At 36.2% G+C, this 55,259-nt stretch overlaps 1 protein-coding gene and 2 long non-coding RNA genes across 3 annotated transcripts; 1 reads left to right on the plus strand and 2 right to left on the minus strand.

The window, feature by feature from the left end:
• Positions 1 to 11,284: 11,284 nt before the first annotated feature.
• Positions 11,285 to 14,317, minus strand: LOC149242090 (uncharacterized). The gene is made up of 3 exons (XR_016245692.1): positions 14,236 to 14,317; positions 11,472 to 11,640; positions 11,285 to 11,358 (listed from the first exon to the last, which is right to left on the minus strand). It is a non-coding gene; the product is annotated as an uncharacterized LOC149242090 (long non-coding RNA).
• A 797-nt stretch (positions 14,318 to 15,114) lies between these two features.
• On the minus strand, positions 15,115 to 18,966 carry LOC149242091 (uncharacterized). The gene is made up of 2 exons (XR_016245693.1): positions 18,491 to 18,966; positions 15,115 to 15,155 (listed from the first exon to the last, which is right to left on the minus strand). It is a non-coding gene; the product is annotated as an uncharacterized LOC149242091 (long non-coding RNA).
• A 3,560-nt stretch (positions 18,967 to 22,526) lies between these two features.
• LOC149242092 (protein LATERAL BRANCHING OXIDOREDUCTASE 1-like) lies at positions 22,527 to 26,263 on the plus strand. Its single transcript, XM_089367632.1, has 4 exons — positions 22,527 to 22,840; positions 23,280 to 23,521; positions 25,370 to 25,691; positions 25,785 to 26,263. Exons 1-4 carry the CDS (start codon positions 22,574 to 22,576, stop codon positions 26,043 to 26,045), a joined length of 1,092 nt encoding a protein of 363 aa, XP_089223758.1. The 5' UTR covers positions 22,527 to 22,573; the 3' UTR covers positions 26,046 to 26,263.
• The last annotated feature ends 28,996 nt before the right edge of the window (positions 26,264 to 55,259 follow it).

Consider the following 55,259-nt stretch of genomic DNA (forward strand, 5'->3'; position numbering starts at 1 on the left):
GGGATTGGGGAGGCATATAAGGGGATTCCTGAACTTGGAAAGTGTGACTACAAGGAAGAAAAGACTTGAATGAATTAGTTTTTAAAGATCATGTACATACTCATTGGGATCATAAATGCATTGGGTGTATCCAAGAAAATAATGAACTAAACGTGTTCCCTATGAAATCCTTTTGAAGTAAATGACAACCATGTGGGAATGTGCTAAAATGCTAGGAGGTCTAGAGGTAACTAGATTGTGAAAAATGAATGACATTTCTCGAAGTGAAAACTAAGGACATGGAAAATGTTGTTGATATTAAAGTCACATATCCCATATTCTACATAAAATGGTTTCAGATATAGTAGAACATTGAGAACGATGTTCCTTAAAGGGGGAGGGGACTATGACATTAGCCCAAATTTTTGTAATTAAAGACTTATAATACTAGGGTTCCAACATTGCCACTATGAGTTGAAACTTTACTATCAGATGTAATTTTGTATTTTATTAATAAAAATGGTAGTGTTAAAAAAAGGGGATAGCCAACATATTATGATGCCTTGGGGAGGGGGTAAAATTGACTTAAGAGAAAAAAATATACCTTGGGTGAATCATTCCCTTAATGTGATGGTTGAGAATATGAAGGGTCAAGTGGTTCTTCTTCTTGGTTCTTAAGCTTCTAGTTTTTCTCTCTTCTATTACTGTCTCATACATCTCTCTCTCTCTCTCTCTCTCTTAGAAAATTCGAATTGGAAAAAGTATTGATGGAAAAACCAAGAGGTTCATACCTTATGATTGGTTAAGAGCTATGAGTGACAACTTATGTGACATGAAATGAATTTGTTTCAATGATTTTTCTTCGGGCTAGATGGCTTTGAGGACTAGGAATGGTCCTAGTTGTGTGCGACACATAGAGCCCTAAAGAGGAGAGGGTTGAGGGAATACATAGATTAGGGAAGAACTCCCTTGTGTTGTATATACCTACATGGTCTTTTTGTGAATGTGAGACTGGTCAAAGATGAAAATTTTGATCACTGAGTTTTCCTTTGTGTGTGAAGGAGAATGGCCTTCAATTTTGGTGTTAAAATATTGTCTAAATTTGAGCGTGTGAAATACCCTTGAGTTAAGTTCTCGAGGCATCAAATCTGGCATGGGGGTGGCCAACTGTGACATTAATTGCAGCACAATTGAGCCTATGGTGGGTTGGCTTATCATACTCCTGTTTCTAGTATTTTTATGGCTGCGATAGATAAATATTTATTTATATGTGAATGATATTTATGGCATATATGGTTTAATGATATACACGATTCTTTAATTTCTCTTTTCAGTAAGTTTATATGTATATGCATTTACCCTTTATAAAATTTACCATGTATGTATTTGTTATACTATTTGGTTATAGATTTTTATATGTATTAAAATTTGTGGCATCAATGGTTGAGTAAGATAGGCTTACTAAATTTGTTTTCAAACAAATCATGTTAGCATTTATGCTATAACTTTTCTTTTGGAAGGTTCCAGAAGTTGAAACGGGGACAATAGTAAAGGGAAAAAACACTACTCATGTAGTCCAATGTTTAGTCCTTGGGTCATGATATTTTAGGAGATATGATTGAAGGTAGTCGAGCTTCCTAGATTCTCCTAAAATCATGCATCAAACAAGTCATGTTGGAATTTTTGTTATAACTTTTCTTTTGAGAGGTTCCAAAAGCTAAAACTTAGACCATAGTGGGGAATTTATGTTGATCATCTCGTCAAAATTTAATATGTTGGGTTGTGATATTTTAGGAGATATGACTAGAGGAATTCAAGCTTTCTCGATTCTCCTAAAATCATGCATAAAATAGGTCATGTTGGAATTTATGCTATAATTGTTCATCTGAGAGGTTTTGGAGGTTGAAACTTGGACCATAGTGAGTGGAATTCTCATTGATCATCTGGTTCATATTTCAGAATTGGCTGATATAATTTATGAGATATGTCTGGAGGAAATTTTTATGTTAGTTTTCATGCAAAGTGTTTGAAGAAATTCCTAAGTGGTTTAACAATTCATTAAATACAAATTGTTTGATGAAATTCCCCAATGAAAATGTTGTTTTGTGGATAGGGATAATATTGTTGAATGTTAGAATTATTATAGGATAATACTGTTGTAGATGATCTATGCCTATTTTCATACAATTTTTTTTTAAGAAATGTGTTAAAGGTGTTTTAAATTACAATTTGGATACAAACAATTTGATAAAATACCTCAAGGACAAAAATCAAAGGTTGCATGATTGAGTGGTATATTTTAGTTACTATGTTGCAAGTGGAATTAGAGCAATGTTTCTTATTTGATTTCATAGAAAATATTTGACAAAATGTCTACAAGAAAAATACTACTTAATTGGTTGTATACAAAGTATTTGAAGAAAGGTTTACATGTAAAGTGTTTGACAAAATGTATGAGAGATGAAAATCAAGTTTTCAAATGTGGTTAGGATAAATTTAGTAGGGGTATGTGAAAGAGTGGTATCAGAGCTGATTGTTAAGCTCATGAAGAAGAAAAAAATTGATACCTTGTATCCTTAATCAAGCATTAAGGTACTAGGTATGTTACAATTATGGCCTCTAGAAGTTCGTGACTCAAACATTGTTGATCGACATGAAGTGACTTAGCAACCATTGATCTGCTCCAGATGAATTTTGGATTTTGATTTATAAATATGCCTTAATCATACCACATGAATTGTGGGAGCACATTTATAATTATTCATAAATAAATGTACTCATATTATTGTATATGAAGTATAAAGAGACATGAATGTTGCATACCTTGTGCATAATGCAACTTTTTTGTTGCCATCTTATTGCTCTGTCATTATGCTAAGTCATTTCTCAATCATTTTTTTCCAATCAATACCTTGCAAATGTCATCCTATATATGCATAGCTAACTACCATGTGCCATAAGAAGATATGCCAAAAGAACTTAGAATAAAAATTATATGAGAAATATTAATAATGTGAAGGTGAAATGCAGAGGTGAAAGAAATGTGTGGGGGTGTGTAGAGGAATAATTGTGCTGAAGTAAAGGATGTGACATTTTGAGGGATCCATACTCAATTAATAAATAGGAATTTATCAAGTTTTATTGGGGTATAGGATGTAGATATAAGGATATCTATGCAAAAATAAGTGTTTGAATTATTTTCTGGAGTAGTAAGTTTGATGGGTAAGTGACAATTTGTGGCTTCTTTGTACAAAAATACAAAGGTAGAGTATATGTAAATTACTCATGTTTATAAGAAGGTCATTTGGATTATGAAACATGTTCAAAAGTAGGGACAATTCAAAGCATTGTTACAGTTTAATGTGATAGTAACAATGTCATTTTTCTAGCCAAGACACCAACCTTTCATGCGAACACAAAGCATATAGATATCTAGTACCATTTCATTATAGAAATGGTAGAGTATGGAAAGGTGATACAAGAGAAATTTAATACATTGTAGAATGCTTTAAATGCATTGCCGAAGCCAATGACCTTAGATAAGTTCAAGTGGCGTTGTCATACACCTTGTAGTATTGTAGTTGAATAGGTAATTATTGTTGAGCAGTGCTACAAAATAAATCTACAATACTGGTAAGATATACATGTAGAGTAATAATAGGCAATAAATGCAAAGCAATGGTAGAGATTAAATACTTTTTCTATTGCACAACACTATTGCTAAAAGTATAGAGACTTTATGTTGTAAATATTTAATTATTGAATAACATTAAATGTGCTTTGAAGAGTAGGATTTTTCTTTTATAAAAGTTTTCATAGAGATATCTGGCTCTTAATGGTTTTTTTTTTTTTTTTAAAAGAAATTCCATTTATGGTTTTTTATTTATTTCATTTATTTACTACTATTATATTTTTAGTTTCACACCTTTATCTTTATCAATTTTTAACATATGAAGATAAGCTAATAGCCACACAAAAAAAACTAAAGAAAAATGTATAATGATGAAGTTTAATAACATATGAAAGCTTGTTATTTTATTTTTAAATTCTAAGAAATAATAATAATTTCTATTCTATTATGGAAGTGTTGTAGCGGCTACAACCACCCTCCAAATTTTTTCCTTAGCTTCGTTTTGGAGCCTCCCTACCAACCATCCTTAGCAGCATGTCTTGCAATGTCAAGTACATAGACTTTATTGGTTTTTCAGTAGCTTGCAAACCTGTGCATGTTAGTTTGTTTCACTTCCCTCACAGGCTTCCATTCCGGACTTGGGCTAGTTGCTGGCTGAGTAGCTCCCTCAGAAAATTGCACGATTCTGGAGGGGAACCAACCTTCCCTCCAGAAATTGTGCAAATCTGCTGGCAAGCCTGCCCGACTGAGAAATTGCGCAATATGGTCAGATAGTATTCCTTGGAAAAATTGTAGAATCTGGACCAACATTGTAGCTTAACCTAGAAATTATGTAATTCTGGGTAGAAGTCACCTGCAACTCCCAAAAATTGCGAAATCCCTCTGGGACAGCCAACCCAGTTCCTCTCGAAAATTTTGCAAATCCCTCTCTCATTCAAGCAAGTTGTTGCATGTGCCTTCAGGTTAACTGGTTCCCTCCGGGACCGAGAAAAACTGATTTGCATGCATCATCTACTCTTCCCAAAATAGCGAAATGTAGCATGCAAAGACATCCCTAGATCTAGGGATCTATTTTTAGTAGTTGGAGGTTACATGCAAAGCTCATTTTAAAAGCCTCTTTCCAAGTGTCACTTTTTCCTAGATTTATGGCATGCCCGTCATAACCTCAAAACTCATGAACCAGACGCTATAGAGCTCATTCCTCACATCGACCTTGCATCTCTAACATTCCACATTGCATCGAGGAGTCTTTGGTACTTTCAGCTTAGCTGTTTCAGGGTAAGTCTGCTTTTCATGTCTTGCGCTACGTTTCTGTCACTTTTTGTGTTTCACTTTGTGTGAGTGTTGTATTTGATTTCAGTGAGTGCTTGCTATCATTTTAATGTATGTTAGCTTGTAGAAGCATTGTTTCAGTTTTCATTCACATCTCACTTCTGTCGCATGCATGACACTATTTTTTGCACCGACGATCGTCGTTGCGGCGACCTGTTTTACACACATTCATGTTTTCCCATTTTCTAAATATTGAACTCGCTGTTTTCATGCATGACCATTCAATCTTGTTTACACTCAGTCCCACCATGCATTCTGACTTCTCATGTTTTCAGTCGCCCGTCAGCGGATCTAGGTTTCCTTAACCCAGACCTTGCCTTTCTTGGCTAGCATTGTTCATTTCTGGAAGTGAAGGATGTTCCTTCCCTCCGAAAATTGCACAAGTCTAGCCCAACACTGACCTCCAAGCTTGCATTGCGCAATTCTGGGAGGCAGTGCCTTGCTGGACCCAGAAACTATGCAATGCAGTTTGCTAGTTTGTATGTCACTGCTGACTAAAATTGCGCATTGCACAGTTTCAGTCCTCAACAGGCCATGATGAAATGTGCATTGCATAGTTCCAACAATTAGTCATCCTCTTGACAACCCAGAATATGCCTTGCATAGTTTTGGCAGTCAGTCTCCCAGCATCCTGGTGAAAATTGTGCAATCTTCACAGACAATCACACAGGTATGTTGCATTTCAGTCCTCCAGTTTGTTTTGGTTTTCGAATGACAAATTGCTTGTCATGAGTGTTTCTATGTCTCCCGGTATCACATGTGTTCATCTGCCTCTCAGTAGCACAAGTACAATGGCTTCTAGGAGAGCAGAGTCCAAGACACCGTTTAGAGCACAACTGTGGATGCAGTCGATCAAGTGTCTATGAAATTACGTATCTATGAAGACATCAAGTTGTTCATGGACAAGGATATCAAGATGAAATGGCAGCGATGTCATAGTAAGAAGTACCATCAGCAGTAGTAGAAATTAGTACACCTGCATGCGACAAATGCAAGAGGAAGGTTGTTAACAACATAGAGGCGGAAAAAAGTTGTAATCTCAAGAAAATCCACTTGTGATGAAAGTAGCTTTGGAGATTGATGCTATGAGGCAACAACGCGAAGGAAGAGAGAGAAACAGAGGAGTTATAGGTGCTGAAGTGGAAATTCAAGGAAGAACAGGAGCTACACAGACAACATAAGAAGTTGCTGTGGGAACTGGTACAACAGGAGGTGAAACATGCACAAACTGATGAAACTGCACCCATACATGTTATAAAACCAACCCAATAGCTGGAATAAAGCAGACAGGGTGAGTAGTGCCATCGATCACATGAAAGGGTGTTTAGGAGCATGGATGTCATTATGCGCATGCATGCGATCCCACCTATCAGCACACTCACCGAGGCGAAGACATGAACGAAGTCCGACTGAAGCTAAACATGTATTTCGATAGGTTGATACACATAGGAACCAACACACACTTGAAGATTAGCGCATACACTATGCATCAGTATGTTGTTGGTCCAGCTACACTCAAGACGATGATGCACATGTTATTTGACAAGTTGGACAGAGGAGCCATATCGGTGTACCTAGATGCAATGGAGGCAGGAGTTCACTTTCAGCAGGATGTCACCATTGAGCACGCGGACACCATCATGGACGAACAAGCTTAGCATCAGTTCGCCACCATCAATCATCACAAGGATGTCGAAGAATTGGTCTTCCCACAACTGTCTGAGTCTTAGTGATATCTTGGATGGCTTGATCAAGCCTATTTTGTCTCACATGGTTACATGTGCAGAATGAATGTAACATATTGTAAAATGAATGTCCAAGTGTTGATAGTTGAATGTAACAGTCATATAGTAGGTGAAGAGTCACAAGGGTAGGTGAAGAGTCACAAAAGGAAATGTCAAGGGTCACCCCACCCTTTTCTATTTATAGAACCTCATAATTCATTGTAGAGGTTTTTGGTCAACCAAGATTCCGATAGGAGTATCTTAGAGAAAGATTGGAGAGTATTGTACTGAGCCTTGGCTTCTCCACAATGCAGAGCTAGTACATCTCTTTGGAGGATCAGGTAGTAGTGAATGTAACGTTTTGCTATCGGGACTAGTGGTTGGTTACAGTTGTACTGTATGATTGGAAATTTCACTTTTAATATAACAAAGCCAACAAGTTTCATGCATATGTTCTTATTGTATTTCAACTATCTTGGTTACTCTATTGATATATGTATCTGTTTTCTTACACATGCATGTATGGACTCTTTCAGTATAAGTATGTATGAATCTTATTGAGATGTGTTGTTGATTTAACCATCACTATGGATTGTTAACTTACTTGCTTTCCAGTTTGTGATGCATCTTCACTTGTGTGTTCCCTTTCAAGCCACGTGCTTCGACAGGTTTCCAAGGGGTGCACTCTCCTCACTTTACGTGTGTTAAAACTGTTCATACACCTTCCTTGGCTTGTTGTGCATGTCACACCCTTGCTACCAACAGGAACATCTTACTTACCTTTGCACGCAACAACGGTCAAGGCGATACCTTACGACCCACTGCTGGCACTCCTACGCCAAATGGTCTGAGGTCTAGTTGGGACTTCTTACCGGGGAGATCCACTGACATGTTGGTGGGTCCAGCACCGTCAACAGGAAGGAAAATCATAACCTTCTAATGATTCAAGATACAAAAAAAATTAAATGCATAATGCATTCATAAGATTACATTTACATTATTAAGATACATTTCATTATCTCAAATCTTAAAAAGAATAACTATTCGCGTATTGTTTTTATCACATTAATAATTATTTTTACAATATTAACATTATATTTTTATAAGAAAATTGTATTTTTGGTCACTGAATGGTTGCTACATCCACGGGTAATAATTTGGGTAGATCCACTTGAAGGGATCTACCTATCGACTTATATGGTCGGGTCTAACCCCAAGGACATCGAAGAGATTTGACCGCATGACCTCCCAATTGGAAAGGTTCTTAGCAACGAGAACTAGATCAATTGATCTATCCCTTGGGGCTTAAGAAAATTTATTTTATACCTTGTACTTACAAAATTAATATTACATTATTTAAATACATTTTATTATTTAAATATTTTTTCTTTTAAATTCCATAATATAGTTTTTTTGGTGCAAAAAAGCATAATTTTATTATCAGAAAATAAAATCGCATTTTGCTAATACATGTACAACATGTATTCATGTATGTAGATCTCGTATATTTATCTAGAAATAGCAAAAAACTATTAGAAAAATTTGTTACAAGAATAGATATCTAAGTCTACTGTGTCCAAAAAGTAGAATTACATATAAAAGCATTGATAAAAAACATATAAAAATAAAGACAAGTTTAGTATGTTATATAAAAACACTTTAAAAATCCATAGCAGAAAGTCTAAACATCTGGTGCATCTAGACCCATGTCAATGAAAGGTTTATGATAATCCTCATGGAATATGTCGTTTTGAGAGTCTGAAATCATTAATATTTCATGATCCAGTCAAAGGCCCTCCTTAGAGAGGGTGTCAGCCTAGGTGTTGACTTCCCCGTAGATATGAGAAATCATGAACATGTTAAATGAATATTTTAAATGAACAATCTCATTGATAAGAGGCAAAATTCCAAAGTTGTGATATCTGATTGCTCCAACAACCCAATCAGTAACCAACATCGAGTCTCCAAAAACTTGCAAAGAGTGAATGTATTTTCAAGGGCAAAAATAAGGATGATCTTCAATGTTATTAATTTAACGAATTTGTTTGAACCTTCACGTAATACCATTTTAATATGGAAGGAATGAGACTATAAAAAACAATATTGCACCTCCCCCACAAAGTCTTTGCTCACCCTAGGCTGCCCCATCAAATAAAGCTGAGGCCTATGTAACTCTCCTGCTACAATGATTTGTTTGAGGCTTGGGAAAAAAATCTAATATAGCAATGGATTGAGCTACGGTTATCTTAGGAAGCATAGAACATTCATTAAAATGGCTTTATTCCTAGCAAGCCATATACCCCAATAAATTAACATAGACATCACCTTGAAGGATCTTACATCCCGAGCATAACACCATTCAAACCATGCCTTGAAGAGATCCTTGTCTTACCATCAAAAATCCTTTCCCAGTTTATTAAAAACTGAATACCAAATAGCTGGGTCCTTCAATTTTCCTATTACGTAAATTATCCTAAGTCATGACTTTGTTCTCAAAATCACACCACATGAATTTAGACTTTGTTGAGCATTTTAAATTCCAGGGCAGCTTCCACCATTCGACCTATGCCTCAGGCAGTCTATTTGTGATAAGATGGGAGTATCCCATTTTTGGAGAATAGAAAACGTTTGGATGAAATGTCCAAACTAACTCATCTTCTTCTCTAGTTAACCTAATATGAGATTTCCCTTAAAGCCTCTATATAACCATTCAATAGCAACTGGATATTCTAAGGAAGGCCCAACTATTTGCCTGATAACCATCCTTGAGCCCATACATTATTTTGAACTGGATTTGCTACATGATTCAATGTTCAATAGTAACTACATATTCTAAGGAAGGCCCAACTATTTGCCTGATAACCATCCTTGAGCCCGTACATTATTTTGAACTGGATTTGCTACCTGATTCAATGTGATTGTACCTCTTTCTTGTAGATAGGTTGTCAGATCCAGGGGCGATATATGATCATTATTGCTTCCAAATCATGGTCTAAACCTATTCTTAAACGAAGATCCATCTCCAATTTTCCACATCAAACTTGATTCTATCAATGGAAAGGAAGAAATGACCAACTTTTTAAATGATTGAAGCATTGAGACTTTGCTTATTTGGACTCCGAATCCATTCCTATATGGATAGTGGATACATATATTTCCTATGTACTACCTCCATCCGTAAACTCTGAGTGGTGGTCAATCTCTAGCCAACATTTGCAGCTAGAGCTTTTGAAAAGAGTGGCAAATTTTTTAAACCCCATCCTCCCCAGGCCTTTACAAGAGAAATCCGATCCCATTTCACCCAAGGAAGAACAAAATGATTAAACCACCATGACCATAAAATTTTTAAACAAAATTTCCTCATCTTTTCCATAGTGCCATTTAGAATAAAAAAAAAACAACATCTAATACACTGAAATGACTTCCAAAACAAATTTAATTAAAACTAATCTTTCTACTCTAAAAAACTAATCTTCCTACTCTAAATAACGATATAAAATTTCATTTATTTCACTTTTTCAATTTAACAATTAATTCATTCCAATTTCAAATCTTATACCAATCAAATTGTGTTACAGGTAAAAATATTTATACTAAAAAATAATTTTAATTTTCCATTTTTAAAAATAATACATAACATTCACTTTCCTATTAACCAGCGACAACAACCCACAATTTTCATATTGAAACTTAGACGCATGTATGTTGGATAACTTAAACTTTCCATATCTCAACCGTTGGATCGCCACCTCCCATGATATATTGACATTGAAGCGACCCAAAAAATTCGTTCAAGTAAAATCATTATTTATCAATTAGCCATTGAATACACATAAGCTGTAAACTTTACTCTCTATTTATTAACTATTGAAAAAATAAGTACAAAATCTGGAGGATCCCCATAAAAACAAGTGTTGCATGCAGCCGGTAGTCCCTGCCTATATAACCGAAAAATTAGCAAGTTGCCGATGTCAAATCAACAGTATGAGACATTACCATTGGTACAGTTTGTGTGTACACAACGTCGAAAATGGAAATATATATATATGGAAATTGAAAAACATAAACGCTATATTATATCGGAAGTCCTATATATAAGTTTTTGGCATGAAGTAGCTTCCGAACATTAATATCTTAAAGCTACACTGAAAAAGCTTTACTTTCAGTGAAAAAGAATATGCATATCAAGACGGATACAGTGATTAACTAACGAGTTACCTTTTGATGCACAGGAATGACATCTGATAATTGATTGTTTAAACGAAGAGCAAGAGATATTCTTGAGTTACCATTTAAGAATATGTTGAAATAAGGACAACCTTGCTGCTGTCCACATATACCAAATGTAATTTATGATAAAAATATGCAAAAAGTGTAGGTTTGGAGAAAGGAAAAGCAATTGACCTCTGACGAAGGCCCATTCTGTTTCGCTAAACTAATCCGAACAAACCGAACAACAAAGCTTCAATCTGCCTTCGCCGAACAAACTTGTTATCTTCCTTGAAAGATCTTGCTGCTTGGATGGCGTTGCAAATTCAATGTGTAATTCGTTACAAAAATTTCAGTTCGAAGTAAAACATATATTTCAAGATTGTTAAAATATTTTAAATGGTTATTACCTGATGTTGCTCTGGCTCATGCCCATTGCAAGAGACATACGTCTGAATAACATTTATTGCCCAGTCTTTAGACCTGGCAATAAGATTGGATCACATCTGTTTAATAGCATGCAAAAAATTTAAGCAAATTGTACAGTTAACAATAAACAGAAACATAGGTAAAATAATACCAAATGCAATACAAACCTCTGCGGTGCTGAGCCCTCCTTTCATGGCTCCACGTTTGAGCTTCATTTGAGCTTCTTCTGACATGGGAGCGTCATCCGAACTCATTTTTCCTACCAGATAATTAACTACCTTATACTCTGGGATCACCCTTTTCACTGGTTGATATCTCTATTCTATTCCGAACAATCTGCAACATGATGTGCTCCATTGAGACAATGATGTATATATATATAGATATAAATTAAGATATAAATTCTCCAAATATAAATATATAAACTTAAAAAAAAAATATTTTAGATTTATAATTAATATATAATATAATTTGAATGATGTAAATTATTATAAATTAGAAAAAACTTAAATAATTAATTTTGATTTATAATTTAAATAATGAAAATTGTTAAAAAAAATTTTAATATTAAATTTTATGATAACAAATTTATGACGGTGTATAATGAAATTGAATTTTTTTCTAAATAACATTTAAAAAAAAAAAATTGATATTATTATTTGTTTTAATGTGTTTTAAATTATTAATAAAAAGTAAATAATGAATAATTTCATTTTAAAAGAATTTTTTGAGGTTTATTAATTTGATTTGTGATATGATATTAGAAAAAATAAAAGGTTTATTTTGTAGTATGATATTTGTGATGATTAACATGGAAATGGTTTAATTTTCTATACATAAATAAAAATGAAAAGTTTATTTATGTGATGATTATTATGGAAATAATTCAGATGTATAAAGAAGAAAATGATATTTGTGATGATTACTATGGAAATGGATTAATTAAATAAAAGGAAGGAAGAATTTTGAAATTTGCATTTGAAAAGAAAGGTTTACCTTTTAACATAGAAATAATTTAATTTTGTAAGAGAAAAGAAATATATATATATATATATATATATATTTAGAAATTTATCTTTGTGATATGATATTTGTGGTAATTGATATGGAGGTGTTGTAATCCTCTCCACACATAAGAAAGGAAAAATTATTTTTGTGATTTAAAATGTGTAGTAATTAATAGATAATTTCATACTTTTGATAATTAATATGAAAATTTTCAACTATGTTCTATTGGATAAGCTTTAGTATTCGAACGACATGCAGCATGACACGTATTATATAACGCGTCCATTTCATATATGGGTACTTGTTTATCCACCACGTTTCACTCTGAAACAAATATTCATGTTCGAAGGGTACAATCACATAAAACTATTTAATTAGAAATTATTGAATAATTTATAAGAGTGTATTTTTTTAAAAACAAAATATTAAAATAAATTTTTAAATGTGCACTTTATTAATGTCAGTGGAACTTTCCAATTTTAGATCAAAATTCCATAAATAGATATTTATGGTTAAGTCTGTGTAATATTTAGACGATAGCTTTGCAAATTTTAAAAATATTTTAGAATTTAATGAGACTAACTTCCTACTCAAAATAATAATAAAGGTTTGGAAATTTACTAAGACCTACAGGTTTGGAAATTTACTAAGACCTACAATTTAACAAGATATCAAAACCTTGACCGATATTAGATTCCCAAGTCACCTAGGAATTAGGGTGTTGGAAGAACAGAAAAACCCCATAGCACTTATAATTTACAAAATTCATAGATTAAACCTATGATTCAAATAAATCCTAAAAACATATGCAAATAATGGTAAAGGTTTTGTATTACTAAGGCTTGCGGGTAAACACAACATTCAGTGTCTTCACCACAGGCTACCAGGGGACTGTGAAATGGCAACCCTAAAGGAGAACATCGGAAGGGCTTGGCCCTTGAGTATGTAGTAAGTCCGAATGTGTAGGATCGAGAAGCAAACCCAAGCCATTTGTGGTAAAATCACCACAGGCTACCAGAGGACTATGAAATGGCAACCCTAAAGGAGTACATCGGAAGGGCTTGGCCCTTGGGTATGTAGTACGTCCGAATGTGTAGGATCCGTAATGGAATTCATGGCCCTTGTACTCAGTCAATAGAAAAAAAACAGAGGCAATAGGCCTAGTACAAATAAAATGCAGAGTCAAGACCAGCATCTTTATATGACAATGGCAATTTCTGATGAGTCGGTGTAAAAGAAAAAGGAGGTAGGCCTCGTAGAAATAAAATGCAGAGTCGAGATCAGCACCTTTATATGAAAGGGGCAGGGAAGTAATCGGGGCAGGGAAGTGACTTCACATCAAGGAGTGCTTTAATAAAGCACCCGATCACCCTCTATCCAAAACCCATGTACATTTTGTTTTGAAAATTGAAAAAACTTTCCATATCATTTTAAATATATTTTCCAATGCCATTGAGTTCTATGACCAGTGCTCTCTAATTTCAATGAAAGTTTATTTTTTCTTTAAATGACCCATTGTGTTTTTTTGTTAATTGTTTTAAATCCTGCATGGATGACACTAATGTGTGGTTGTCATGTAATTTTCATGAATATACTCTCGACCTATTCAGATGCTTTTCCTGATAGTTCATTTTTATATCGAACTCTAAACACTAGGCTATTTAAGCATTTAAGGAACCTTGCATCCCTAACAAGTATTCAAGGCCTTTATAGTTTAACAATGGTTCTAGATATCCTCAAAGTTTTTCTGTTATCTAACAAAAAAAACCTTCATAATTAAAAATGTTATGCAAAATTCATGTCAAAAGATTGTCAATCCCAGTCTAGTTGCAAAAATAAATTTTATGGATATCCCAAACAATCTATGAACATAAAAGGCCCTGCTTGCAACCAAATTAGCTGGTAGTTAAAAAAAATAGATACCAGGAAATGAGATCTTCGAATGTCACTGATTGTGCCAGGCTTGCGAACATAAGTGCTGGTGTAAATACGACAAAAATGACCTGTTGAGAAGCACAAACAAAAAAGCCTATGATTATTTAAGTAAAAACCTTCATAGGCCACTACTCTGATCTTGAATGAACAGAATTACTGTGTAGACAACCTTTTCCCCTTGATTGTACTTGTATCCTATGGGCACAAGTACCTATCATATTTTCTGTTTATTTATTATTGTTTACTTTCACATGTTAATTATTCCAACTACTCTCACTAAATAATTCTGTACTCGTAACCGTACTATGTTAGAACATGCAAGGCTACATCTTGATAAGAAGTAGCTGGCAAACTAGAAAGAAGCAAAGCCAGCAAGCATTAGAAGTTCGTGTATACCATGGTAATAGCTATCCTTCAGTATGTTTATGCAGAAGGTTACAATTTACAAAATATATGACCTTTTACGACTAGCAATACCATAGACTTGATGACAGTTCTCATTTACAGCACACAATTCCATTTTAATATGTATGTAAAAATGTAATATGAATATTGGATATCTCAGAAGCCGCAATCCTTTACCATATTCATATGTTTTAGACAAGCTTCAGTAAGCACACCAACATACTGAGTTGACAGAACGGCTCCAAGACCAATTATCAGAAGAATCTTCACAACTGGCATGGATGCCACAGTTAGAAGGTCCCAGAATGCCATACTGTTTTCTAAGTTCTTCGTTCTTTCTCCTGAGGTTTTTGATGAATACTATTGGCAGTACTCAGAACCAATGCCTCTCTATGGTTTCATTCATTTGCAGTAACTCCATACTAAATGAAAGCTTTTTGTATGGCAGGTGAAATCCCTTGCTAAGCCACTGTGTGAAGCTCAATAAACGGGCAGCAGTATTCCTGTAAAAGAGAGATTAAAAAGTTAGCTTGCTCTAAAACCAGGATGACCTGTCAAAGAAAAAACTAAGCAACCCACTTTTTCATTTTATGAAGGAACAAAGTGAACATATTAACATGTTAGCTTACTCTAAAACCAGGATGACCTGTCAAAGGAAAAACTAAGCAATCCACTTTCTCATTTTATGAAGGAACAGAGTGATAGCAAATTTCAATCCTTGTAATCCAAAGATTCCAAACTGAACAATGGAAACAGAAAATTGGCATAAGTTACTTCCAGATAGCCCTTCAGCTTCGCAGGGCCAAACGACCATGCAATTTAGATCGTGGTCTAGCATTTACAGAAATTTACTTTAAACCTTGTTTCCAGCATACTTGTATCAAAGTTACAATCCAATCAGAGAAATTTACCATAAATGAAGCAGAGATAATGGTTAGAGACCCAGATTTTCTTTCGTTTCCTCTGCTAATACTATCCACCGTACTCTGTGGCAGGGGAGGATCCGAGCAACAGGGGAATGGAGCCTTAATCACCATTTGAGCCTAGTGAGCCCGACTTATAAGATATTGTATAGCCTACTGATAAGTCCAATTTTCTTAGATTCTTGAAAAGCTCCAAAGACCATTTTAAAGAGTTGCAAGAGAAATGACAGTCATCTCGAAATACCAACCTAATGACAAGAGTTAAGAGTAAAGAGGCTCAGATAGTCCAACGGGGAAATTACGAGAGATCTGAAGTATACAGACAACTAGTATTCTTTGTCCCAATTTCACAGAGTTTCACAAGCATGAAGCATCTTAGAAGATAAGCGACATCCAATGATACCACTAACTTTGCAACTTATAATTTTGAGATTTACACCAGGATTGTCTTCTTTCTAATGGTGAAAATGCCTATAACAATTCCTAGTTTGAGAGCCAAGTGCCCAATCAGAGCAATTTACAGGCGCTGAAACAGGGATGATGCCCCTATCGTATTATCTTAAGCTGAAATTCCTCTCTAGATACTCGGATTTTCTTTCACCTCCTCTGCTATTACTGCCCACTATACTCTCCTATACGTTGTGGGAGGAACCTACCAACAGGGGATCAGGGCCTTCATTACCACTTAGCCTAGTGAACCCTACTTATAAGATATTGTATAGCCTACTGATAAGTCCTATTTTCTGAGATTCTTGAATAGCTGTAAAGATCATTGTAAGGATCGCAAGAGAAATGACAGTCATCTCCAAATACCAACCCAATGACGGGAGTCCAGAGTAAAGACGCTCGCACAGTCAAACGAGGGATTTACTAGAGATCTGAATTATATAGACACCTGGTATTCTTTGTGCCAGTTTCAAACAAATGCAGAGTTTCGCAAGCATCAAGCATCTTACAAGACAAGAAACATCCAGCGACACCACTAACTTTGCGACTTAGAACTTCGGGATTTACACTAGGATTATCTTCGTTTTAATGCTAAAATTGCCTCTAGCGATACATAGCTTGAGAGCCAAGTGCCCAATCAGAGCAATTTACCCGAGCTAAAGCAGGGATGACGCTCCTCTCCTATTATCTTAAGGAGAAATTCCTCTCTAGAGACCCGGATTTTCTTTCACTTCCTCTACTACTACTGGCCACTGTATTCTCCTGGAGGAACCCAGCAACAGGGGATTGGGGCCTTAATCACCATTTGAGCCTATTGAGCCCTACTAATAAGACACTGTAAAGCCTGCTGATAAGTCCCATTTTCTGGCATTCTTGAATAACTCCAAAGAACATTGTAAATGATAGTGACAGGATTGATAGTCATCTCCATACAACAACCCGATGATAAGAGTCGAGAGTAAACGGCCCACACATGTCAGAGAAGGGAATTACGAGAGATCTGAAGTATATAAACAACTGGTATTCTTTGTCTCAACTTCTGACAAATGCAGAGTTTCAACAGCATGAAGCATCCTAGAAAACAAGTGATATCCAATGATACCGCTAACTTTGTGACTTAGAGCTTCGGGATTTACTCTAGCATTATCTTCTTGCTAATGGTAAAACTGTCTATAACAATACATAGCTTGAGAGCTAACTGCCCAATCGGAGCAATTTATTTATCGGAGCTGAAGCATGGATGGTGCCCCTGTCCATTTTCCTTCACTCCCTCTGCTATTACTCGCCACCGTACTCTCCGGGAGGAATCCAGGAGCAGGGTATTGGGGCCTTAATCACCATTTGAGCTTAACGAGCCCTAAAAGTAAGACACTGTAAAGCCTACTGATAAGTCTATTTTCTGACATTCTTGATTAGCTCCAAAGACCATTGTAAAGGATACCAAGAGGATTGATAGTCATCACCCTACACCAACCTAATGACAAAATTCAAGAATAAAAGGCGGACACATGTCAAATAAAGGACTTACGAGAGATCTGAAGCATATAGACAAATGGGATACTTTGTCCCAACTTCAGACAAATGCAGAGTTTCGACAGCATGATGCTTTCAATATGAAGTATATAGACAACTGGGATACTTTGTCCCAACTTCAAACAAATGCAGAGTTTCGACAGCATGATGCTTTCAAACAAATGCAGAGTTTCAACAGCATGAAGCATCTTAGAAGACAAGTGACATTCAAACAAATGCAGAGTTTCGACAGCATGATGCTTTCAAACAAATGCAGAGTTTCGACAGCATGATGCTTTCAAACAAATGCAGAGTTTCGACAGCATGAAGCATCTTAGAAGACAAGTGACATCCAATGATACCACCAACATTGTAACTTAGAATTTTGGGATTTACTCTAGGATTATCTTCTTTCTAATGGTGAAATTGCCTATAACATTAAATAGCTTGAGAGCCAAGTGCCCAAAAACTTCTATCCTATGTATTACCCTGAATCTGTCTTTACTGGACGAACCATTAAGGACAGCTGGACCTATTTCACAGGCACGGATCCATGGTTTTGGATTGTGACTAAACTTAAACAAACTAATACCATGACATTATGTTTTCAATATTATCCCTATATTCTAATAGTGGACATCTGTCTCTCCAACATAGTATGAGTTTTTCTGCTTTTAATCTGATCCAGAGCTCTAGATGATCGAGTTGGTACCGAAAAACAAGCAGGCACAGACTGCAAATCACTCTCAAATAGCCAATTGCTTGAAAAGCATAAGTAAAACTAAATACCGATCTTCAGCATTAACGAACCACACAGTCTGAAATTACAGGCCAATAATTGCAAATTTTACAGGATTGTAGCGCTAAATCCTAATCTGTTATAATCTTCTCTTTCATGGCAGAAAATAATTAAGAAACGAAAATGAAAAGTGAAAATAATCCATTACAGAGCAAACCTGCATCAGAGGAGACGAAATCCCCGTGCATTGAGAAGTTTGCGCCTCTAAACGGGCGAATTTGCTTGCCCGAAGAATCATATATCATCTAAATGAAATGATCTGACACAGCTTTAAGTAGGTGAAGCATGCAAAGGGAATCGATATACAACTCTGGTTTCCACGACATAAGATAAGACACTGAATGGTGGATTCTAATTATTTAGAGGGTAGCAAAAATGATCTCGTCGTCCTCGTGTCCTCAGATATAGCAAGCTCAATTGCTCAGTAACCACAATATCCAGAAATCTGGTGGTTATTATTGTGTAATGTTAATAGTAATTGCCATTGCTATATATACACCACTATTGCTCAGTAAAAACACTATTGTGGACAACATTTAATGAGGGTTAATGATTTAACGGCATTAATGAGCGTGAATGATTGGTTGCACAGTATCCCGACGTTTCAGAGAAGGATCCAATTGTGACAGTGTATCTCCCCTGTAGTTGTGGTTCCCAAGTACTGCCAATAAAACCCAAATTTCAGAATTCTTTATTAAACCTATGCCTTTAATATTCACATTAACTTCAAATATAAAAAAACCATGCCAACGAGTTAATCCAAGAACAATCTCATGCCCATGCTCGCAATGCAGAGGGCAAACTCAATACTGGTAAGAAACTGCTTAATAACATGCAGTTTAATTAGGAATTTGCAGGGTCCGGTGCTGAGAGCTGTACCAAGTTTCTCTCTTTCTGTAGTTCTATATAATGGAAAAAAAGTATGATAACGACGATAAGTACCCAAATGCCATGGCTTCTGAAGGCTACTGGCGGTATAAATGGTAGAGAATGACTGCTCAAAGCTTTGATCATCTGTTCCATTCAATCCATCTTCATAAAAATTATCTCCAGTTGAAATGACAAAATCGATATTCGACGGTTGGGCGATCTTCCCCATCTGTTACAGAGTCAGATATTAAGACATTATACATTTTAATCAGAAAACTCCAAGAAACTGCAGACAAACAATTGAAGTAATGAACAACGAGTATACATTTTAATCAGAAAACTCCAAGCAACTGCAGACAAACAATTGAAGTAATGAACAGCGAGTGGGAGGCAGCGTGCCTGTGCAGCAACTTGGGACTGATTGTATAAACCTTTTCTGCCCCAGTCGCCCACCACAAGGAATTTGAGAGGATCGGCAGCCATGATACAGTTGCTGGAAAGTAGTAGGAACGCCGTGGAGAACATTAAAATGCAGCGCCAGGAGTAGTGTAGGGCAGCTTGAAGCTCCATCGCCATTTTCAGTGGAGGCCTGAGAGGTGGCAGACGGTGGTAGCCAGCTGCCTTAGAGGTGAGAGGTGGCAGCTGTATAATAAACTTTGCATGCGCCTAAGTTTCATGTTTCCAGACTTTAGATAAAATATAACTTGTCACCACATTTTTAAACGAGCCATCCAAACTTTGGTTAAAAAAAAAATTGGATTTGGAAATTCAGTAACCCGGCAATAAGACCTCCAATATAAAACTTTGGATAAAAAGCAAAAAAACATCCAAGCTCTAAAATAAAACTTTGGATAAAAGGGAAAAACATCAATTTAATGCTCCGGTCAACTCAAATTAATAGAAAGTCAACGCCTGATCGAACGCTATTAGTCCCAGGCAGGGACTAATAACAATCTCCTTAACTACTAACTACCTTGTTATAACAATTAAACAATTGAGCAGTAATTTTTTTTCAACTATTAAAAAGATAGTACTTAGAGTCTAAAATTGGATCATAATATTGGAACCAAATTTCTTCGTTTAACTATTAAACTACATTTTACGGTTTAAAATAAAACAATTACATGAATGGGAGACATCAAAATGAACCAAATCTTCCCACCTAAATATTAAACTACATTCTCGAAGCTAAAATAAAACAATTACATGAATTGAAACATCAAAATAAATATAATACGATCTCACTTAAAATTGTTTCAATAAGAATTTCTCCGGACTTAAATCATAAAAAAATATATATAAAGAAGACTATATATCATAAAATATATTATTAAGACTATACATATCATAAAATATATTAAGAAGACTATACATTGAGGCTTTGAGAATGATCCAGTGAGGAGGCAAGTTAAATCAACATGCACTTTTTCTTTAGAAGAGCTTGAATTATAAGTAAATTTGATAAATTTTAGAACATATAAATTATTTTTTTTAAAATACACATTTTTTAATTAAAAAAAATTGAATTAAATTATTTTCATATTATATCCAATTTTAATTGATTGAAATTTAAACTTGGTAATTATATTACATATTCATTTAAATTAATACACTTAAGAGTTAGGAAGAAAGAAAAAATACTATATTGAAGTGTTTAATCTCACTCATAGTCATCAACCAAAAGCATACATAAAGACCAATATTTCTTGGAGAGCCAAAATTCTCATTACTCACTTAAGGCCTAATTCTCATCAACTCCGTTGTGAAACAGGGTGCTGGAAAATGCCGAAAAAAAGTGTGGGAGGAAAGAGTGCATTTTTTGTTCTTCCGGAAAAGTGAAAACAAAGAAACATTTCATTTTATAATGTGAGGCCTTGAAAGACAACAGGGAAACTTATGCAGATATTCTAGCAGCTAGCTTTTGGGATAATCTATTTAGCTAGGGGTTTGTGGAGAAACTTAGGGCATTTATTTTGAAGCTTTAGAGAAAAAAGGTCGAAGACATCAAGCAGATGAAGAAGCAGTGAATGTTAAAATATTTTCTTTCTTTCTTTCTAAAAACATCATATTGATTATATTCAATTTAGTAACAATTCCAATTAATTGAAATTCAAACTTGGTAATTATTCACTTATTCATCCCCAAGCTTGATAATTATGTCACTTATTCATCCCAATTAATACACCTCATGCAAACATCATATTGGTTATATAGGTTAAGAAAAATTTCTCCAATAACTTTATTGCAAAAGGGTCAAATTTGTGTACATATTTTGATAGACAAGAATGCAAAATTAATTATTCGATTTTCATTTTCTTTTTATTTATCTAATTTCTAAATATTCCAAAATCTACCCACTCGGAAAAAAATTAACTTACAAATAACTTCTAAAACATGTAAATGAAAATTTTAAAACAAAACAAATTTGTTACCAATAATTTTTTTTAAATTAAATTGTTTTTATATTATATACTGTTCATATTACTATTCATGCATACACTTCATGCAAACATCATAGTTGATTATATTTAATTTAGTGAGATGGGGTAGGAAATTATCCTTGTAAAGGGTGAATTTTGAGTACAAGTGGGATGCAGATTTTGATAAACAAGATTGCAAAATCAATTATTTGATTTCATTCCTGATGTGTATCTATCAAATATTTCAAGTATTTCGTAGTTACATTCATTATCAAGCAGTTCAATGAGTAGCTCAGTTTATTAATGTAATGTGGGGTTTAATCTTTGATAAGTCTTATGTAATGTGGGGTTTAATCTTTGATAAGTCTTTTTTTTCAGCACGAAAAAACTATATAATTGTATTTATAAACAAAAATTGTTTTATATACAGTGACAATATTACTGCCAGGAAGCAGCCAGCTTGAAAACACGTTCCATCTCGAAACTCACAAAGTAATGTAATTTCCAGAAAAACATGCCCGGAAGCTGAGAGGATATCCAGGTGTAAATCTTTGATAAATCGTTTGAAAAAAACATATGGTCGAAGACTCCAATGTTAGTCTATACACGTTCGCTGGAAAAATTGGACTTCATCGACTACAGGACAAGGCAACGTCAAAAAATAGTCCCTAGATGTGATTCTAACTCACAATCGGGCAACATTCAGGCATCTGGACATTTTTATGTGCTCAGCTACTACTGTTCGTTTTTCTTGGTAGGGTAACACATGATCTCACCTTAGCTTCTAAAAGTCGTTTGTGATGAAATTATATAGGCATTTCAAGGGTAGGCGGTGGAATTTCTGTGGTTACAGCCCTATAAATTTCTACTGCTCTGTGAATAGAGTACCTACTTGAAGTCGTTTGTGATAGAAGTATCTAGCAATTTTAGGCTTTGTTGTTCTGAGAATAATGTTGAGCACAGCAGCAGCATATAACTTGGCTGATGGAACTTCCAAAAGGTTTTCAGTCCCGATCGTGCAAGACGTGAGTAACTCCGACCAGACACTGCCCGAAAGATTTATCAGATCGGAGAATGAGAGACCATCCCTAACGAATTCTGCCTCTCAATCTGGCATCCCCGTAATCGATATGGAGTTGCTACTGGGAAATAATGGTTGCAGTGGGAAAGAGATGGAGAAACTTGCCGTAGCTTGTGAGGCGTGGGGATTTTTTCAGGTAAAGAAAATATATTTATAATTTAAGAGATGTAGATTAATTGGTTTGTGTGGATTTATTCTTTATCAGATTATAGGTTCAAATTTTCTAGAGATTTTGAAAATAAGAGTTATTTTTGGAAAAATTAAACTATTTTGAGGGGTATCTGAACTAGCTCTACCTAGTACAATTTAACAGATGCATAGATCATCTAGGACAGAGCTCAATTCTACTAGTGGATAGATCAATCTTCCATCCAACATTAAGATTAATATTGAAGCGCAACCTAAACTAAACTAATTTTGTTTGTTTGTCATTTAACTAATAGGTTTGTTTTTCATTTAATTGATACATAGATCATCCATAAAACCACTCAATTCCACTTATGGATAGATCAATTTTCCATCCAACATTAAAATTAAACATAACCTAATCTGAGCTAATTTTGTTTATTTGTCAGGTGGTGAATCATGGGATTCCTGGTTCTCTGATAGAGCGAACCAGGGAAACTGCGAGAGAATTCTTTCAACTTCCATCGGAGGAAAAGCTGAAGTACGCCGTGCAAGAACGCGAAGGCTACGGACAGGCCTTTGTAGTCTCGGACGATCAGCAGCTGGACTGGACAGATCTTCTGTATCTAACTCTCATGCCTCCAGAAAAGCGAAACATGAAATTCTGGCCTACAATTCCAGCGGAATTTTTGTAGGTTTCAATCTTTTGGTTTATATTTATTTCCGCGAGTTTAACTAGAATTGGAATTTTCTTGAATAGACTGGCCAAAAAAATTGAAGTCATTTTTGAAAAATTGAATTCATTATGCCCAGTTAAAAATATTTTGAAGTTGATAATCAAAATAAAAATGCTTATTTATTTAGTAACAGCATTTCTTTACTACCAATTTAGATTCATTTGAGGGATTTTCAAGTGAGATCAAATATTTTTTTATTCTAAAAGATATTTTCACGTTAAAAATTTTGATCTTTCTAGATATTTGGTAGATTTGGAATTAAGATAAATCTATACTGATTTAATTATATCAATTATCAAAAGTTTTTGGGTTGAATCTATTTTTTTGGTCAAAGTTTGATTTATGTTGTTAAATTGGGTTTTTGACTACATATATTTGGGTTTAATACTTTGAAAGCACTAGGGTAGTTGGATTAGGGAAAGTTCACAACTCAAACTTGTGATTCCAACAAATCGAAATTGGAAAGTAGACGGTAAAACCTCCAAAATATGATAGACTACAACAAATGGACAGTGAAAATAAAAATAACAATAGACTTGTTATTAATCCATGCTAAGGAAAGACTGTAGCAATCAATTTACCTATTGATCACTATTAGTTTAACATTGAACAATACAATTTACAATGTTTAACTTTGAAAAATAAATATTTATTTTTTCAAATTATTAAAAAAACAATGAATTGGACCATAACTTGAAGGTCTTATTGTAACCTTTGTACAATATAGCCCCATTTGGATAAGACATATTTTATACCATAATTTATGGATATGGTTGCAATATTTTTGCATAATTTTGATCTATTTTGTATTATTTTTGAATGAAAACTATTCAAAAATAAATTTCTTGAAAATAGTTCATACTCAGGGGAATAACATATTTACCATGAGTTACTTCCCACTATAATTTAAGCAAATCTTTGCATTAAATATGGATAAGAATGAGATGTAAATAAATCTACTTACTAGGAATTACTTTCCACCATTATTTATGTTTTCCTTAGCACTTTATGTAGGAATAAAAGTGTAAATGTGTAGGCTTACTAGTGGTTAGAACCCATCAAAATTTATGCAAATCCTTGTGCATGAGTAAGAAATTAATATATTAACTTCACATCTCAATTTAATAATTCTTGCCAAAACAAGACTATAGGATTCCATTTGCTTATTGGCTATTATTAATTCAACATTAACTGATGTAGCTTATAGTCTTTTTTGTAATTTTTGACAAAACATAATTTCTAACTTAAGTGATAAGGACTAAAATGGCAACACTGGTTAATTATGGAAGCTATTTAACTGTTATTAGTATGTTTTTGTCCTTTTTATCCTCCAAAATTTAGCCATAATTTTTTTCTTAAGATCCTCAATTTTAATTGTGTGTTTTTGAATGTATAAATGGATTTAGTGACTTAAAAAATACTAAACACTAGTAACTCTCAAACTTAAACTTCCAAAAAAAATTATAATTTTTTTTAGCCAAAATAAATAAATAAATAAAACGGTTAAATTATTAATTTTTCTTTGTGAAGTGATTTGATTTCATGAAATTACATCAGGCTTAACATGTGACTTGAGAAAACCTAAACAAGATGACTAAATCACAGCCGGCCTCATCTACACCAACCCTTAAACAAAACTTTTATTTTCTATTAACCTCATACTTAAATATAACCTTGCTTCATTAAATTATTACTGACTTTTATTTTTACTTAAATATAACCTTGCTTCATTAAATTATTACTGACTTTTATTTTTCTTTAAACTATTGCTTAAATATAACATTGCTTTTATTTTATTACAGGCAAACCGTAGAGGAGTATGCCGTGGAGCTTCAAAAGCTTGGCAATAAAATTTTGCATTTGTTGGCGAAGAATCTTGGTTTACAATCTCCAGACTGCTTTGTCAATCAGTTTGCAGAAATCTCAGAGGCAATGCATTACTACCCGCCCTGTCCACAACCCGATCTCGTTTTAGGGTTGAGCGCTCACTCAGACGGAGGAGGTATCGCCATATTGCTGCAGGATGATGACGTTACAGGGCTGCATGTTCGTAAAGATGGTGAATGGATTCCAGCTGAACCCATCCCTGGTGGCCTCGTTGTGAATATCGGGGACATGATAGAGGTATATTAAAAGACTCTCAGCGTTTGATTGAATGTTAATGTCCCTGAAATCCAGAAACTAAAACAAACGCTAATAGCTTTCTTGTTTGCACAGGTAATTAGTAATGGCAAATACAAAAGTATCGAGCATAGGGCGGTGACTAACAAGGAGAAAGGTCGAATTTCAGTTGCAGCATTCTGCAATCCGGGCGAAGAAGCCGAAGTTGGTCCTGCTGCTGAGCTTATACATGAGTTGAATCCGTGCAAGTACAGAACTTTCAAGCGTAGCGAATATCTTCGAAATTATTTTGCCAGCAAACTAGAAGGGAAGAATGCCATTGAATTTGCTAAATTCAATTCTTCCACGTTCGGTTGATCATTAGTCTATATGTTTTCTGTATGTTGTCACTCCAGTAATAACCTGCCAATTCCACTGTTTCATTTGCTATCAAATAAGATATGGACTGTTTATAAAAAAATACAAGGATGATCAGAATCCCTCAGCCAATATACATGTACAGGCGTATCACGTGTATCATCCCTCACAACACAACGGGCCGGTAAATAGGCACAAATCTATGAAGCACTAAGTAAATAAAAAATATTATACAATGCGGGTTTATTGTCGAGTTTTTTTTGATATATTTTTTTAATAAAAAAATGATTTGAGAGTTTATTTTTTTATTATTGTTATTTTTTATTTTATTTTTATATTTTTATAATGAAGAATTTTCATACTATTTATGTTTTATCATATATAGTTTAAGTGGAAGTGGATTTAATAGTTATGTGTTTTTTCTTAAAAAATTATAAGTTTAAATCAGAACAGGTAGAGTATGTATGCCTCAGTGAACGTAATAGTCAAATACATAGATTATTCTATTAAATTATTAGCAAATGTTTCCTCACATAAAACGTGTCTTAGGATCAGAATCATGAATTCATTATTAAATAAATGGTGTAAATGGGTTTTCACTCATTTTTTAATTCACTATTGTGTGAAAGAGAAGAGCCTGTGTGGAAGAGGAGATTGTGTGGTACAATTTTCTTAAATTTTAATTTAGTTTATTATCAAGTTGTTTAATATGTGTGTGTTAAATTTGTTTATTGTATAGAGTGATATATTTTAGAGAATGTGTGATGGATTGATAAAGTTTTTTTTAAAATAAAAATAAAATAATATAAAAATAATAATATTAGTTACAATTAAAAAATAAAATGAATAAATATGTGTGGTGCATGGGAGATGTGATAAAAATATTTGATTATTTCTCTTAGTTATAAATAAAAGATTGGATATCCATATGAAGTAACATAATTTTATTTTAGATTTGGAGAGAGATAAAGTAACTAAATGTAAAAAGAATATCTTATTTTCACTTTTTACTATCAACAAAATGTATAGTTCTTATTCCTTTTAAAAATACTTCAAAACACTTAAATAATTTGTTCAAATATCTATCATAACTAATTTATTTTAAAATCAATTTCTCTTTCTTTCTCTCACACTAATGTTGACCATAATAAAATATTTCAATACCCAATTTTTTTACCACAAAGAGCTTATGGTCACAAGTTTTACACAAAATATATATATTCTAGCAAAGTTGAAGAATGGATTCTCCAGCTAAAAAAATTCAAATGCTATTTTATCGTCTTTCTAAATAATTGAAGAGAGTCTAGCATGAAATGGTCACTTTCCTAAACATTTTCGGAAGGATTGCACTTAAACAATATGAACACATCTATTTGGGCTGATGACGCTAGTTGAATCTTTTGGTAGCTTATGTGGAATAGTGGCAAAATTACACATCAACATTGAATTCTTTGCATGTGTGGCTACGAGATAGGGAGGATTAGGGAGGATTCCGTATGTTGGATCCACTCTCTTTTTGGGTAATACACTCCTAAATGGGACTACCTTAAATTAATTATTTCTAGTAAGCCATAGGCTTTTGGAGTGGTGGCCAAAAAAAATATGGAAATTGAGTAGCCCTGCAATTCCGTATGTTGGATCCACTCTCTTTTTGGGGAATACACTCCTAAATGGGCTACCTTAAATTAATTATTTCTAGTAAGCCATAGGCTTTTGGAGTGGTGGCCAAAAAAAATATGGAAATTGAGTAGCCTTGCAAAAGCACATGTGTTTCTGTGGTGTCTCCTGGAAAATAAAATTCCTACCTAGGACAATCTATAAAAGAGACAAAAGGAAAGCTCGTGGATGGTGTTCTCTTTGTAAGAATGGAGAAGAATCAATGGTTCACCATTTTTTGACATGCCCTTTCACATTGTGGATATTATGGGATTTCTGCATAAATAAGCTAGGATTTAGAACAACTTGGCAAGGTGAGTCTTTCGTTCAAGCATAGAAACACTGGCGGGAACAAATAAATGTGAAACATTTTAGGGACATTCCCCCACTCATTTGATGGGGAGTGTGGATTGTTAGAAATAAATTCATTTTCCAAGATCAACTTTCCTCTCTTGATAAAGTGGATGCACAGGTTCTAGCGATATACTCACTCCTGCCTTCATCAGTTTCTATTCATGCTTCTTAGAATGTCATTGTTGAATAAATCAATACTTCTCTCTCTTGGGAATACTTTGATGGGGCATCCCTTGCAAACAAAGTATGTGGGAGAGGGGCAATTCTTTTCCTCTAGAAAAATAATTCTTTCAAACATCATATTGGTTTGGAAAGAGGATGCAATAATTATGTGGAGTTGATTGCACTAAAATAACTTCTTTTATTTTTCATAAAAAATGATGCCGATCATTGTAGATTTTTGGAGACTCCATGATTGTCATAAACTAGTTCAATGAGGTTTAGAGATGCTACAATCTCATAATGTTGTCTATTTTTGAAGAGATACTCCATATAAAACATGCTTTTGACTATGCTTCATGTTGCCACATATAAATGGAACACAATACAACAACAAACACACTCTCTAAGGAGGGTGCTTCACATGATTTTGGAGTATGGGAAATCATTGAATTGATAAGGGGTGATTCACAGGGCTAATACAACTAGCCACTCAATGAATGAATCCAACATCCTCAATAATTGAATGATCGGTTATTATTATTTATTTTGATCACGATTATGGATGACACACACAAACATAAAGTTGTTTATGTTATGCACTATTTATTCATGCAGTTTTCAGATCATGTATATCTTGATCTTGGACAACTATTGCTTGCTCTCATTAGTTTTGTTGACAACCAGGACTATCAAAAGGCAATAGGATGCTTCATTAGAATGCAATGTTTCATTATCTAATGACAGTTATGATTTTTTTGAGGAAAATATTATTTCAATGCTTCCAAAAAAGTAATTGAAAGTAAAAGAAAATTATATGAATGTTAACGATAACAAAATATTTGAGTGCCCAAAAGAAAATGTAAATAAAAGAAATTCAATGAGGGTCAAAGATAAAATATTTCAATGCTCATGTTAAGTAAAATGATTCAATATCAACTATATATATATATATCTATCTATATATATATATATATATATCTATATATATATCTATATATATATATATATATATATATATATATATATATATATATGGCTAAACTAAAAACTATGCATATATTATTTTATATAAATTAATTAGAAAAAATAAAATCTTATGTTTGTAGTCATCGCTATTCTACATTTTGATCCCTTTTCAAGTTATTTTAATTTTTTATTTTTGTATGAAATATAGTAAAGATTGTTGGAATTGTAAGTTTAAGTTGATTAGTCTACACAATCCAAGTGGCCAAGGGGATTTTCAAGGCTTTGAATATATTTATGCATTAAAAATGCAATTTAAACCATGAAAAATAATATCTATCTATTTAGATAGATAAATAGATCCATTTTAATAACATTTTTATAAGGTAGCAAGGGGGACCAAATCTCTTGAGCCACAAGCATTTTTTCATGTCTTGCACTCTAAAAAGGTTTTCACTTCAAAATATTTGATCCCTCTCGACTCTTTCTAGATCCATGGTTAAGATGGATCTATACAGGTTATATACAATATATGTTAATTGATTAAAGGTTTGTATTATTTTAAAAATAGAAGTATTTATTTTTATTGATTTTCATTAGAGAAACTAAACTAATAACATAGATAAGTAACTTTAAATCATAATACCAATTCAAAATTGGTGACACAATAATATAAGTTTAAAGAGTCTAGAGATGGACTATAAAATCTAAAATTATACTACCTTGAGATGCCCAATAATGACTGTGAAATGTAAATGAGTCTCATAAGTGACAATAGGTTCATCAAGAACATGTATCCATAAGAGTGCATGCACATTCATAGTAACATGCATGTGTTCCTGGGTGTTAAGCCTTGAAAACCCTAAATTTCCAACCATGATGCCATCTAGGGTGCCAAGTAGGCATGGCTCAAGAATGACCCTATACACAAGAACATATATCCATAAGATTGCCCTCATTAAAATCTTAGCTAGAACAAGCAATAATAGATTTCTAAAACTTAATAGTCACCTTGTTTGGAATGAAATTTCCATTCATACTCTCCTATGATTCCTATATGAGCACCACATATTCAAAATCCTTAGTCACCATTTTGTTACCACGTAATTTTTTGCTGATTTATTCTCTCATATTTGTGCTTTCCAAACTCTCTTTGTAACTTTGTGTCGCTCCCATCATTTCTCTTGAAAATCCAAATAATCCTAGATAGTTCAAAAAATAATATGGTGTAATTGAAATGATCCTTGAACCAAACATTGTGATTTAGTAGATTTATCTAGAACAAATGTTCGAAAGGAATTTATCATTGAAGGTTTGCATTCAAATAGATAACCCTTAGCATCGAAGATCATGTGTAAATGATTGGTATAAATGTGCATGCACTCATCACAAAAGTGTGAATGTATTCTTACGAATGTGTACGTTTCTTGAGACTAACAACCACCTACCATCCTCCCTAGCCCTTTTCATGTGTGGTGAACATTGGTAGGATTACACACACATTTTGAAACATGTGTGAAATTTTGTGACATTACTTCTCCCCACCCTCTCCACTCCCTTCTCTACCATTTATCCTCTCTCTCTCATCACCATGGATGGTCCTCGAAACCCAAATGATCCTAGTCACAAGAACGTTTATCTATAAGAAATTCCCTCATAAAAAACCTATAAATAGAGCAAGTAATGGAATATTTCTAAAAATTCATACCTTACATGGAATTTTTTGTTCATTATGTCCTATAATTCCAATATGAGCACTTCCCTTTTGAAATTCTTAGTCACCATTTTGTTACTAAATATTTCGTCGCTAATTACTTCACTCATAGTTATGTTTTATGACCTCTCTTTTCTCCTTCGTGCCACTCCTATCATTTCTCTTGAAAACCAAAATAATCCCAGATAGTTCAACAAATAATATGGTGCAATTTAAATGATCCTTGAACCAAATGTCATAATTTAGTAGCTCTATATAGAATGAGTTTTGTAATAAAATTTACCATTAAAGGTATACATGCAAATAAACAACACTTAGCATTGAAAAGCACATGTTAATGACTAACATAAATGCTCATGCATTCTTGAAAAAAGAACACATGCACTCTAAGGAAAACACATGTTGTCTTGGGTGTTAAGCCTTGATAAGCCCTAAATTACCAACCATGATGCTAGCTAGGGTGCTAGGTAAGCATGGATTAAGAATGCACACACGTTACTAGAAATGTGCACACGTGCTTAGTAACATGCACATGCTCCCGACACATCATATTTTTTATGTGCCCATTGCCATTCCCCCCCCTCATTTTGGACAATGTGTCACAGTTTTGGAATTTCATTGAGCTAAAGATTGTCCCTCACCGCACTCCCTCCCTCTCTCCGCACCCCCCGCCATCTCTCTCTCTTTTTGTCCCTCCCTAACCACCCCTCCAACCCACTCCCCTTATTCTCTTGATCTATCCATCCCTTTCTCCATCAATCCCTCCTTCACAAAAGCCCCTTTTAAACTTTGGTTTTGGTCATTTTTTTTGTTTTCCAACCTCTGTTCACTACTTGGCACCACTACCATGGGTTTTCCTCAAAACCTAGGTGAACCTCAAAACCTAGATGATCCTAGACACAAGAATGTTTATCCCTAAGAATGCCATCATTAAAATCTATAGCTAAAGCAATGATAGATTTCTAAAAATTAATAACTCACCTTGTTTGGAATACAATTTCCATTCATAATCTCTTATAATTCCCATATGAGCATCATATTTTTAAAATACTTAGTCACCATTTTGTTACCAAGTATCTTTTCACTGATTTATTCATTCATAGTTGCACTTTCCAACCTCTCTTTGTATCTCTGTGTTGCTCTCATCATTGCTCTTGAAAACCCAAATCATCCCAGATAGTTAAAAAAATAATATGGTGCAATTGAAATAATCCCCGAACCAAACTTCGTGATTTAGTAGCTTTATCTAGAACAAGTGTTTGAATTGAATATATCATTGAAAGTTTCCCTTCAAATAGATAACCCTTAGCATATAATATCATGTGTAAATGAATGGTAGAAATGAGCATGCACTCTTGACAAAAGTATGAATGCATTCTTATGAATGTGTCTGTTTCTTGAGACTAACAACTACCTACCATCATCCCTATTCCTTTTCATGTGTGGTGGATACTGGTAGGATTACACACACATTTTGAAACATGTGTGCAATTTGTGGCTTTAATTCTGCCCCCCTTCTCCACTCCTTTCTCTACCATTGCTCCTCTCTCTCTCTCTCTATCTCTCTCTCATCACCATGGATGGTCCTCGAAACCCAAATGATCCTGGTCACAAGAATGTTTATCCATATGAAATGCCCTCATAAAAAATCTATAAATAGAGCAAGTAATGGAAGATTCCTAAAAATCATACCTTACATGGATTTTTTTGTTCATTATCTCCTATAATTCCTATATGAGCACTTCCTTTTTGAAATCCTTAGTCACCATTTTGTTACTAAATATTTCTTCGCTAATTAATTCACTCATAGTTGTGCTTTCTAACCTCTCTTTGCTCCTTTGTACCACTCCCATCATTCTCTTGAAAACCAAAATAATCCCAGATAGTTCAACAAATAATATCATGGTGCAATTGAAATGATCCTTGAACCAAATGTCATACTTTAGTAGCTCTATATAGAATGAATTTTGTAATGAAATTTACTATTGAAGGTATACATGCAAATAACCAACACTTAGCATTGAAGAACTTATGTTAATTATTAGCATAAATATGCACGCTTTTTTGACAAAAGAACACATGCATTCTAAGGAAAACACACGTTTTCCTGAGACTAAAAACCACATACCTTCCTCCCTAACCCTTTTCATGTGTGGTGGGCCTTGGTAGGGCCACACACACATTCTGAAACATGTTTGATATTTTGTGCTACTTCTCTCCCCCTCTCCCCCTACTTCTCTGCCATCACTCCTATCTCTCTATCTCTCTCTCCCCTGAATGGTTGGTCCTTGAAGGTCAGCTGATCCTAGAGATACAAATTTTTATCTATAAGAAATTCCCTAATTAAAAATATATAATTAAAATAAGGAATGACATGTTTCTAAAAGTTAATACCTTACCTTATTTGACATGAAATTTTCATTCATTATGTGATATAATTCCCATATGAACACTATTTTCTCTAAATCCCCAGTCACCATTTTATTATTAAGTATTCCTTAATTTATTTATACACTCACTATTGTGCTTTCAAACCTCTCTTCACTTATTTGTGCCACTCCCATCATTTCTCAAAACCCAAATAGTCTAAGATAGTTCAACAAATAATATGATGCAATTGAAATGATCCTTGAACCAAATGTCATACTATAGTAGCTCTGTTTAGAATGAGTATTCAAATCAAATTTACCATTGCAAGTCTACATGCAAATAGACAACACCTCGGGTTGAAGAACATGTGTTAAGGTCTGGCAAAAAATTGCATCCATTCCTAACAAAAGTACACTTGCATCCCGAGGAATGTGCACACATACTGAGGAAATGCAATAGGGGAATTTTGAGGTCTAAGATAGGCCTCCTCAAGAAATTAACAAAAAATTAGCTCAATAATAAAATAAGAGCTATACATTTTCTCATTTATAGGTTAAGATAAGTAAATTTGGCCTTGGAATGAGAGGGAAGCAAATGAGGGCTTTGCACGTGATTGACACGATTCTTGCTACATAAACTCTTGTTATGATTTCTAAATTTTTAGGTTTGAGGGTTTGTAAGTAGTCCACATTAGTGGTCGTTTGGCATGATCAACTCCGAAGGGATGGGGTAAAACCCCTCCTATTGAAATGCCATTTGAGGGAAAACTTCAAGGACACAAAACTCATCTGGAGGGAAGAATGGAGGAAGTGAAGGACCGATTCTCGGAGCCCAATGGTAGGCCTGCATGTAAAGTCGTTGCCTTCCCAAGGCTATCGAGAATCCAAAGTTCATCATATTAAGTAACAAACTTGAGGAACCCCAAAACTAAATGAAGGACCATTCGCTTATCTGTAAGTTTATGGGAATATATGATGAGCCTCATCATTGGGTAGTTATATGGGCCTTAATTCACCTCCTAGCTTATTCAAACCAACTCTTCTCACAACTTATTACATGTTTTGATTATGTTTTGTTTAATGAGATGAGTTAAAGTGAGATATTATGCCTAGTGAACTAATATGCATTGAATGCGGGTTTGGAAGAGAAAATCAAGGAATTTTGGCAAGACTAGGGTTTGAAACTCGAATGGGACAAGGGAGAGAGATTGTAGGAGGTAAATCCTCCTCATTTACTCCTTCCCCATTCGAATATTCCTCCATTAATCCCACTATCGCAGAGTGCAAGAAGCCAAGTCATAAAGATTAGAAGGCAGCTGAGCAAGTGATAGACAAAGAGTTATTTCATCTCGAGTTTGGGAGCCGAGGCTCCCTAAATTTAAGGAATTCGTTGGGGACTTTAGTTGTATAAGTAGAGAGGCCTAGAGCCTCATTAGGATTCAAATTTTTGTTGTAAAAACTCTAGTTAATTTTGAGCTCCAGACTTGTGGAAGACTTTGATGTAATTTTCTTCTTTGGCAATAAGAATGAGATTTTTCTTAATCCAGTACTGAGTTAGCTCAGAGGGCTGAAGCTCTTAGGCTAGGGCCCAAACCTAGAAGCAAAGAATCCTCTTCTTGTATCTTTATGCTTAGCTTAGTTTCATAGATTCATGGTTAAACTGTTTTTAGAAGTATTTTATTGCAAGTAATGTAGATTTGATTAATTGTTTATTAGTTTTCTTCCATTTGTGCCTTACTTCAGTAGTAGGTTAGCAAGGATAAAAGAAGCACCACAAAGCTGTCAGTAGGTGTCTTGGCCTCACTTCTTCCTTCTGGGATCATGATTTGAGGAAAAGACCCTTATGCAGCCCCAAAAAGACAAATTTCCATTTCTTTCATAAGATTTAGAGTTTGTTGTACTTAAACTAGCATTTGATCAGTTTTGCAAAGTAGGATTTAATTGCCATCTCTTCTATCTTCATTCTTGCAGTATATCTCATCCATGATTCCATTTTATTCAGCAATTTATTCATGCATAAGGTAGACAGTTAGTTCATTAAATTCTTCTTTTCTATCTCATGAGAATTCTTCTTGTTTACATGAATTTTTGGAAATTACACATGTTTGATGCAAAGCAGGTGCTTCAGAAGTAGAAAGAGATCCCATAGCAACAACCACCTTCCAATTTCATCCACCCATAGGGATTCCTTGTTTTCATCAAAACCTTCACCAATTTCATCATTTTACATAGAAATTTCCCCAAGCATTTTGAGCGAATCCAACCATCTCCTAAACTTGGTTTTGGGTTCTGAGTGATCCTAGGCCTTTTCTCACTCCATTCCACCCATCAAGCACCTTCCATAAGCCTTCCATCACCTCCAACACCCATCGTTTTTCTCACGGATGTATCCTCTAGGAATACAGGGAATCCTGTAGGTTTCTAGTGCATCCTGTAGGTTTTCCTATAGTAGCCTATTTTGAGGCCGAATTGAGGGAAAACCTCTAGGAAGCCTCCCAAGGTCACCCAAGGGTCTCCCAAACCTTCCAACCATCTCCTGAACCTTCCATCCATCCATAAACATCCTTAAGCCACCTACCACATCACCAAAAGGGATTAGCTTGCACACTTGATTTGTTCATGAAAAGCACAAAAAGGCAAAACATATTTATTACAATCCTTTACGTGCATAACAGTGATGGTTGATGTTTTAATTTCCATACTTAGACATTAGCATTTTTTTCATGTTAATTTAGAATTATTGCAAAGCATAACTCTTAGCAATTAATTAGGAAATGTTGTGCCTTAGCATTGAATTTCATTCTTTTTCATTATTGTAGTAGATAAACTCTCTCTTAGAGTAGATTTCTATTTCTTTCATCAAGGGACCAAGCTTCTTCTGAATCCATAGAAGTTTTTATTGAAAACCCTAGTGGTCTCTTCCCAGCTGAAAAGTGACAAAAGGCAGAACCATCGCTTTTACTTGTGTATACAACACTATCACCTCCAAGTTTGTACAAACCCCAGGTTGATAAAGTAAAGCTGGTAGCCCATGAGTTGCAGCCTTCTTGCTGCAATACTGGTGCTCATCACTTTTTGGCATCATTGCCGGGGACGTGTCTGAGTAATATGTGATTACTGCTTTCTTTCTTCTATTTCTTGTTTCTAATATTATGCCATTAGTTTCATTTCTGCAAAACTAATTTAGTTTGCTTCCTTTTCATTTTGTATTCTTTCCTTTCCTTTCAATTCTGCAAGTTAGATTTCAATGAAGTAGTTAGTTTTTCATTCACTCAGTAGTTTTCATTCAATCTGCAATTTCAGTTCTGCAAAGACTTCCAAAATTTTTAAAAGAAAACACAAAGCCAAACCAAAAACATTTCCTTTCATGCCTTGTAGGAATAGGGATAACTTAGGGAAATTTTTTCCAAATACCCCCACTGCATCAAAAAACCAACCTTCCCTCTTCTTCGGTGGCTGTGAACTGGAGGAACCCTTAGGTGAGAAACCAGACATATTTGAAGAACCTACAAGGGAAGAAGAAGAAGAAGAACCCATTCCTACCGAGCCAATGGCTGAAAACAAAAATGACAGAGGGAATAGAGAGAGAGTTGAGGGTGCCTTCCCCATCAGGGAAACCAATGGGGACACTAAGATGAAGAATATAAGCCCCTCTACCCTTCCTCATTTCCATGGCCTAACCACAAAAGATCCTAACACTTTCCTATTTGGGTTTGTTGTTATATGCCGAACCTATGACTACAGAAATGATGAGTAGAAGTTGAAACTATTTCCATCTACCCTCAAGGATGTAGCCTTGCGTTAGTTCATGGGTTTACATAGGGATAGCATCACAACTTGGGCTCGAATGCAACAAGCCTTCAATAACAAGTATCGAGACTACTGTAGGTCTAAATATACTAAAGAAGAATTTTTAGGATGACCTTAGGTAATGATGAATCCCTAGAGGATTATGAAGAAAAATTCCAACTTAATTACAAAATGGTTAGGTGCACACTTGACCTTGAGTCACTGAACTTGGTCCTACTTAGAGGAGTAAAGGAAGATCTTTTGGATACCCTACATTTGTTAGTAGGAGGAGATATATACCAGTTTCCCTATGAGGATATCAAGACTGTCTTTATAAACCATTCTAGGGCAGGAAGGAAAAAGGGTAGGGGAAGTCAACCTATGGTCAGTACATCCTCGTCCAATTCATCCATCAAGGGTGAAATTGGAAACATGCTGGAAGATTTCAAAAGTGAGATGCTGCAAACCTTTGCCTTACAAATGGACACTATGCACATTAGGAGAAAGTAGGAGGAAGTAGAGAGAGCCTTGGCCATTTTCTGTCCTAGTTGCACTAGGAGTCACTCTAGGAATGAATGTCCATTGAATTCTATTGAATTTTTCTCAGTCTGTGAAGAAAACCACTCCACAGACAAGTGCCCTTCTTTTCCTAGACTCAAATATGTATATCAAGGAGTTGAAGGGGTCACTGAGTAGCTCTGTTACATAAACCAAAGGAGACCTCATGGGCCTAGGCCATACTAGCTAGGCATGCAAGCCTCAAGGGTCATCCCATGCATATTAAAACCCCAACTAGACCACATCCATACCTTCTTGGGGACCCGCTGCTCATCCTTCCTGGTCTACACCTCCTCCTTGGTCCTTTGCATCTCAGTATCATTCCCAACCAACCAGCTAGTCATTTCAACCATATGCTCCACCACACCGTCAGTGGAATGCATCGCCCCAGGGGTGGAGGCCCAAGTACAACAATGTTCCTACCTTATTGCCTTCACCACATGCCTAACCACAACTGTTACACTATGCTCCACTTAAAAAACCTGAGATGCCTGCCCAGCCAAATCCGAACCCGAACAATAGACATGCACAACAAGTATACAAGTGGAGAGACATCATATCCAGCTTATGTGGTGGAGATCTAGGAAATTAACCTGAGATCTAGGAGAGTTATCTCGAATAACCAACCTCCACCTCCACCTAGGGAGGTTGAAGAAGAAAGAGAGGAAAGCATTCTTAGAGTAAATCCACCCTTTCTTGAGAGATTGACTCAACCACTCCAGCCTACCCCAAAAGAGATTGAACTTTTGGGAGAATTGAAAAACCTATGTGTCAAGATTCCACTTCTTCAATCCATCAAGGATGTACCTATTTATAACAAGTAGATTAAAGAGAAGTGTTTCAAGCATCTAGGGAGGTGAAAAAGAGATGCCCCTACCATTAATGTCATTAGACAACTATCTGACTTAATGTTGGGGCAGGTAATCTGTCCAAAGTATTTGGACACTGGAAGCCCTATAGTAGATGTTCATATCAATGGCACCATTGTCCTACACACTTTGATCGATCTTGGGGCTTTCATTAATGTGATGACCAAGGACACCATCCTCAAGCTCAACCTCCAAGGTTCATTGAGAAAGAGCACAACAGTCCTGCAACTTGCAGACCGCTCCACAGTGACCCCTAAGGGGATTGTGGAGGATTTGATGGTATCCATTGAAACACAAAGCCATAGGAGCAGCCCTAGGTCAGATAGATGAAAAATTGGATTATGCCATTTACTTTATCAGTAAGAATCTATCAAAGGAGAAACTGAACTACACATTGATCGAAAAGGATCTCCTGGCTGTTGTGCATTCATTGAACAAATTTAGGCATTATATTATAGGCTATCAAACATTTGTCCATACTGACCATGCTGTAATCAAATATTTAATGAATAAGCCATATGTGAATGCTCGTATTATAATATGGTTACTTTTATTATAGACTATTGTTGATAAGCCTGGCAAGGAAAATGTTGTTGGAGACTTTTTGTCTAGATTAACTCTGCCTGCAGGTGAGGAGGGAATGGTTGATGACCAATTACCGGATGAGCACTTGTTCGCCATTTCAGTTCTCTCTCCATGGTTTGCTGACATAGCAAAATATTTGTATATGCATAGTTCCCACTAAACTTGTCCTCCAAAGAGAAAAGCAAGATTGTAAGGAAAAGTGCCCCCTTCACTTGGATTGGGGGAAATCTCTTCAAACTCGGCCCAAATAAAATATTAAGAAGGTGTTTAAGTGAGGAGGAAGTCTTTGACATCCTTCTGACCTGTCATGATGGGCCTTGTGGAGGTCACTTTGTAGCGAAGAGGACAACATTCAAAGTGTTACAAGCAGGATATTATTGGCCCACTCTTCATCAAGATGTGAAAATATTTACTAGTTAGTGTGATCGGTGCCAAAGGATGAGGAAGCCTACTCCAAGGGATGAAAATCCTCTGCAGCCTCAAGTGACTTTCGAGGCATTTTACAAGTGGGGCATGGACTTCATTGGACCTATTGACCCTCCTTCCAAGAAAAAACAATACATCATAGTGTGCACTGACTATCTGACTAAGTGGGCTAAAACCAAGGCAATTAAGGTAATAATAGAGGAGAAAGTGGTTGAGTTCTTGAGGGAGAATGTATTTTACAAATTTGGGTACCCTAGAGAGCTAGTCACTGATCAAGGTAGTCAGTTGACCTCCAACATGATTGAAGACTTGCTTAGCTAGCACAAGATCAAGCATAGGACCTCCACTCCCTATCACCCACAAGCTAATGAGCAAGTGGAGGTGACCAATAGAGTGTTGGAGAGCATCTTGACCAAAGTGGTTAGTAGTAGTAGGAAATATTGGGCAGATAGACTAATTGAGGCCACTTGGGCCTATAATACCACCTGGAAGACCACCATTGGGTTCACACCCTATGAGCTGGTCTATGGGAAAAGGGCCCTACTGTCCATTGAGTTTGAGTATAGCACATTCAGGATGGAAGCCCAACTAGATCTAGATCTCAGCAGTGCACAAAAAGAGAGATTGTTGCAGATAAATGGTTTAGATGAGTTCAGAATGCATGCCCTCCTACACACAGAGGTAACCCAACTTCAGAGGAAGATTTGGCATGATAAGAACATCAAGGATAAGCAATTTCAATAAGGTGATTGGGCTTTGTTATATGATTCCAGATGTAAAGACCTTAAGGGAAAGTTAAGCACAAGATGGCTAGGACCTTATGTTATAGAAGATGTCATGATAATGGTTCAGTGCAGATCAGAACCATAGATGCAAAGGCCATTCTTTTACTTGTTAATGGGCACAGACTGAAAGTACAAGAGGCCATTGTCAAAACAAGAGTTCATTGATGGTATCAATAAAACAATAATGGTGGTGGAGCAAGTTTCAGCTCCTTCCTCATCAAATCACTAAGAAAGAAAAAGAAAAATAAGGACTCAGGTGAAAACCTCCATGAGGTGCCTGAGTCCCACTGTTGGGTTGAAAACCTCTTTGGGTGCCCCAATGGTGTCGAAATAAAAAGAAAAAGAACCAAAAGACAAAAAAACAAAAAAAGGAGAAAATGAAAAGATCTTTGGGTGAAAACCTCTCTTGGGGAGCCTAGGGCAAACAGTTAGGATGAAAACATCTTAGAGGCACACTAATTGTTTAAAAAAAAAAGGAGAGAAAAATCATGAAAATTTCTATTTGCAGGTAAGCAAGGAGGACGATCAGAGAACAAAGGAGGATAAAAAAGGGACCTATTTCACTCACATTTTTATTTTTTCCAATCATCATCATTCATCACTCCACCATTTCTTTCATTTTTTCACTCCTTTGCTTCATTTTACAAGGGGACTGTGTTTTCTACAGGATCCCCTGTAAACCTACAAGATGATCCTGTACGAATTATAGTGGCTCAGGAATCCTGCAGGAAGTGACCCTAGGGCAAGAAAATGACCTGCCATGTCAAAAAAATTACATCCCTGCATCACCACTTCATTACCATACCTTTCTCCACCTTGATCGTCCCTGCGTTCATCATAAAAAAATCAGTTTCCAAAAAAAAAAAATCACAGTCCTCAAGAGGAAACACAGAGAAAAAAATGAAACAAAGAGAAAAAGGGAGCAACACCTGAGTATTTCTCATTCTCCACACTCCTAGTCTTCCTCTCAATCCACGTCATCATCCTCAAATCCTAGCAGAAGAAACGATTAGAAATTCTGATGGAGAAGCAACTACAGGACATCCTGTAGGAAATCCTGTAGCAACCTATCCCATAGAATACAAATCATGATTACAGAAAGCTTCCAGCATGAGGATCAAAGAGCAGAAAAAGCTCCAGAGCAGCAGTAGCACCATCATCTTCAACACCAGGTACCTAGACATCAAAGGAATCATCAGAGAGAAATAAAAAAAGGAGGGAAAAGTAGCATGCAGCCAAGACACAACAAGCACCTCTAGTATTCAACAACTAAAACAACGTATTAGCACCACAGGTAAGTATCTCATTTCACTCTCTCAATTTCATAATTTAGTCAAAATATGTAAAGGTTATGAGTAAGTTTGTTTATAAGTGAAAGATGTCCAGTTAACTTGGCCACCTTCGTTCAGTCGATGAAGACAAAACAGTTGCTCCTCCCACACGTGGCAGCAGTCAAGTCAAAGAAAGAGGGGAGAAGGACAAAAGTAGTTAAGTCTACGAAGGCATGAACTGGGATTTGATTATGAGGAGAGGGGAATGACGAGGTGGTAGTGGGGACCAACGATCCAAAAATAGAAAATGTACCTCCGCTACTAGCACACCACCTCACATAACTCGGCCATAAGAGGAAATAATCATTGATCTCGATGCACTCATGCATTCACTTCCTTGAGGCTCACTCTAGCAAAGTCACTCTCATACCTAGGCAACCTATAGGAGAGGAAAATTCCATCTGCCTCCTGCGCAGGACTTCCTACAGGATCACACAAGAAATCCTACAGGATTGCACAAGAATCCTACAAGATACAGACAAATAGTTTACAGGATTAGCCGAGAGTAGTTCCAGAAGGGAAAACACAGGGGTTGGCTACAATAAACACATGAGGAGGTAGGATCTATAATTACTCCCCTTTTTCAAAGTGAATTGAACAAAAAATCACCTAGTATTGAGTAAATTTGGCAGCTGTGTAAGGGAATTGTCTCCACAGTTCTTTTAGTTATTTACTTATACATTAAAAAATTGTGTCAACCATCTCAGCTCCTCAAAATTCACCAACCAAAATGACAAGAGGGTTTAATAGGGAGCCCATTAACACTGTAAGAATCCACCAACACCCTCAGGTGTTAGAAATCTTCACAAGGCATAATTGGATGGGGTATTTTGAAAAATTAAGAGGGTATGATGATGAAGTGGCCGAGATTTTTCTCTCTCCCTCATTCCACTGACCAGAGTCCATGCCACTGTTGTGGTGAGAGGCCTCTCCATAGAGCTCACCCCTGAACTCATAAGCAGAATTACCACACTTCCCCTAGGAGTGCCTTGGAGAAAGGAAGACAAGGGAGATAGCCAAATTACCAAGAATAAGTTCTTTTTAGAGGGAGAATAGCACATTGAGGACAAAAATGGAGGAAGGAGAGCAAGCCTACCATACCCCTGGAATGAGGGGAGCTACCACCTTATCAAATACATATCATGTGAGGGTAGGTATAGTGTGGTTTATGGGTATCACTTTAGGGTTCTTGAGGAATTGAGGTTTGGAGCAGAAACACCTCCTCACCATAGGCTCATGATACCATACTTCCTTCTACAATCACTGATAAATACAAGCATAAAGGTGTAGGAGGGAAACCACCAATAGTTATCCCACCATGGTTTAATTAGAATCATCATAGAAGATGCCCTCCACAACCTCAAAATTCCTATCCAATGGGAAATTTTCAGAGACATGCAGACAGAGGAAGATATCAAAGCCCTCACATATGACATTAGTCCTACTGTCAGTGAAAAAGATGAGGAAGAAACTGAAACAGATGGAGAAGAAGAAGAGAGGGATGAAGATGAATTAGATTAGGAGGAAGAAAATGAGAAAGAGAAGGAAGGTGATGAGGAAACAAATGGAAGATGTCAAGGAGGAGACTAATAAATAAGATGAGGATCTAGAAGGAGGAGAAGAGGGGGAAAACATAGAGGAAAATGGAAATGAAAAAGAGGGGGAAGAAGACAAGAAGGAGTCACCTAGAGTGTCTCCAGAACCCACTGAGAGAGAAGCAGCAGCTGCCCTCACTACTCTTAGCACCCCTATCAAATAGAAAGGCAAAAAATAGAGGTAGACCCCCTTATATTTCAGAACAAGGAAAAGCAAAAGGATAAGGCAGGGGAAACCCCAAACTTCAACCAAAATTCCCATTGTAATTGAGGACTCACCTAAACAGCAGGAGAAAATTCCTCCTCCTAAGTCTCCTATCACCTATGTAAGAAGGCCTGTAACTAGATCCACCTCATCCAAAGGAAAAGAATTCCTACAGGATACACAACATGACCTACAAGAAGCAGAAGCAGTCCTACAAGAGACTTTGCTAAACCTGCACGAGACTTAAAAATTGGATAAGGATAGAAGCCTATAGCAAGAAACTAAAGAAGAGGACCTAAAGCTAAGGGAACCTAGCCCCCAACCTAACCTTGACTCCTACTACAGATTTATTGAAGGGGTAGGGTCATTCCACAAAAATTTGCTATTCCATTATTCTTTGAGCTTGAGAAGGAGAGAGCCTGAACTCATAGATGGATGCAGATTGCCAAGTCCAAGCAGGTGGAGGACATTGGTCACATGGAGGAGAAGCTCAGGGAGATGGGTAGAGAACTAAGTAGCTTGAGGGACAGAGAGGCCATAATGAAAAATCAGTTAGAGACAGAAAATGCATGGTTGAAAGGACAATTGCAAGAAAAAGAGAACCAATTGGCATGTATGGCCAATCTCTCTTTGGAAGCAATCCAGTGCATGATGCTAGCTAAATCCTATGCCCTATACCTTAAGGAACAGTGGCTGCAGTTCCAAATCAAGACCCTGGCACAGAGAGGCACTATGCCATTTCAAGATTATATACAATTCATTGATCTTTGTGATCAAAGTACATTGGAGGACAGGGCCAAGATGTCTGAGTTTTATTTCCATAACATGGCCTTAACAGACATGAATGTATGGGACCCTAATGCCAAACTAGGATATTTACAGTTGATGGCCTTGGCATCATAGATGAACCATGAGGAAGAAAGGGCTACAGAAATGAAGAAGATATTGACAAAAGAACAAACAAATCCTCTTATGATTAGAGCTGAGAAGTCCAATCCAATGGCCCTTATTAGTACACATAATTTAATTGAAAATGATCCTCAACTTGCACCCAGGTATCTTGCTGCCCAATAGCAAGCAATTTCACATTTTGAGGACATGTTCAGGTTGTTAGGGGATGACAACATGCAAGTTTTCCTGAGGAGATGGAACACATTGCCATACAGTTTAAAGATAAGATAGTACCACTCTCCTCAAAAAATGAGAGAAGCACTGAATAGGACACCCATGTACAAGGAATCTATTCAAATGATCAAAGTCAATTGGATTGGCTTGAGACTTAGTCCACCACTGTTCTTAGGGATGCTAGAAGGAAGGAAAGAAGAAGAAGAAAGGAGGTAATGGGAGGAGGTAGAAAATACGGCAGGTTTCTATGCATAAGAAGAGGAAACCAAAATAGAGGCATGGGATGTTAAGGAGGCCACTAGAGCTATGAAAGACATGGATATTGATTGAGTTGCGTAGAGGATGAGAAACACTTTCAGTAGGGGGGTGATGATGAACCTCATCATTGAGTAATTATATGGGCCTTAATTCACCTCCTAGCTTAGTCAAACCAACTCTTCTCACAACTTATTACCTGTTTTGATTTTATTTTGTTTAATGAGATGAGTTAAAGTGAGATATTATGCCTAGTGAACTACTATGAATTGAATGCAGGTTTGGAAGAGAAAATCAAGGAACTTTGGCAAGACTAAGGTTTGAAACTCGAATGGGACAAGGGAGAGAGATTGTAGAAGGTAAATCCTCCTCATTTACTCCTCCCCCATTCGAATATTGCTCCATTAATCCTACCAGCTTAGAGTGCAAGCAGCCAAGTCATGAATATTAGAAGGTAGCTGAGCAAGTGATAGACAAAGAATTAGTTCATCTCGAGTTTGGGATCCGAGCCTCCCTAAATTTAAGGAAGTCGTTGGGGACTTCAGTTGTATAAGTAGAGAGGCCTAGAGTGTCATTAGGATTCGAATTTTTGTTGTAAAAACTCTAGTTATTTTCGAGCTCCAGACTAGTGGAAGACTTTGATGTAATTTTCTATTTTGGCAATAAGAATGAGCTTTTTCTTGATCCAGTACTGAGTTAAATTAGAGGGCTGAAGTTCTTGGGTTAGGGCCCAACCTTAGCAGCAAAGACTCCTCTTCTTGTATCTTTATGCTTAGCTTAGTTTCATAGATTCATAGTTAAACTGTTTTTAGAATTATTTTATTGCAAGTAATGTAGATTTGATTAATTATGTATTAGTTTGCTTCCATTTGTACCTTACTTCAGTAGCAGGTTAGAAGGGATAAAAGAAGCACCACAAAGCTGTCAGTAGGTGTATTGGCCTCACTTCTTCCTTCTCGGATCATGATTTGAGGAAAATACCCTTATGTAGCGCCAAAAAGACAGATTTCCATTTATTTCATAAGATTTAGAGTTTGTTGTACTTAAACTGGCATTTGATCAGTTTTGCAAAGTAGGATTTCACTTCCATCTCTTCTATCTTCATTCTTGCAGTAGATCTTGTTAGTGTTGATATCTTCATCCCTCCATCAATGATCAAATTTCTCTTTTTGCATGCATATTAGGTGTCTTATCCAATCAGCTGCATTCCATTAGGTCATGGATCAACTGATGGTAGTGGTTCATTGTCAATTTCGCTCATGGCATTTACTTGCTAGCCTGTTTTCATATGCTTAGCTCATTTACTTTCATTTTATGTCATTTCATTTGCAAAAGCCATTTTTAGGGTTTTAGGTCTCACTAGGTTTAGGGTTTACCACCATGGTCATAAAAAACTCAATAAAGGGTCAGCAGACACATGAGGAGGTCTAATAAGTTCATTAGATCAAAATTTCATTAATGATATGCTCAATAAGTGATTTTTACCTCAAAACTCTGTTTTGAGGTGAAAACAGAGTGTTTTATTTTTATGTACAAAATTTATGTAATTTGAAATGTTTTCTATATGTAATAAGTGCCAGCTGCTTCCCTTGCTCACCTTGCCAACTCCAACCACTGCAGACAAAAGCAAAAGCATCAATGCATCAGTTTACCAAATGATCAAGAAAAGTCAATTTAAATGAAAAAACAAAGCTTATGACCAAAAGTGACTTTGACATTAGAAAAGTGGGTTTGGAATAAGTAAAAATTAAATTACATCCATATATAAAGTGAAAGGGGTGCCATTTATCATTTCTTTGTGCAAAATACCCCTTGGAGAGCAAAAAATCGCGATTTGGAGCAAAGGAGACCAAAACCATGTTTTCCAAGCAAACTTGCCTGGCGTTGCGCATCAGAGGTAGTGTGCTGCGCATCAGACTAGCGCTATGCATCAATCACTTTTTGCCAGTGTAAATTTGCACGAGCACTGCACATCGGGAGGGCGTTGCGCATTGGGACCAATGCGTTGCGCATCAGTCTATAAGTTGCCAAATCGTTCCAAATTGCTCCATAACCCTCAAAAACGATGTATTTCCATTCTACAAGTAAGTGATCATTGCCCTAGAGCTAAATTTGATATCATGCTTGTGTCCTTCATGAGTTTTGCATATTGAAAGTGAAACGCTAGCTGTCTTCATTGTTTTCCATTTCATTGTCAAATTTCACTCCATAATCACAATCCATATCATTAAAACCTTTTTCTCCCTTCCATTTGCCTAAATCACTCCATTTATCCCATTTTCCATATCCCACTCCCCTAAAACAACTAATTCCCTTCACCAAACCCTAAATCCCTCACTAAACCCTAGTTTCCCAAAACTAATCCCTTCATCCCCCAACTCCTTTTTCCATTAGTAAAATTTCTTCATACTCATCACTCTTGTCCTCCCTCATTACCATTTTTCACTATATCATCATCACATCCCTTCCCTAAGACAAGCACCAAACACCATGGCAAGAAACAGTGAGTCAAGCTATGAAGAGAAGACACTAAGTGACAGTTCAAGAGACATAAATGTACAACCTAGAAGACCTCATAAGGGTGGGAAAATTATCAGAGAGGAACCTATTAGCATTGTTGAGCTCCTTTCTTGTCCCCTCGCCACCACTTGTTTCAGATACCAATCTTGCTTTGAGTTTTGTGAGATGGTTGAGAGGGTTAAGTATCATTATGAATTGGCAAGGCAATTTTTCATCAACATGGAGAACAATATGGTAAACCTTGCTGGTATCAATTTCACTCTTTCACCAGCCATTATTGCAGAAGCAACTAGAATGCCAAATGTAGGGGAGAGGTGGAACAAAAGAAAAAATATCAGCAAGCATCACTATGAACCATACATTAAAGCAAAATATTATAGTAAATTGGGCAGGGTGTTCCCTTTCAAGTTCTTGGAGGACTGGTATGTTCCACTTATGAAACTCATCATTAAATACTTCACATGTGAGGGAAGGTTCTCCAGACTCTATGCCTATCATATCAGATTACTTATGCATTTCACCAGGGTTAGAATGATGAGTATTCCATATTTCATTTGCAAAAACATAGAGAGGATGACTATGATTGCAAAGAGAAAACCATACCCACAACAGCTCAACAACATTTATCACTTTTCTATTATCAGGATTATTGTTGTGCATCAACTCACTCAGTTGGGAGTGCCATGGGAAACCTTCATTGCCCATGAAATCTTCAAGGGGCCTCAAATTTTTGCAGATCTTCAAGAGGAAGGTGGACCTTCTGGGCAACAAACCGAGCATGAAAGCAAAACTGAAGAGGCTCACATTCCTGTGTTTGTAACTTATGAAAAAGGTACAAGAAGACTTTTTGCAGCTGCCAAACGAGTATTATCTCCACCAAGGGTGGAAGGGGTCTCGTTATCTTCACCGGATCACAGGCAAATGTTATCTTCACCTAGGGTGAAAGGGGCTTTTCCTTCTTCTTCAGCAGAACAGGTATAGGACAAATTAAAGCAACAATTGCGTGATGAAGGGCCTTCTAAAGGGCAAGACAAGGATTTTTTTTGGTTGAGGAAGATGACATTGATTTGGGCTCCCAAAGCTCAAGACTCAAGGATGTGATCATCAAAGAGAAAGAAGTTGAGATCCAAGCCTCATCACTTGACCTTAAGAGGGTTAAGTGGATCATTAACTTCCTTGAGCAAGAAAACAAGTAGCTTACTGACAAACAAGAACTCATGGAGCTGTAAACCATCAAAGAAAACAGACAAAGGTCCAAGAGGGAAAAGGGCAAGTTGACATCCATTAAACAAGAAGATGACCGGGAATATTTGTTGGAGAAGGTGAATATGCACTTGGAGAAGCTGCTTGATAAGGCTAACAAAGAGAAGAACATGATGCGCCACATGGCTTATCACTACTTGGTCTAGAATAAAATTTGCAAGACAAGGATAAGAAGCCTAAAAGTTAAGTTAAAGAGAGCCTTAAAAGCCAAAAAGGAGCAAGATAAACTTAAGATTTTGGATGAAGCCTCCTTGGCTCAACAAAGAAATTAGTAAGTTTTCCTCTTGCCAATTTTGAAGCAATTTTGAGAATTTTTGTCATTTCACAAATTTTAATTGCAAAACACAGGAATTTTCCTCTGATGGCGCTGCGCATTGAGATGGCTTGGAATTTTGCAAAATGGCTTGCATTTTTGGATTCCTCATGGAAGAATACTAAAACCCAGAAAGTTTCATGAAATTTGGAGGAGATATGGGTCACCCAAAGGGCAATAAACACCTAAAAAATGCCCTCTCTGCCATGTTTTGGACCCACAAGAAGCAGTCTTGGGAGAAGTGATCTTTTAAGGGGAAAATGGACTCTAAATCCAAAAATTCTAGTTTTCCTAGAAAGTAGACAAACAGATCTTTCCAACAAGCCATCTTGGAGCTAATTTGGTGAAGGGGAAGGCCTTCAAACTCAGCCTTGAAGTGGCGCTGCGCATCAGGCAAAATTTTGCCAATTTTGCTCAAAAACTCAGAATTTCGCCTAGTTTTCTACCAGTTTGACTTTTTCTTCTCTCATGGTAAAATTCATGATGTAATATGATGTAACTTGATGTACTATGATGTAAAAATGATGAAAAATGACTTAAGGAGGTAGATACATCAGTTATAGGTGGTTTTGAGCTGAATGAATCAGTTTCCATAGTTTTAGAGGCAAGTTGTTCCACTGCCTATTTTTTAGTTCCTAATTTAGATCTTATTGAAACAGCTCCTTGAATCATGGATTTGACCCCTAATGGCTAGAATAGGTGGTTTTATGCCTATATCTTGTACTTTCTTAGTCATTTGTCAAGGTTGGACTCTTGTGGATGCATTGAGCACCATTGTACATCACTTCTGTAGTTTGGCAAGGAAATAAACCAGGGTTTTGCAGCATTTTGCAGGATTCTTGTGGTAATGTGAATTAGCATTGTTTTCTTCTCTATTATTCAGTTTATCTTATGTTTATGTGTGCCATCATCTCTCTCTTTCTACATAACTAAATGAATCAAGTTTAAAAGGTGGAATCCATTGGTGTTTCAGTGCTCTGCCTTGGGGTTTATTTAGTTTTAAGTGTTTTCCACTGTTTGAAGAGGATTCATGACATTTTCATGCCCTCTCCAACTCCTCACCAGTCTTTAGACTCACTATTATATTCATTTCAGAGTGCTAAAACAGTTGCCTGCCTCGCCCCACAGAAACCTCTGCAAATCTGTGTTGATTTCCCGGACCCAAAGCTGCCTTCCTCATCTGATCCAACAAACAAACATTAAAATCAATCAAATTCCTCTGAGCATATACCTAGCCTAAAATCAACATTCATTTTCAATCATTTCAAGCTCTAATTGCCAATATCCTAATTGAGATTGACAAGGAGAGAGCCCTCTCCCGACCTGGTAGGGCTAGATATCAGGGTAAGCATGGTTTGATGTTACCCTAGACATTCCTTCTTTCAGCCTGAGGTAGATTTAGGCAATAACAGATCTCATCCATGATTCCATTTTATTCAACAATTTATTCATGCATAAGGTAGACAATTAGTTCATTAAAATTTTCTTTTCTAGCTCATGAGAATTCTTCTTGTTTACATGACTTTTTGGAAATTACACATGTTTGATGCAGAGAAGGTGCTTTAGAAGTAGAAAGAGATCCCATAGCAGCAACCACCTTCCAATTTCATCCACCCATAGGCATTCCTTGTTTTCGTCAAAACCTTCACCAATTTCATCATTTTACATAGAAATTTCCCCAAGCATTTTTTAGTGAATCCCACCATTGCCTAAACTTGGTTTTGGGTTATGAGATCCTAGGTCTTTTCTCACTCCATTCCACCCATCAACCACCTTCCCCAATCCTTCCACCACCTCCAACACCCATTGTTTTTCTCACGGCTGTATCCTGTAGAAATACAGGGAATCCTGTAGGTTTCTAGTACATCCTGTAGTGCCCTGTTTTGAGGCCAAATTGAGGGGAAAACTCTAGGAAGCCTCCAAAGGTCACCCAGGGGTTTCCCAAACCTTCCAAATATCTCCTGAACCTTCCATCCATCCACCAACATCCCCAAGCCACCTGCCACATCACCAAAAGAGATTAGCTTGCACACTTGATTTGTTCATGAAAAGCACAAAAAGGAAAAATAGATTTATTACAATCCTTTACATGCATAAAGTGATGTTTGATGTTTGAATTTCCATTCTTAGACATTAGAAAATTTTTCATGTTAATTTAGCATTATTGCAAAGCATAGATCTTAGCAGTAATTAGGAAATGGTGTGCCTTAGCATTGAATTTCATTCTTTTTCATTATTGTAGTAGATCAACTCTCTCTTAGAGTATATTTCTATTTCTTTCATCTTGGAACCAAGCTTCTTCTGAATCCATAGAAGTCTGGATTGAAAACACTAGTGGTCTCTTTCCAGCTGAATAGTGACAAAAGGCAAAACCATCACTTTTACTTGTGTATACAGCACTATCACCTCCAAGTTTGTACAAATCCCGAGTTGATAAAGTAAAGTTGGTAGGCCAAGAGTTGTAGCATTCTTGCTGCAATATTGATGCTCATCAATATGGCCAAAAGAGAAAGATATTATTAACTGGATTCAATTGAAATAGAAGTCGTAGGGAGCCATTGAGATGCACATCAAAGATAAAGGATTTTTCACAGTTATCTTAGAGGACTTGACATAACGTAAGAGGGTTTTTGAAAATGTCCCCTACTTCATGAACAATGTAGGTCTGTTCATGAGGTTCTGGGAGGAATGCTACAATTTAGAGAAGGAATAATTCATAGCTGCTCCAATATGGATTCACCTATTCTCTCTCCCCGAAGACTTCTGGGAAGTCGACATCCTGGAAGGAATAAAAAACACAACAGGAAAATTTGTAAAAATATTAGAGATAACCAAAAGGAGAAGACATGCATCTTATGCTAGAATATATGTTTAAATGAACATCTCCAAGCCCTTACTGATGTCGATCGATTTGGAGTACCATGATGATGTATGGACCCAATACCTAGACTATGAGCATGTCCCCTTCAAGTGTCAATGTTGCCATGAGAATGGACACCTAATTCGAGATTGCCCCATCATCATAACATAGAAAAATGTGCTTTAGGAGCAAGAAAATAGTGGGGGTTCCAAGAGGTGATGAGGAGAAGAGGGAACAAAACCAGGCCAAATCATGGTTAACAAGAGAAACCACAAAACCTAGATCAAACTCTATGGGTTTCTACGTAGAAAAAGAAAATAGTTGAAGGTAAAGTAGTGGTAAAAGAGAATCTGTTTTCCATCCTCTCTCAAGAGGAAACCCTAGAGGAAATACCAAAGAAGGAGCAAGGCCTACCAAGAGACAAGTCGATGGAAGTGGAGAATATAGAGGCAAAGACATTATTAAAACACAAATATATGGAGGAACAAAGTGAGGATTCAAACCTAAAAGAGCTTCTAGCTAATATGGCATCAATTTAGGAGGTAGAGGATCATCAGGAATGAAAGAACCATGTTGAAATTCCTATGCAACTAGGCGAGAGCAGAAGACCAAACGATGCCCACGAAGAAACTACACCATTTCTTACACTTAAATGGCCATTGGCGTCGATCTAATCCTACCCCAGGGGGAGGTACGTCGATAGCTAGCATGATTCGAAAGGGCTCGTCACAACTCCATAAAGCCAAGGAATAAACAACAAATGATCACAACCAAAAAGGGAGGAAATCCTCCAGAGAAGCCCTTCGTGTGGTAGGTAAGTTTCTTTTGAACTCTGGCCAGGTAAATAAGATAACAAAGTATTTTCTTCACTTGAAACCAGTTAAATAATGAGGAATTCCTCGGGGAATATTTGTGGCTTGAATAGTCAAGGTAAGCAACATTATTTGAAAATGAAAATAGCGAAGGAAAAACTAGACATTGTATTGTTGCAGGAAACCAAAGTGAGCAGCTCCACTTTGACACCAATTTTGTCAAGATGTTGGGTGGGGGGTGAAGCAATGGCCATAGAATCTAGGGTTTGTGCTAGAGGAATAACGGTGATATGAGACCCTCAATGGATACTTTTTGAGGATTTGGTGACTGTGCATAATGTTCTATCATGATGATTTCGATGCTTGAGGTTAGGGAAAAGGATTTGGATATCAAAAGTATATGGGCCTTCAATCCCAGGGAGTAAAGAAGGCTTCCTAGAGGAAATCATAACTATTCATCAAATTGTTCAAGGGGAAGGTTAGATTCTGAGGGGTGACTTCAACATGAGAAACAATCTAGAGGAGAAGAAAGAAGGGATAAGGAGAGTTGATGCGACTTCCATCTTGTTTCAGGACATGATACCAGAACTTAAACTAGTGGACATTGACACAATTAATGGAATATTTACTTGGAACAATAGGATGGTGGTAACCACTAGATTGCTAGCACGCTAGATTGATTTATTATATTAGAGAAAAATTATGGAAATATATTTATTCATTGAGGTAGAAATTCTATTGAGTATGGGGTCATACCATTGGCATGCTCGGTCAGAAATCAAGCTCAAAAGGTCCCCTCAAAACTGACCATTCTAATTTGAGATATTTTTGCTTAACACCAAATCTTCCTTCCCAAAGTTGAGGAGTGTTGGAGAGAAATTTAGGTCCATGGGAGGAATTAAATGCATACAATGTAGCTATAGCTAAATGAACTCAAGTATCACATCAAACAATGAATAGGAGGAATTAGGAGATATTTTCCAAGAAAAGCACATAATAGAAGGCCAAATGGAGAAAATCCAAGAGACGATAATTATGCAAGGGCGATCGAAATATTTAGCAAATGAGGAAAGTCAGGTTCTTAAAGATCTAGAAGCTCGCGAGAAGAAAAGGAAACATATTGGAGGAAAAAATCATGCATACAATGGCTTAGGAAAGGGGAGAAGAATACTTGTTTCTTCCACAAACCCCTAGTCAAGCATCGACATCACAATCACATTTACTCAAACTCTCAACAGGGCACTAGTTTAATGGAACATGAAGATATAAAGGTGGAGTTGTTATCCTATTATAAAGAGTTACTTATAAAGGATCAAGAAGATTAGAAGGAGGTTATAAACATGATTGTGAAACACATTCCTAGAATAGTAACTTGGATCAGAATGCGACCCTCATGAGGGAAATATATTTTTAAGAGGTGGAGGAAGTTATCAATGAGATTCCCAACAATAAATCCCTAGGCCCGGATGGATTCACAATGATTTTTTTTAAGGCGTGTTGGTCCTTTGTCAGGAATGAGGTGTTTGAGGTTGTGGAGAAGTCTTGTTGTGCCAATCAGGTATGGTTTGGCCTCAATGACCTGTTCTTGATCTTGATCCCCAGAATGAACGAGTCTAAGGATGCCATTGGCTTTAGGCCCATTTTATGCAATGTTCCCTATAATATCATCTCCTGAGTTATTGTCCAAAGGCTAAAAATGCTTGTGAAACATCTCATATCGCTGGGACAATCTAGCTTTGTGGAGGACCGCCAGATCATGAATGGAGTTATCACAACCCATGTCGAGGTGGTGCATTCTCTATGGTGGAGCCAAAAGTTGAGCATGATGATAAAACTCTACCTTTCAAAATCCTATGATAGACTAAGCTAGACCTACCTACTAAGAGTGTTGGAAGCCTTCGAGTTTTCTCCCTACGTGGGTTCATTGGATCCACTCCCTCATCTCCACCCCCTTATTCTCTATCCTAATTAATGGTTCCAAATCCCAAAAATTCATATCTTCTAGAGTCCTTCACCAAAGACACTCCCTATCCCCTTTTTTGTTTATTCTGGCAGTAGAGGGCCTTGGGAGATATATCAAATAGGCGGTTAGACTATGAATTGTCAAAGTTTTGAGGTTATGGGTTAGGATCTTCCGCTATCACACCAACAGTTCATGGACGATATAATGTTGTTTAGGAAACCCTCCATCCAAGAGATCAGGGCCCTAGAACAGATCCTATCGGTCTTTAAAGAAGCTTCAAGTATGAAAATTAACGGTGAAAAAATAAACATTATTTTTTAATACTAATAAGCTTGTCCAAAGGAATCTCGCTAGAGCTATGGGATTTTGCATTGGTGATCTTGTAACCAAATACCTAGACATTCCCATGGCTCATAACTCTTTGAAGGCATTTCTTTGGTATAAGCTTAAGGAAAATCTATCTTTTTAGATATCTAATTGGATGCTCAAAGCCCTGAATCTCTGTAATCGAGTTTTCCTTCTCAAAGCAATGTTGTAGGCCTTACTAGTGTATCAACTAACGATGGTACTGGCCCCAAAATGGGTGTACAAATACATAGTAGCTAACTTTAGAAATTTTCTTTGTTAACGAGATCAAAATATTTGAAAGTGGGCCCTCGTAGCTTGGGAGAAGGTCTGCGTTCCAAAGGGAGGTGGGGGTATAGGGATGAGGGATATAAAAAAGCTTAACTTCATTGTGGGT

The sequence above is a fragment of the Pinus tabuliformis genome, chromosome 8, assembly GCF_031772625.1.
Source record: "Pinus tabuliformis cultivar Carrire ecotype Pingquan chromosome 8, CPIR1, whole genome shotgun sequence".
In the NCBI taxonomy this organism is placed as follows: domain Eukaryota; kingdom Viridiplantae; phylum Streptophyta; class Pinopsida; order Pinales; family Pinaceae; genus Pinus; species Pinus tabuliformis.

Coding starts and splice junctions, on each gene's coding strand:
- LOC149242092 (XM_089367632.1), top strand. CDS start 22,574: ATGTTGAGCACAGCAGCAGCATATAACTTGGCTGATGGAACTTCCAAA. Junction 22,841..23,279: donor AGGCGTGGGGATTTTTTCAG/GTAAAGAAAATA, acceptor TTTATTTGTCAG/GTGGTGAATCATGGGATTCC. Junction 25,692..25,784: donor ATATCGGGGACATGATAGAG/GTATATTAAAAG, acceptor TTGTTTGCACAG/GTAATTAGTAATGGCAAATA.